This window comes from Bidens hawaiensis, unplaced genomic scaffold (genome assembly GCF_021521415.1).
Source record: "Bidens hawaiensis isolate Kalapana, Puna unplaced genomic scaffold, B.hawaiensis_p1.1 tig00419509_1, whole genome shotgun sequence".
NCBI lineage: Eukaryota > Viridiplantae > Streptophyta > Magnoliopsida > Asterales > Asteraceae > Bidens > Bidens hawaiensis.
The window spans coordinates 303,880-374,800 of NW_027504884.1; the positions used below are offsets into that span (position 1 = coordinate 303,880).

Consider the following 70,921-nt stretch of genomic DNA (forward strand, 5'->3'; position numbering starts at 1 on the left):
TATATACAAATAAATTGCTACAGTTTTAGTGAAACATTAACAAACCGTACTTTGTATAGCAACAAAGCATATACAAATCATATACAATTTTTTGTATTTGAACTAATAGCTAGTTTCCCTAATCATTGATGAGACAATTTGATGCCCAGTTATTGCTTTTACTATTACATGCAATTCACAACAAAAATAACCAAACTAACCATGATTTAATACCCAACACTTGTCTCATTCATTCAGTTCAATTTGTACATTCATAATCAGTCAAATAGATCGAAAGAGAGAAAAAAAGGAAAGAAAGATTGGCTAAATTCATTTCAGCTCGATTTCAAAATAATAAAGCTTTTGTATTCATATGTGACATCCATATTGCTAATCAAAATACTGGACAAGAAGTGTTCCGGTTCTAACCGGTCTATACGAAATTAGTCACTTTGACCTTCTACCTAACCCGCTTATGTTTTTGATCTTGTAAATAAGGTTTTTTGGTCAAAATAACCTAAAATAATCTGATCAATTGGTTTCTACCCAGGTCACTAATGTTTCTGATCATGTATCATGGTAACATCCAAATTTGTCATTGACGAATGGGATCTATTGCACGCAACTTGGAACAAAATATAAACCAAAGATTTGTGAGAAGAGTAAATAAGTCATTTGTGCAATTATAATCAATAAAATGGGTGGTGCAATGAACATGACTTTATAATATGAATCAAACTCCTTTAGTTGTAATTCACAATAAGGCTAGATAATGAATGGATTAGATAATGATAAGACTAGATACGAAATGTTTTAAATCTTAATTAAATTTTAGTTTTAAATTATTAAATTTAATTAGAAATTATAGGTTAATACATGAGAGTGCCACTTGGCAAACTATTAGATCAACTAAGGGGTTTATAGTTCAACCAATATTTTTATTTATTATAATAGTAGATCTCCATTGAATAAGAATGGGTGAACCTAGTAAAGAAACCGGTTTCAACGTGAACCAATACGACCTAAGCCCATCGGGTTTAGGGTTTGAACACCATGCACGCTATATATATATAATAACAATGTTATTATTATTACTGCATGCCACCAAACCAAACCATTTTATTTTGCACACCGATTAACATGTCGTGGTGATCGTCGTGGAGAACGCCGCGGGTGCCGCGGCCGCCGTCGTCGTGGCAATCATACGTGGATAACCGGATGATGGTCAAGCTCGAAGGCAATCAACTGACCTCCGCCGTCATCTTCGGCATACCCAACAATCGTATTTGGGCTAAATCCTCCGATTTTCCTCCGGTCAATTTCATTTCCATCGAAATTGCATTTGACCTAATTGATTTGATTTGATTATTGCCTGCCTGCCTTGTTCGGATCTGATCTGATCTGATCAATAGGTGACCTAGATTTACATGATAGTTTTACTTGACCTAGATTTTATTATATCTATATCCAGTTGATTTCATGATTATTACGGAGTATTTCTTACTTGGTTGTTTATTAATAAATAACTTATGGAGTACTAATTACCTAAGGTCATAAGAGTGTTTTTTTAGTGTTTGTGATTTTCCTTATAAGTTGCGGTGACAATCTTGACCTAAACCCTTTAAGATGGTTTTAACTAAATGAGTCAAGATGAGTCATTTGAAATTCCATCTTTTTATTTTCGGGTCAAAATGGGTCGACAAGTTAAAAAAATGGGTTGATGTGGGTTAGTGTCTTAAGAAAATGTGGCAGGTTTCGGATCGGAACGGGTTGTCGTACAAGACAGGTTTCGGCATGAAACGGGTTCGGTTCAGGTTTCAAGCCAACACGAGTTTTCACTCGTTTTTTTAGTTTCTTTTTCGTTCGGTTTGAATTCCTTTTAGTTTCGTTTTGATTGATTTTTTCGATTTCGATTGATGTGGTTCGGTTTGGCTTTTTGTTTCGTTTTCATCTTTTCATTTGGTTTCGGTTCGATTGGTGTTTTTTTTACGGAACGAGGAAAACTTAGTAAATATTTTAGTGTTTTTATTTTTTTTTATTTATGATTTATATTTCGAGTAATGATTTTTTAATTATTATTTTTGAATACCTTTTTTTGAGGGTTTTTGATGTTAATAGAAAACCCCTAAAAAATTCAAGAAAATATAATAAAAAAATCATAATTTAAAACATAAATAAAAAACAAAAAATCTTAAAAAACTAAAATGTTTCCGCCGTTATTCTCGTTAAAAAAACGGTCCAACCCAAACAAAAAAACCCATTTTTTTAATTTACCTGTTCTGACCCAAACTCGTTTCAACCCATGACTCGTTCGACCCAACCCAACCCATTTGCCATCTCTGCTTATAAGTAAAATAAGCAGTTTCAAGTTACTTATTCTAAACCGTTTCTATTAAGAAAGAAAGCAAGCAAGAAATCAATGCTAATGCTTCTGTTAACACACAAGTGTTGAAACTTACTTAATTAAATGCACTTGTTAGCCAATGTATACCTTTTCGCCTTTTGTTGAACTAATATCTGTTGATGTGCAGATTACTTATAATGAACTTGCCGCAATCCTCAATGTCTTCAATGAGCCCGGCTCACCTGCTCCAACCGCCTTACACCTGGGTGGGACCGAGTATGTGGTGACTAAATTCGAGCCAGGAGCTGTTATCCGTGGCGAAAAGGATCAGGTGATTAGTTTTCTTTCTTTCTTTCTTTTTTGGTTCCAACAATCGACATTGGTTGAAGTTTGACACTAGTGAAGATATTGTTTTTCCTAGTGATTAACTTTTCTTTGCCTTGTACTAGTTTTCTTGCTTTCAAAATGACCATGTTACCTGCATTCTTTTTTAGGATATTTTGTGGGAAAATGTATGTCAAGCTCATGGTTTAAAAAGGCGTTCCGAGGCGTGACTCGAGGCTTATGCCTCGGCAGCCTAAGTGGAAAAACGCCTTAGAGTCTTAGCCTCATAAGGGTATACTGAAACCTAAGCTTCGACCTTTGCGAGGCGGTGAGGTAGCCTCACTAAGTCACTAGAAGTTGTAAAATATGTCAATTTTTTTTTGTTGAATATGATATTAATGGAGCTACAAGGCACTTCTCGACTTCCGACGGCTAATTTCCGGCGCTGGGAGCATGCCAGAAACCTACCGGAGGTTGCATGAAGAAGTAGAAGCTGCATGAAGAAGCGTTTTAGCCCTTTAATAAAGTATCAGTATTTTAGTATTTAACCTTCTATCTAACACAAGTTAACATTTACTCCCTAAAAGTTGTAAACTTTTACATAAAAAGTGTAAAATTAGTTTGTGTACCTTAACATTTAACCCGTTTATCTTCACTAGTTTATATTCAATCCATAAACTAATTATAAACTTTTACATAAAATTTATAAAACTAACATTATTTATATAGATTATACATTTTTAATTTTTTAATGTTAAAAGTGTGATTTTTATAGATTATATAAGTATTTTTGTTTTTTTAATTATGTTCTGAGGCTTACGCCTTGAGAGTCTAACAGAAAACGCCTCGAGGCTTGTTTCCGCCTTTTTAAAACTTGGTCAAGGTCACTCATGTTTTTGGTTTTTCTTATCATGCTTATTGAAATTACTTTATTGGCCATTTTTAAGTATGTATTGAGTGAGTTTCATCTATATATCAAATCTTGTCAATAATTCCTAATAATACTCTAAACGCCCTTCAAGTTTCTGAAAAGAAAATGATACTTTTGTATACAGGGAAACTTTGGTGTTACGATCAAGAAGACAAAAGTGACTCGGGTCGTCGGCCTCTATGACAAGGACATGGATCCAAAAGATTGTAAGATGCTTATTGAACATCTCGGCGACTACCTGATTGACCAGGGCTATTAGTATGTTTCGTCTTAACATCTTCGTTTACTTTACATACATTTGCATGAATGGCGGGTCGTTTACTTATGAATGGGTAGTTTTTTATTAAAATTTTAAAGATTGAAATTTGTCTCATAAAGATCCTGATAATTCTTTTTTATAGTTTTTGTATATTTAGTAAGTCTAATGACTAGAATTGTTTGCAGGGAAACATTGCTGTGTGACAATGTGTTGAAGATTAAAAACCTTAAACTTTTGAGTTTTTTGCATGGAATTTGGGCAGTCTTGTGGTTTTTTTTTGGTTCACCAACAGTCTAGTGAATGTTATCTTTTCGGGTTTTTTGGGGTAGAATTCCCGGTATGAGTACTTGAACTTGCCTGAATTTGAATGAATGTTTTTCTTGATGAATGTTATTACTTTTTGTGGGAGATTGGAGGTTTTGCCATGTGAAGTTGCTGAATCAAAAAGATAGATTCCCATTATATATATTAAAAACCATTTTTACATAACTCAGAGAATCAACTATTCATCAATGTACTCAAATCTATGCTTATAGTACAACTTATTATTGCACCGGCTTTTGCCACGTAGGTACCACGGATCGGTACCTTGCGACACCAGTTTCAACTTCATAATTATCAGCTCACCCATTTACTTCCTCCGTTTTTGACTTGAACATCGCGCGTCATCTACATATCTCCAATGTCGAAATTCTCCCCTGGATACGACGGTTAAAACTTTTAAGCTTTAAGGATAACAACATAAATACTTTACTTTAAGCAATCTAACGTCAAATATAATAACTTAAACAAAATCATTATATTTTAGGATACATAAGTAGTTGGTCACAAGATTTTTCAAAGCAAGCGCGCAAGTCCAATTTGTTGTCTTAACCCTCGGATTTGAAGCTTTTTAGATTGTATGTTTCATCAATCAACCACTCCTTGTTTGTCAAACAAAGATAAACAAAATACACATGCTGTTATTTATATGAATAGGTTTCAAATGTTGTTATATCTATGTAGTATCTTGCTTGGTTGTCTCAACTACATAAAAAAGTTTCTATACTAGGATTACTAATTTGGATCATCTTTTATGTTATGAAATTTGTTCATAATACAAAATGTTTATACGTAAAACACCGTGTTTTCTTTACTTTAAGTACTTAGATATTCATCTATTATAAATAGAGGTAAAACAGTGTTTTTTTAACCAATTAGTTGCCACCACCTTCTGCTTAGAAGAGTCAACACAACGACTTACGTGTGCATACTACAGTATTACAGTTAGCAACATCGACGATGCCCACTTAAACCAATTAGTTGCTACCACCTCTTGTTTAAAGGAGCTGACGCAACTAGTTAGGTTTGCGCACCCTCAAAAGCGAGGTCTCGAATTTGCTCATTGTTATTCATCTTTTGTTCCGAGTTTTTTTCTTAAATGCCTCCTATATTCTATGTATTTTACATGTGACAAAAATAGACTAGAATCCCACCAGCCTAGCTAGTTAGCTCGCCTACCATGAGGCCTATATTATTCCTCTAGATTTAACATCCTTTCTTTTTCTTTTCTTTTTTCTAACCGCCAACAACCAGAATTGTCTACATACTTCGTATGGGGTGATCTCATGGCAAAATGCACTGTCAACTGACCTAATTCACTCGCACGGAACTCTTAATTGCCTCCAATTTATCTTCAGTTTCGGGGAAAATACTCCCGCCCAAATGCTCACTGATGGTAAAACCCGAACGCCCTCAGTATTAAACTGACAAAGATCTCAGTCTTCCTTCATTGAGCTACCCATACCCCCCTCCAAAATATTGTTTTTCTATTATAATTATTGTTATCTTTTTCTAATCTCTATTTAACATTTTATTTATATTTTACTTACTTTTACAATTACTATTACTAATTTAAATCTTTAGCACACGCGTCCTACCTCATCATGGGGGATAATATTTCTTTTAATAGAAAACTAACGTTCTCCTAAATATTTCAAAAATCCACATATACACACCATATAAATTTTCGATTTTAAAATATAAAGGATGTACCATACTATGCTTGTAAATGAACCGAACGAACATGAACAAGAGTATGCCCATGTTCTTTCATTCAATTTTAAATGAACACGAATTGACGAACATAAACACTTAATCGAACAAATATTTGTGTTCATGTTCGTTCATTTAAAAAATAAACATGTTCGTGTTCATTTATTTCAAATCTACATTAATAGTTCACGAACATAAATTAATATAATTGAACAAAGATCAAAAAACATAAATGACCACATTTAAAGAAACAAACAAACAGATATAAAACATTAAATAGATGATTCATCCAAAGTTTCATTCAAGAATGAACATAAATAAACAAACATAAACGAACGTTCACGAGCATCAATAAACGAACGAAGCACATGTTCATGACCGCTCGTTTAGATAAATTAACACAAACGTTTTGTTCCATTTCATTCGTTTATTAAGTGAATGAGCATAAACAAACTTTTTGCTGAACGATTCACTAACAACTCACAGTACATTCGGTTCATTTACAGGCCTACACCTTACCACCACACCATGTCTGACGTCCTTAAAAACAAGAGAAATTACCCTAAAATTTAAAGAAATAAAACATGTGTTACTAATTTAGAAGTGTATATGATCCCATACCTATTTAATAGGATAAAATGCCAACGAGTTTTTGCTAAACTAGGGAGGGGAAGTGAAGATTTGTGATGGAGACTACAATTAGAGGTGCACAAAAACCTGAATTTAGAACCGGACCCGAAAAATATACCCGGGTACCGTTTTTTATACTCGTGTTTTTAATATCCAAACTCGTACCCGACTCTAACCGTAGGGTATGAATAGGGTATGCATTTCAGTACCAAAACCCGTACTCGGAATCAGACCCGATTTATACCTGGTAATACCTGAAAACCGGAACCGGAGTTTTCCAATACCCAAAACGGGTTTTTTAAATACCCGATCTATACCTTAAATTACCTAAAAAATATCTGAAAAATACCTCTAAAAATGTAACCTCTTAAATAATCCAATCTATACCCAGAAAAAGGCCCTAAAAGAGCCCGGAAATTGGGTTTTTTCAATACCCGATAATAGAGTATTCAAATACCCGGTTTTAGAATACACGATTTTATACCCGACCTGAACACGAACCTGAAACATAGGGTATGACTTTTAAAGACAATACTTGGACCCGGACCCGACCCGGGTATTGCTAATACCCGATTTTCTAATACCCGGTTCCATACTCAAAACCGGGTATTTGAAAAACCCGATCTGTGCCCCTCTATCTACAATGTCTCAAGTTCAAATCCAATTCCAAACAAGTTTTACCACAGTGAGTCTACGAGGCAGGATTCCCCGAAACAAAAGATGGTGAACTTGGGTTATCCAATACTATTTGCGTTTACAAACATACGAGGTCAATGCTATTGGATTACCTCAGGTAGTCGGACAGTGTTCGTTTATCAATAATCTTTAATTTAAAAAAAATAGATGGTGGTGTAAGTGGGGTATCCTACAAGAAAACCCGACCCATGTTATTCGGATCCAATCTCCTCCTCCATCTTCCCCCTTTTTAACTCTTTCTTCTTCTTCTTCTTCTTCTGCTTCTTCTGCTAATAATAATAATAACAACAACGTCTGCACGTCCTCCGTACAACACAGGTTTATAAATTTACATTCTCTATACATGTTTATATCTATATCTATATTTACAAATCATCTGGCCTAATTAATTATCGATTCATCTCAATACGTTCATCAAATCCGCGTTTAGTCCGTACAGTTACATCTCAATTTGATTGATTTCTAGGGTTTGTCGACTTTATTTATGTGAAAACACTAATATTATTATTATTTGTAATTAGTTGTTTAGTTACAGATATGAAGCTTGTTAATTGTAATTATTAGTAGTTATATGTATATCTTAGTTACTTGCTTGATTTTGATTTTAGAGTTTCATATGTTATGCATACTCTAGGTCAAATGGATGATATTATTATTATTATTAGTTAGTGAGTTATACATGTGACAAATTGCTAAATAAGTTTTTTTTTCTTTGTACCTAATTTATTTTTACTCTTTTTCCATTAATAATGACTTGAAGTTAGTGATCACATATAGATTATATGTATGTATGTACAACCAAAGTTATCAAATGAGCCTGAGGAAAAAAAGGCGCACTTAAATAAAAGAAATATTATGTATATGAAAAATTAAACTATTCTTCAAATAAAATAAACAAAAGCTATTATATAACATTTAATATCATCTAAATAAGGGGTGTTTGGGTGAGCTTTTAAAACTTGCTTATTTGCTTGTTGAAAAGCAAAACGTGTTTGGCAAAGCTCCTCCAAAAGCTTCAAATTGGAGCTTTTCAAAAGTTGTTTTTTCTTTTTAAAAAGCAAATAAGCAAAAAGCAGTTTTAAAAGCTCTCCCAAACACCCCTTTAGTACCAAAAGTTATAAAATAGTCAAGATTTAAAAGTAATTTCAGAACTTGAATAATAAAATGTGTCAATATAATGCCTTTGGTCTCTCCTAGATCTAAGTTTCAATAGCACTCCTTGTGTTTCTTTTGCTTGGCTTTTAGTGTCTCATGTTATTAGCATAGACAATGTCGAAGCGCTCACCTAGGAAATAGAAGCGCATTTATTGAGCCTCGCCTGAAAAATGGGCCTAGGTGCAAGAAGCGAGGGCTTTTAATAACTATGTGTACAACATGGCAGCTATTAGATGGCAGTGAAAGAATCTGGTCATGTAAATAAGGTTAAATTTTAATAAATGCAAGTTAACTAATGATTTGAAACTTTTGTTGCAGCAGTTTAACTTGCCATCATGTCTTGGTGTACCATTGAATCTGATCCCGGTATGTTTTTCTTATTTGAGAATCCAAATTCTGAATTGTTTGATAATTTGAGTGAGATCAAAGAGAAGAACAAACATAGATCATGAGAATTGTTATTAAATATATATTATTGATCTAGTTTGAAATTTAGCTGTTATTAATTGAACCAATCGTCTTATCTTCCAGGTGTTTTTACCGAACTTATACAACAAATGCAAGTAAAAGGAGTGCAGGTATTGTTTACTTAAAGTATATTCCTGTTCTGTTTTTTTATCTTCTCCCCATTCCTCACTAAAGGACATAGGCCTGTAAACGAACTGAAATTGAACAGTTCATGAACCATTTGGCAGGAAGTGCGTTTATTTCATAATGATCGAGCATGAACACATGTCCGTTATTCATGAGCGTTTGTTTATTTAAATTTCTTTATGTTTACTCGTTTACATTTGTTTGTGCTCGTTTGGTTACATTATCCAAGTTCCCTTGTTAATACAGTCATTACATTTTTTTGGCTCATTACAACTTAGTATAGTTTTTATAAGTTTTTAGGCCCAACATATTGTTCTTCACATTACTTTTAACTAGTTTTAGCTTGGTAATGTTCGTTCATCTGTGTTCAGTTATGTTCGCTCGTTTATGTTCGTGAACCGTCTGTCTATACTGTTAACAAACGGACACGAACATGTTCATTTTTCTAATGAACCAAGCACAAACATGAAATTCGGTTTGTTTAATCGTTCGTGTTTGATCATTTCTTCAATTAAGCTAAATTAGCAAACACGAACACACTCAGTTCGTGTTTGTTTACAAGCCCAGTAAGGGTCCCGAATTAGTTTAAATCAAACTCTAAATGTCTCTATATCTGTAAATTACTTATTGTTTGCAATGTTTCTGGTAGTTAGAAATGAAAATCACACTCTTTTTTGTGGGTTTTGGAGAATTAGAAGAAGTGTTAGTTAGGATGTTTCTTAATTATATTATCATATTATGTCTAATGATAATGCTGAATATATATATCTGTATATATACATGAAAAGTTTTTAACATGAAATGGTTATGCAGGTTGAAGAGTTATACTCTTTGGATATTGATTCGCTAAACAATCTTAGGTAAATTGTTAATCTTTCATGCTCATAACGTAATAACATTACCTCAAATTCCATATTGATATTGATTCTTGAATTGACAGGCCCGTTTACGGGTTAATATTTCTATTTAAATGGCGCGCTGGTGAAAAAGACGACCGTCTTGTAATCAAAGACCCAAACCCTAATTTGTTTTTTGCTAGCCAGGTTAGTTTATACAACTACAATTTGATCGGTAAACAGTTTAATTATTATTTATTAAACAAATCGAAATTTCAGGTCATTAACAACGCATGTGCCACTCAAGCCATCCTCTCGATCCTCATGAACTGTCCCGAAGTTGATATCGGGCCTGAGTTATCAGCCCTAAAAGAATTCTCCAAAAACTTCCCACCCGAACTCAAAGGGTTAGCCATCAACAACAGTGACGCGATCCGAACTGCTCACAACAGTTTCGCGAGGCCGGAACCATTTATTCCCGATGAGCAAAAAGCAGCTGGAAAAGACGATGATGTGTACCATTTCATAAGCTACATACCGGTAGATGGTGTTCTATATGAGCTTGACGGGCTGAAAGAGGGGCCCATTAGTTTGGGCCCGTGTACTGACACAGACTGGCTCAAAGTGGTCCAGCCCGTTATCCAAGAACGAATCGAGAAGTATTCGCAAAGTGAGATACGGTTCAACCTCATGGCGGTTATCAAGAACCGGAAGGAGATGTACACTGCTGAGCTTAAGGAGCTGCAGAGGCGGCGGGAGCGGTTGCTGCAGCAGCTGGCTGCATTGCAGGCGCAGCAGGTGGTGGATGGCGGGAATGTGGAGGCGTTAAACAAATCGCTTTATGAAGTGAATGCGGGGATTGAAGGCGCGACTGAGAAGATATTGGTGGAGGAAGAGAAGTTTAAGAAATGGAGGACTGAGAATATTAGGAGGAAACATAATTATATTCCGTTTCTGTTTAACTTTTTGAAGATTCTGGCGGAGAAGAAGCAGTTGAGACCGTTGATCGAAAAGGCAAAGGAGAAAACGAGTAACCCGAGGTAAGTTTTTTATTTAATGTTTTCGGTTATGAGTGGAAACTGTGTTTCTGTTTGAAAAGGATGCTGTAACTTAAGGCAAAGGAAGATATTTATTTGGATTGTTTTGTGGAGTTTTAAGGTTGATGTTAATGATGTGATAGTATCTTTTTAGTAATTTTATATCCGTTTAAATTTATGAATCTATGATTTTATGAATAAGTTTGTTGAATGTGTTTATATATGAATACTCATTCACCTTATTGGTGCTCATTGAGTTTACCAGTAATAGATTAACAGGTAAATATGATAAAAGAGATAATATAGTCAAACCAAACTGAAAATTTTGGTTAGACAGCTTACCCCTAACTTGTTTCAAGCATAGTTATCAAATGCGATAAGCGCTCGAAAGCGTTGAGGCTGGGTCTAGCGCCCAGGCGATAAGCGCAAAAAAAACGTCCGATTTAAAAAAAAAAAAGCGCACATTAAAAAAACAAAAAATTTAACTTAAATAGAACATTTTATGAAGAACAAATACATTCATTCTTCAAAATAGTTTATATAAACAACCAAAAACCAAAAAGTGCATAGTAAATAAATAAATCTGAAATTAGGGAAATAAGAACAAACTTAACCTGTAATTTTTAATTTCTTGATGATTTTGATGATTTTGTGTGATATAATATAACCCCTTAAATAGTGTAGTGTTAGGGGACTCCTAGAGAATAGAAACAAATAATTAAAGAGAATTTATTACGCATGGAAGGTTTGGGAAAATAAGACTGCGCATTAAATATCTGTTGCATGCTAGTCGCGCTTAATGCGCCTGGCGCTTTAAATGCGCTTAAGCGCAAAAAGCGTGCGCTTTTAATAACTATGGTTTCAAGGCGTTTTTCGGTATTGGATGTGTAGGTTTGAAACATTTTGAAGCATCTGAGTGGTGGCTGGTTATACGGCCCGAATGGATGAAACCATGTGTGAAACTGCGGTTGAAATTGTGTATGGTTACCAAGTTTCAAAATAGTACAAGGTTAAAATATGACAAACTGATAGATCGATTAGTTCGTTGATGCCATAATGTACGGGAGTTGAATGATAAGAAATGGCATCGATGGAGGGGCCAAACCCGGGTGGTTTCGTCCATGATAAACGCTAGGACTCCTGTTTATCGCTGGTTTAATTTATTTAGGGGGGGGGTGTTTATTTATTTGTTTTTTTTATAATAAAATTAGGGCTCTTACCTTTGTAAATGGAGACCTAAACCTTTCGAATTGGATTGCTCGTTTATGTAATCGTATATTTTCATAGGGCTGTATCACTCGTTCTTAACTGGATGGTCCAGGGAAATCGGGAGATGAGGGGGATGTGGTTTTGTGATGAGGTGCCGATGAGTGGGCAATGGTGTCCGTGCAAAAGGGTTGACTGAGACAACATTTCCCAATGAAACGGGTTAAAATAGGCTTGTGTTAATTTCTAAACGGGTTGAAGTTAGCCGGTGTTATTTTTTAAATGGGTGAGAATGGATATGTATGGGGTACAGCACCCAACACCAAAAATAAAAACCGACGTCTGCACGTGCATAATCGGACTGTCAATACGTGTGTAATGTCATGCGTTACCTAGCACGATACACACGTAAAGTGGCATTGGGTGTGTAATCCAACACCAGTAAACACCTAACCCGACGCAGATACCTATTGTAGGGGTATGGTACTAAACCCGGCTTACGACCTTAATTTATTATGTCTGGCTTATTTTATTATATGGACTAATACAATATTATTAGGCTGAGGGGGTTTTGTGGAGGTAACCCTAACTGGGCCAGGCCCATTAGGGTACCATGATGGTGGCCATGAGGCTCCCTATATAAGGAGGTCTCCACCTCCTTATTAAGGGTTGTTGTTGTTCTCAATAAGAGCCACCACCATAACCATTTTTGTGTCTGTAAACAAGAGATCCTCGAGATTTCTTAGCAGTCACCTCCACACCCCCAAAAAGCCATTGCAGATCTCAAGCTACTGGAGAAGAAGATCGAGTCGTGGTTCGTTCATCTCGAAGACCGGGGAACATCGTCATGGATCAGGTCAGATTCATTTCATGTTTCTTCATTGGCGCCATCCGTGGGACGGCAACGAGCTACCCTTCGATTTTCGTCTCGGTTCTCAGATCTGTTCATCCAAGGAAAATCCAGATCTGGAAGTTTACAGAAAAATGCTTCAAGATTTGTTCTATTAAAGCTCAAAAAGATCCATAGATCTAAAAGATGCTTCCAGATCTGTGCAAAAATGAAGCTGAAAAAGATTTGTAGATCCAAAAAATAAACTACCTGATTCGGACGGTCAAGCCTCCGGATCTGTGATGGTTTTAAATTCTCTCCACTCCGAGCTTCAGATCTATCTAGATCTGGTTTACAGATCTAGATCTAGGTTATAGATCTAGCGAACAAGACTCCCGACGCCGTGCATGCGCGCCCGCGAGTCATCACTCCGCCGCCATGCATGCGCTTCCGCAAAAACCCACCATACGGGTCGGAAGACAACTCCATGCCTTTGGTTTTGCGCAGAAGACTTCGCCGCCATGCACGCGGAAACCAACATGTGGGTTGGAAGACGACTCCATGCATTTGGCGCAGAAGACTCCACCGCCATGCATGCGCGCCCGCGAGTCACCACTCCGCCGCCATGCAAGGGCACTGCGGAGGATCAAGATTCTGCTACCATGCATACGCGCCACCGGAGATCAAGTCTCCGCTTCCATGCATGCGCAATGCCGAAGATCAAGACTTCGCCACCATGCATGTGCGCCCATGAGTCACCACTCCGCCGCCATGCATGCGCACTGCCGAGAATCAAGATTCCGCAGCCATGCATGCGTGCAGCCGGATCAACACTCCACCGCCCGTGGAAGGTTTCGTCACCATGCATCCGCGCGTCGCGGCTGATGCACTACCATGCATGCGTGCAGCCGCGGATCAACACTCCACCACCTATAAAAGATGTGCATTCAACTCTTCGCCATGCATGCGCACTCAACTCTCCGCCATGCATGCGCGCTCAACTTTCAGCCGCTATGCATGCGCGCCCGCGGATCACCACTCTGCCGCCATGCATGTCACATCGGAGGAACACTCCTCGCCATGCATGCGCCGCCTCGGAGGAAGCCACATTGGAGGAACACTCCGACGCCTTGCATGCGTAACCCCGCGGATCAACAACCCGCCATCATGCATGTGCGCCGCCTCGGATGATGTATTCCGCCGCTATGAACAGGCGCCCTGCGAAACAACTCCCGCCATGCATGCGCGCTCAACTCCCGCCATGCATGCGCGCCCAACCCCAAAAAGACATTCTTAATCGCGGAGAAGGTGACAAGAAGGAAGGCGGCGGAGAGCCTAACAGACCTTTACCAAGAATATGGACTCCCCTCATCAAACTAATATGCGTTCTATTACCTTTTGCATACATGTTTCACACTTCCCTTTATTAATTTTGAGCAATATGACAACATTGTATTGACATCAAACTAAAAATAAAACGAAATAAAACATACATGCGCGAGCTCCAAGCGCAGACGTGTTGACGAGTTTTAACTCTAAAACGTCAGGGCCTTAGCCCAATAATATGAGCCTTAGCTCAAATTACTCATAGCATCCATCCTACGTATTGCGCAGCTGGACCATAAAAATACCTAAGCACAACTAAGGCAAAACACATGCCAAAGCATAGTTGTTAAGGTCTCAGGTCGGGGCCGCGCATGGGATTATAATGGATATAGGCAGAGTAACACATACTGACACGTAAAGGCTAAAAAACTCATTCATAATTCCCTATTATAAATGCACGATAACGTCGCGCAAAAGAGGAATAATGAAATGCCAAGGCACGTGTCAGCATATTCAGAATATCGCAAAATAACTTGAAATATGACAACTGTTAAGGATTAAGTAAAAATAATTTCCTTACAACCTTGTTCAAGTTTCAATGTGTAAGCATACCTTATATTCAACAAGCACACGCATGCGCCACCACGGTTCGATACACCGCCAACACGCATGCGCCACCGTGGTTCGATACACCGCCATCACGCATGCGCCACCGCGGTTCGATACACCGCCATCACGCATGCGCCACCGCGGTTCGATACACCGCCATCACGCATGCGCCACCGCGGTTCGATACACCGCCATCACGCATGCGCCACCGCGGTTCGATACACCGCCATCACGCATGCGCCACCGCGGTTCGATACACCGCCACCACGCATGCGCCACCGCGGTTCGATACACCGCCACCACGCATGCGCCACCGCGGTTCGATACACCGCCACCACGCATGCGCCACCACGGTTCAGTACATCGCCACCACGCATGCGCCACCGTGGTTCAATACATTTCCACCATACATGCGCACAGTCGCGGATTAACATTCCGTCAACATTCATACGCGCCACGATAAGTGAATCTCGCCACCGCGTAATGTCATTGCGCCACCACGCGTACACGCCACCGCGGATAACCATCTGGCCGCCATGGTGCATGCTACCATGCATGAGTTCCACCGCCATGAAGCAGCAGCGCGCCATCACGCATGCGCGCTGGCGCCGAGCACACGAAGGTCTGACAACGTCTCCATCTCTGATGCATGTCAACACCAACCAACCACATGCATTGACGATTCGTTTTAACCAAAGGGATGGAATTTCGCGCAACGCGCGTACAAGAAAAGAAAAAGAAAAAAAAAGCCCTATTAAAAAAGCAAACTATTAAGTCTAATACCTATCTTACCTCGCTCGCGCTAGACAAGACACACATTAGACTGGGGGGGCTTGAAGGGGTATGCACCCGCCTTAACATCGAGCGGGGCGGGTCAACCCACAAGATATAGACAAGAGGCTTGAAATCAGGATGTCATGAAGACAAAGCCAAAACCTATGCGCAAGCGCATGAAACATCTGCGTGTGGCGCATATCACATATGCTCACGCATATCACATCTGCGTGTGGCGCATATCACATGCTCAAGCATATCACATCTGTGCATGAAACATCTGCGCGTGAGAATAAAGAGAAGACCTTGCGCATCCCCGGGATAGGCGCATAAAGGACAACACAACAAATGAGACAATAGTCTAATCCAAATCAGGATAAGGACAACCATGATTGTACTCATCAGACAACTTTCCAGAAGGTATCTTTTAAGAAATAAAGAATGTGCTGATGTTGACAGCTGCCAATGAAGGGTGGACAACTCAGCAAAGCCCATGTGCCACCACGTGATGGCACATGGGTCAGGTAAAATACCTTGGTCAGAGAATAATCAATGAAAAAGCACCAGGTGTCCTAAGTACACGTGGCGCGAAGCAATAGGAGGAGGCCAAAAAGGCCCTAATTGGGTCTGAGCCCAATCATTGGAAACCCTAATACTATAAATACCACACCACCTCAACAGTTGGAGCCAGGCAAGAAAATATATTCTAAGTCCTTTACTCATTTTCACAACACACCGCCATGCATGCGCCCGCGGACCAACACTCCGCCGCCATGCATGCGCACTCACGGATCACCACTCCGACGCCATACAAGTGCGCTGCGGACGAACTCTCCCGGCCATGCATGCGCCGCGTCGGAGGAACACCCCGACGCCATGCATGCGCAGTGCTGAGGGTCAAGACTCTAACGCCATGCATGCGCACGCGACTCTCCACCATGCATGCGCGCTCAACTCGCCGCCATGCATGCGCGCTCAACTCGCCGCCATGCATGCGCGCTCAACTCCTCGCCATGCATGCGCGCTCAACTCCTCGCCATGCATGCGCGCTCAACTCTCCGCCATGCATGCGCGCTCAACTCTTCGCCATGCATGCGCGCTCAACTCTCCGCCATGCATGCGCGCTCAACTTTCAGCCGCTATGCATGCGCGCCCGCGGATCACCACTCCGCCGCCATGCATACGCGACCTTGGATCACCACTCCGCCTCCATGCATGCGCGCACCGCAGATCAACACTCCGTTAGACGAACACCGATCACCGCGGATCATTATGAACGCCGCGGGTCACCTATGAACATTCGCAGGTCACTAATGCAAGTCAGTGGGTCAAAACGACGCGGGTCGCCTCTGCAACCTCATGAAAGCTCCAGCATCTGTGGCCACGTGAAACATCCGACGTATCAATTATGGACCCTACGAAGTGACATTCACTCCCGTTACCACTGACCACATGCACGCGCCGCGGGCTGCGACCAAAGCGCCGCCTGCCTCTGATGGTAGCAAGAAAAGCTGCGGACGGGTAAATTTCAAACAAAACTACGGGTATCGTTTCCGGCTCCTAAGGCCACGCGCCAAACTTAAAGGTTGGGAATCCTCATAAACCCATAAGGCCACGCGCCAAGCTTAAAGGTTGGGAATCCTCATAAACCCATACGGCTACGCGCCAAACTTAAAGGTTGGGAATCCTCACAAACCCATAAGGCCACGCGCCAAACATAAAGGTCGGGAGCCTAATAATATCCCACATGGCCACGCGCCAAACATAAAGGTCGGGAGCCTAATAATGTCCCACATTGCCACGCGCCAAACATAAAGGTCGGGAGCCTAATAATATCCCACATGGCCACGCGCCAAACATAAAGGTCGGGAGCCTAATAATATCCCAAACGGCCACGCGCCAACGTAGGTTGGGCACACCTCATAATTTGCCCGAGGATGGGAACCTTGTAATACATCCACTGTTAGTTTATATGTTTTTGCAGGCTCGGCTACGAGTCGTGCAAGCACCTATGACATTATTATTATTATCTGGCCGTTTGTGCCTCCATTATTATTTTGAAGACAAGCCGGGATAGTCATCCTGCGTAGAAGAGGCCCTTGTGGGCCAATCATTATCATCATATTATAGCTCATAAGCCGCAACTCGCGCATGCTTCATTATTTTATAGCTCGTAAGTCGGTTCGCGCGCAAGCTTCATAGCTCGTAAGCTGCCTCGCGCGCAAGTTGCATTACATTATTATCGAGATGCGCACTCTATCTTTTATCAGGCCCCGCGCCACTATTGTTATGATGCGTGCTATATCCTATTCATGCCAGTGCACCATCATTATCATAAGGATCACAACATGTCACCATCATGGAGAAAACCTCTCAAAACTCAAAGACAATAAAGACAAGGCCGAAGAAAGGGGAAAAAACCGCCTCATATCCTAACACACCTTATGAAGTCCAGCGCTCCACCTAAACGCTTGCACGCCTAGGAGCAACACTGGACTTGGGGGGCTTGTAGGGGTATGGTACTAAACCCGGCTTACGACCTTAATTTATTATGTCTGACTTATTTTATTATATGGACTAATACAATATTATTGGGCTGAGGGGGTTTTGTGGAGGTAACCCTAACTGGGCTAGGCCCATTAGGGTACCATGATGGTGGCCATGAGACTCCCTATATAAGGAGGTCTCCACCTCCTTATTAAGGGTTGTTGTTGTTGTTCTCAATAAGAGCCACCACCATAACCATTTTTGTGTCTGTAAACAAGAGATCCTCGAGATTTCTTAGCAGTCACCTCCACACCCCCAAAAAGCCATTGCAGATCTCAAGCTACTGGAGAAGAAGATCGAGTCTTGGTTCGTTCATCTCGAAGACCGGGGAACATCGTCATGGATCAGGTCAGATTCATTTCATGTTTCTTCACCTATGTAACGCATAAAGTGAGCTTAAAGTGAAAAAAAAAGTTCATTAGAAAGTGAGCATATAAAACGAGTATGAGTATAAAAGTAAAGTTGGAAAGAAAATGAACTTATAACGAATAGAACTTTTAATTAATCTAAAAATAAAGTTACAAAATACAAAACACTTGAACCATCCGTGGGGCGCTTTCCACCCCCATAGTGCCCCCGGGCGCTTCCGTGCTATGGACACCATTTCGGGGGGGGGGGGGGGGGGGGAGGGGGCCTGCACAGTGCTTGGTGGGAGGGGGGAAGGGTTGGTTTTGATTAGTAGGTATTTTATATGTTATTTTGTTTATAGATAATAATAATAAGGTAATGATTGTTGGGGCTCCATCCACTACAACCATTTTATCATAAAGCCCATTTGCTGACGTGGCGTCACATGTCGCACAACGCCCACAAAGGGGCTCAATCCACTACACATGATCTTAAAACAAAAACGTCATAGTTCTTCTTAGACATGTGGGCCTGATCAAATAATCCTGACCATACTTGATTAGTTCATTAACTCATTAAGGGATGGACCAATTATCCTGATAAAAAGAGACCTTACTTTTAATACTCTTTTAACATGTAGCACAACCATAAAGACACAATAGTCAGCATCAGAAACCATTTGAAATAATTAAAACCTTCAATCATCTAAAAGTTTACATTATTATCAAGTATCCCGAGTGACAACATCCTCGATCACAACAAGAGAAACGCGAAAGACATTTCGAAAATATTTACAACACGCTCCTAGCCCGGCTACAACATTATTGAAAACGAAACATACCCTTCGGTCGGTTAACCTCAACCACTGTTTGCGGCCCGTTAACCATTTTTAGTAGCCACCCTGTATGAACGTGTTCAAACGGTTGAGCTCTTCTCTGTGTTCACTCACCACAGCCCGAACCACGTCTCCTATGGAAACCATGCCCTGCATTCCCTTCTCATCTATCACCGGAATATGCCTGATACGGTTATCTGACAACTCACAATGTTAGAGGTGTCCAAATCAGGCGGGTTGCATAAAATATCAAAACTTAATTAATAAGAGTAAACTATGCTTTTCGTCCCTGTGGTTTGACCATAATAACCCTGTAGTTTTTTTCATGATTTCAAAGCAAGTGGTTTCTGTTTCTTGTCATTTCATCCAAGACACTAACATTGTTAAATGAAAGGGTATCTTAGTCTTTTTTTACATCCTTTGTAAATCCATTTTATTTCAGGCAATGAACTTTCTGGTTGCTATTTATTCTATTTTCTTAAAACATAATCCATCTAGTAATAAACAAACAGTGTTAGGCGTCATGGATTGAAATTTACAGGAACGGAAACCAAACAATGAAATCGTGAAAAAAAAAACCACGGGAACTATAAGCGTAATTACTTAAACAGCAGTTATATAATACTTATAATAAAATTAATTTCAGAGGATTGCACCATTTTTAATAGTTTGACCTGTTAATTACCTGTCATTAGCTGCATTGCTTTCAGAACTTTGGTGTCAGGCGTCACGGTAATAAGTTTGTTCTGCAACCAAAACCATACATTAAATTTTTTTTCTTGAGACAAAATTAAATAATTAATCAATCGATTTTGTATCATCAAATTTCATAAATTTTATACCTCTTCAGTCATGATATCTCCAACTTTGGTTGACTTTGATGATCTGCCCTGAATGATGATTTTCCTGAGATAATCTAGAAAACAGGCACGTTTAAGTAATAAACGTTGCATTAAAAACATTTTTATTAATAACATGTAATTCTTTTTCTAATATATTTTTACCTCTTTCTGTGATAATTCCAGCAATAGACGATTTCTCGCCAGGTTTAACGACAACCAAAGCACCAACATTGTGTTGTGTCATCTGCAACACATGTTTCATTGGTCAAACAGTCAATCACATAAAAAACGGAACATTTTATGTTTTATGTGTGAAACATCATACCGATTTGACAGCATCATACACAGAGTCTTCTGTGGTGCACCAGAGCCATGAGCCATCTGCACCTTTTCCCTTTGCTTGCAGGACATCTGAAATTTTGGTGCTTTCAAAACCTTGTTCTTCAATCCGAGCTGCTGTAGTTGACTCGTAGCGTGACATCATTAATGGTCTGAGCGGGTTCATTAGCCGAACATGTTGCAGAACTGCATTCTTCACAATGCTTCCATGTGACACGAATGCCCTAATTCCTCCTTGCATCTTCCTTAACTATTTCAAATGATATCAATGTCAGATTAACCCTCAACCAAATCAAAAGACCAATGCAGTTGATAATTATGATGCATATATAAACCAACATTCATTCATTACCAGCATGTGTGATTAATCATTATACGCATCAATATATACAATAAGAGAAAAACAAAATAAGTTTAAGTGCAGTTTGAATGATCATTCGGTTTTCACATAAGGCAAGTCTCATATACAAATCATAACAACAAAACAATATGATCATAGTAGTTTCAACGCATTAATGAACTGTTTGACCATTAGTCAGTGTTGTAGAACTCGCTAGGAGCTAGTTGGGCGGTGGGTACAGACTAGCGATTAATCGGATTGAAATTTATAAGTAATTTTTCAAAAATTATATTCATCTACAAAAATTTTCAAACTAATTAACGGAAATGGATTATATTTTCAAATACTTCAAAGACGTTGACCATTTTTGACCTCGAACAATTCATGCTGATTCGGACTGGATTTGACCGCCTTTGACCGACTACCTATTATTGAGTCCGATTAGCTGAAATTGCATCGTCACTCACTAATCGATTACCGATAAATCGCCGCGATATTTACAACACTGCTATGAGTGGAAGAATATTGACTAAAGTCAAAGCTGTTTCAAGTTTGAATAGTTGGCAGAAATTATGTACTAACTACTAACACTTAACAAAGCAAGTTGAGCTAGAACTTATACTGAATCAAGAGGTGTAATATTATTATTATTATTATTATTATTAAACAGCATAAATATAAATATCAGAACAAAAGTAATCAAGTAACAACGGTACGTACTAGTTCGTTAGCTTTAAACTTATAGTGATCTAAACTCGCATCAAATTAATTAACCAGAGAGATTTAAATAATAATATTAATAACAATTAGATCCGTTGATCATCATTTACATGATCAATTACAGATCCACGGTTCATATATATACTGAAATAAAGCCTAAAATAACCAAAATCTTCAGTTATGTACACGTACGAAGTGAGAGATCAAATTTGAATGCATTTACAGAAGAAATTGATTATTATTATTATTATACCTGATTAATTGGAGAAGATGACACACACAGTAGCAAAATAATAAAAATAATAATAATAATAATAAAGCAAAGAAGTTTTGATTAAATGCAATGAAATGGTTTTGGTTTTCAGTAGGCAGGCAGGCAGCCCAAGGTTTATCCGGTTTGTAGTGTCTTTTTTAAATTACCAACGCTTTTGCTACCCTGCGTCTCATCTACACGTCTCTTACCATGCACCTTCACCTATAATAATTTAATAAACAAAGTACTACGACTAGTTCAGTTTTTTATTGTTGGATAATACTGCCACTTGTTGTAAGCAGCCCTTACTTTTATGTACATTCAAATATTAAGTAAACTCTTATTTTCATTGACGTGGTTTGCTCAGTTATTTTATTTCCGTTCAAAAAACATATTTTTCAGCATTTACGTATGATTCGTATATGTTATTCTCACACCATTTAGATTATTTTAACATCAGGTGTGCCTATAATGCTCGTATACAAGACGTATAGATGCACGAATAATGCTTAAAAAAACATTTTGACATGAATGACAAAACTGATCAAAATATGTTAATGAAAAAAAGCAGTTCACTTCTAAGAAAAATACTTTTAAAGTCCTCAAAATCAATATATATAACAAAAGTATAGCAACTTTACTACTTTATGCATCTCTTAAAAGGCAAGATAACTAAACTTGTGATACATGAAAAGCTAAAAGTATATATAAAAGGTGACATTAGAGCAAAACCGTCTAATACATAAACACATATTGCAGAAACACTAGTTTAACCCTCGGCCTAATAACTTAGTCATTAGGTTAATGTTTAGTCTTTCTCACGGGGGTTGAGTATAATCCGGCATATCTGAGTAGCTTTATCTACAAAATAGAACACTGTGAGCTCGTTACGAGAAGGAGATTGGGAGGGTCTTCTCGTAACCACCATCCGACGTGCGAATAAGTACGGGAGTACAAGTTATCTCGGAGCACTAGTGAGTTATCGCGTCATGGTGCAGATCCTTTTATCGTTGGAGGTTGAGTGGTATTTATAGCCGGATGAGAGCAGAAAATGTGTGGATCGTCTGCCATGTCAGGAATTCCACCAATCAAAGAGCTTGCACGTGCCCAAGGAAAGTTGGTGAATAAAGTGGTTGGCCTAATGGTGGCACTTGTACTATGTAGTACTATTGACAATGTGTTGTCAGTTCCTTAATGACTGAGTGTCATTTTCAATAAGATACTTTCTTTTTTCATCATATCTAAGAAGATCATCGGTGTCATGGAATGTTTGATGCCTGGTAGAAAGTTCATCGGCGCCTTGTACTTTGTTCCACGCGCAAGACTATTCCTCCAGCGGAAGCCTCTATTGCATATTAGGTGTATGTAAGACCCTACCACTTCACATATATAACTGAAAGAAATGATAGAACGAAACTTAGTAACTAATAAAAGAAAAACAAACATCTCTAATACAAGTAACATCCTTAATCGTCAGTCCTGCTTTATTCATATATGAGACATTAATATATGACGATGTCTATAGACTATGAAGTATCATGTTTAGATTTGATGTTGTTCCTCCCACTACCTAGTTCCCTCATTACCCGGTATAACCATAAATGATTGGTTCCACTTCAAAAGCTCCAACCGGTACAAACCAAAACAGTTCAAGACAAGTTCTCGGTTTAACCGGTTTGATCGAATCAAATAATAACAAACTCAACAATGGCTATAGTTCTATTTAATTCTAACATGATTTTCAAATACATGTAGTCTTTGGGTTATAGCTAATTGCCTAATTCGACTCATTAATCCGTAAACCCGACCAGTTTAAGTGTTTAACCACTTTTTATAATCTTTTAATGCATACTTTGTTGGTAAACAACTATATACATTGTATGTTTGTATTCAGATTAAAATATAAGATTAAAAAGAATTAAATAAAAGAGTGGATTCGATGGGCTACCAAATTAATAATACAAGTGGGGCCCACAAGAATATTATTATCACACCAAATTTTAGGTTGATGAGTCATGACGCACCTGGAACATATCTCTAAGCCCCTCAAACATAGTAAAACCTACCTTACTGTGTATCGTGGCAACCAAGATCTAATCTTTGCTATAATTTAATGTTTTTCACTGTTTTAGTAACATGAAAAAGCAACTCATGTGATTATTTATATTAAATTGCATTTGAAGTTTGAGCCATCAAAATCTTCTTTAATGATAATTATATTTATTGTTATTATTTTCTTAGTTTATTTTTAAGTACGATATTCATTTTCAGTCGTATATTTTTAACTGTATTCAAGTAACAACTAAGAACTACATACTTAAAATTATGTCTAATAATATAAAAACATTTAAGCCATCAGTAAACTTGTAACTATTAGTTGAGTGAAGATGCTATTATGAATATTGACTTTTATCACTCTATCATAGTGCCATTCAACAAAAAAATCAATAAAAAATTGAAAATGGGAAAAAAACGATGTTTATAAATGGTAATGTCTTAATCTATCACTGATTAAGAGGTATAAAATACAGTATAAAATATCATCGGTGTATCCAGAAATGATTTTCTAGTGTCATCACTCTTTTTACATGCTATAATTTTATAAAAACGAAGATAAAATATTTTTCGGTTGGTTTAACGGTTTCAACAGATATGATGATTTACAGTTGTATTACTTTATATTTGTTTTAACACAAAGTATAACTGTTATATATCTTTTCTTAGACCTAAAGAATGGTGTGACATCAACTAAGATCATTGGTTGATAAAGAAGATGATAATAATTGTATAATGATCTTTTTTACAATTCTAACATCTATCAAGTAACAATGGATCAATGTTTTTAGGAATGTTCGACCGAAATGATTCGGTCGACAATAAGTTCAATGTCCGTGTAAACAAAGTAGAACTAAAATGTTATTTTTAATATGTTGGTAGTAAAATAATAATTTGACCATAATTCTGAAAGTAAAGTTTGAAAAATTATGAAATAGACAAGACTTCATTTAGTTTATGTTTACAAGTTTATGTTATTTACTTAATTCATGATAAAAAGATATGAAAAATAAAAACACATGTGTTCCTGCCCGGGATCGAACCGGAGACCTTTTGCGTGTAAAGCAAACGTGATAACCACTACACCACAGAAACAACTATGCTGTTAATCGAGCTTTAATTCATTATCTATTTATACAAATAGAAAAAATTAAAATTTTTGAAGGAATAATGTAAGTATTTCTAAACCAATGACAAGATTTTCTTTTTAATTCAAATTTCTTGTTTTTGTGACTTTATTTCGGTCTCCATTACAAAAAACCTGAATTTAAATTATGTTTAGTTAAACCAAACCAAACTCGGAAGTTGATTTTTTTGTATAAAACCAGTTCACTTAGTTTCAAAACTTTTGAGATAATAAGTTTGGCTCAGTTAACATACGAGTGTAAATGAGCCAAGTCAACCCAAAGTTTAACTCTTTTAACTTACGAGAGATTAAGTTTGGCTAGCTCTATGTCAAAAGTTAGAGTTAGGATAGTGGAAAAGTTTTCATGCTCAGGCTCGACTTGTTTTTTACAGGGGCTATGATATAAAGTTTAAACTCATGCTCGGTTCCATTAACATTTTGGTAAGCCGATTTCGAGTACCTCAAGTTATAACCATATAACTACCTAAGAAGCTAATAAAAGAATAAGAATTGTAGACAATGATCCTTGTAGCTCACATAACACAAAAATACAATGATCGAAACCAGCAAAACTAAAACTTCACAAGGCCATTCAAATTCAATCGTTTCCTTTACTCTAGATCTTCATTAAATTCGGGATCATCCACTTCACGTGCAATGCACGAATCATCTTTCTCTATGAAACCAGTGTTTTTGCCAGATTGTGACCCTAAAGATCAACGAGGACAAATGTTTGAAACTTTGACCCCCCATCCATCTTCTGTTCAATGCGTGTTTCTTTACGTAGATCAAAGTGACATAACAATAGCTTATAAGTAGGCATGCAAACCAAACGAACAAACACAAACAAGGGAATGTTTGTGTTCATTCATTTAACTTTAAATGTGCATGAACACGTTCATTTAATCAGACACATATTTGTCTATGTGCTCGTTCGTTTAAATAATAAACATGTTGTTGTTCGTTTAAACTCTAAAGGAATAGGTCACAAACATATTTGAACAAACATAAACGGACACAAACACACATAAATGAACAAACTTAAATGAACACAAACGAGCAAATAATATTTGTTAGATATTAGGTATTATGGTGATACAATTCGTAAAATACAAATAAGGTAATATAACAAAAATAAATCAATGAACAAAACATGTTCATTCGTTTGAGTAAATAAACACAAACTTTTATTCATGTTCATTCGTTTATTAAATAAATAAGCATAAGCGTACTTCCTACCAAATGAGCCACGAACTTTTTACTGAATGTTTGGTTCGTTAACAGACCTAGTTACAAGCAGAAGCAATGTTGGTTTCTATAGAGTATGGAATATTTTCTAATTGGAATGATTTTCAGTTTTATTTGCTTTATTAATTTTTCATAAAAATATTTAGGGAAGGATTATAAATTATATGCATTGATATATACATGCAAATAAAGAACTATATATTTGTATACAAATTAAGCAATTATTAAATAATAAATAATAAACAAGTGTAACTTAAACCAAACTGAAGTTAAGTTTTTTTTTAGCTGACATTGAGTTCGGAGTCAAGCTCTCTTTAAGTGACAAATTTTTTTGGCTTTAGAGGCTATAAGCTGTTTTTACACACATAGCTATATACTTTATTAAACGGGCAAGAAAAAAAGACAAAGCAATATCCCTGCTCGGGAAAGAACCGACCTTTTGTGTGTAAAGCAAACGTCATAACCATGGCACCACAGAACAAATTTTTGACCTTGTTTTCTTTTTCTATACACAATCACGTAAACAAATACATAATAAAAAAATGTAAAATAATAATTTATAAAATTTATTTTGTGTTTCTGCCCGGGTTCGAACCGGAGACCTTTTGCGTGTAAAGCAAACGTGATAACCACTACACCACAGAAACAAGCTTATTAGTTAATGTGCTTAATTTTAGACATCTTTGTAAACAATAAAAATTATTACCATCATGAAGGAATAATATTGATCAGTCACTTGAAAGAAAAAATTGAACTTTATTAACAAAATTGGTTTTATATTAAGATGTTAATGATCGCAAAATTATGTCCATGTATATTATAAAAATGACATGGATGCATCTTAGTCAGCCCGTTAACACATCATTAGCAACAATTAGAAAGGACTATAGCGAAAACCCAAGACTCTAAAATCAAAGAAAGCTTTATTAGCTTACAACTGGGAGCTCACAAGTTAAGCGTTTGGATTGTTCGAATATTCAAATGATCAGCCCCTAGCATAGTCTTAAAACATTTTAAATGCAAAAACTTCAACTAAAAACCTAAAATCTAGACGAGTCGTGACACTATGTTGATTATTGCTTAAGTAAAAACGACATGCCACTTAAATAGGAGCAAGCTTAAATCATTGAGATAATAGACAGCACAAGAATAACTAGTCAGTTTTGAGCAAACTTATGAAAATCGAAGCAATGATTTTCAATTTGTAAAACTAACCGGCACAAAAGCAAAGAGGCTTTGGCTCAGCCAGTCTAGCATGTAACTTATGTTCGATTTACTTGTTCAACTGTTTAAAAAACCACCAGGTTGATATCGAGTTAAATCAATCATGTCAACCTGTAAACTTTATCAGACTATAACAATATAAGCTCAACATTGAACTTGTGCAGAATAAATGTATTGTCAGATTGCATTCTACAGCTTCAAGTGTTAATAATTCAAACCATCCAAGCTGCAAATTTTGACAACCAACTATTATGTAAATGCTCTTAGCCGTCTGCACAGCTGAAATATCCGCCACAAATAATGTTTTGCTCGAAAAGAGTACAAAACCAACTCCGTCCATCAATTCATCATAAAAAAAAATATAAAGATCACAGTAGCTATGACAGACCGTCACTCAAAATTAAATTCAAATCCTAAAACCTTGCATCCGAGCTCATGTTTTTTTGATCTATTCTCCAACAGTCAACCCAAACCCAAACTTGTAGTCTTTCTTCTTGTGATCAATCTGCATAACATAATCCAAAACAAAGTGTCGTAAAACTTCAATTGTCCCATATTCTTATTAGTTATTAGACAGCGTATCTCATTTTTATAAAATGAAATTTAGAATAAATCTTCAAATGTACTAACCTCAGCTGATAGAATGAAATTTAGACCCATATTCAACCTTTCTTCAAGAAAGGCAGATGTGCAACCATTTGAGTCGATCTTTCCTCTAAGACGACACTGTCAATATAAAAACAATTTAACAAAAAACTAAAACAAAATAGTTTAAAAATAATCAAATAAATTTGGACGCAAGTTTGTTGAATTACCTGACGGAGTATATAATCATAGCCGAAGCTAGCAGTTACATCTCGTGACATGTAATTATACATCATATCGGTTGCCAGAGAAACCTATATGACACAACATTAGAATAACATAAGCCTACTTAATAATGGTTGATAAATTACTTAAAAAAAATTAGTCGACTACCTTTTCAGACACTTTCTGAACATATCCAAGAACCACCATTCCAGTGCTAGCAACTTGTCCTGATGCAACCTGCAAGAAAAATATTCAATTAATATTATTATAAGCAAAAGAATTTGATATAAACGGTAAACAGATAAAATCACGATTTACCATTTTGTCTGTGTTGTATCTAGCAGCATAACCGAGGCCAGACTTCCTATGCTGACCAGCCCAAAATACTTCCCCACCTAACGACAAGTGAGGTGTCACACTCTGCAAACACAACATATCACCCTTATAAGCGCCTGAACTTTATAGTAATTACATTTCTGCGGCTATATAACATAAGTACAAATCTTTTACCTGAATGTAACTAGCTCCAATCAAGCCACCGTTTCCTAACTGTAACTGAGTCCTGTAATCCGAACCCTAAATCAAGAAAAAAGTTAGACCATAAAGAAAATATAGTCAAATAAGATAAATAAGGTACCTTATAGTCAAAGTTGAACATTCCATGTGACATGTGAGGCTCATTTGTAAGCTGAAAACAATATTAAACTAGATTTAGTAAAATTAACTTTGAAAACAAACACTTAATTAGCAATTGCATATCATTCACTATTAAACCTGAGCATTGGCCTTCATGGTAAGATTCTCAGACAAGTCACATTTCACTCGAGCACTTAACCGCCCATCAGTCAAGATTCTTCCAAAAAGCATCACCTTTGACAAACAAAAGAAAGTTTTTAGTAAAAGTATTTAAAAAATTATTACAACAGTAGTACAGTAGTAAATATTTAATAGCAGACCTTTGGGTCAATAAAGTTAGCACCAAACTCATAGTTTGCGGTAGGAATTTTAATCGTTTCAGCAGATTGAGAAGGGACTTCAGTAGGTCCCATAACAATACTGGTAAATTAAAAACAAATGATCACTAAATGAAATAAAAAGACTAATTTATACAAACCAAAAACAAGTTCAATGTATACCTGTGACTTAGAGAAAACCTTTGATTTAAACCCTTGGTAAAATCAACACGCATACCCTCAAAATGTTCAGGTTTCAATGACACTGCAAAGCATTAAGTGTGTTTAATATATAAAATTAATGTCAAGTTTAACTCAAAATCATACAGTCAACAACAAAGCTGAAAAAAATAAACACAATGCTAATACACAATTAGTCACTTATGTATCTTCAAATCCTGTGATTAATGTCTAAATTAACTCAAAATCATAATGTCAACAACAAAGCTGAAAAAAATAAACACAATGCTAATACACAATTAGTCAATAGTCACTTATGTATCTTCAAATCCTGTGATTAATGTCTAAATTATTTCAAAATCATAATGTCAACAACAAAGCTGAAAACAATATACACAATGCTAATACACAATTAGTTACTTATGTATCTTCAAAACCTGTGATTAATGTCTAAATTATTTCAAAATCATAATGTCAACAACAAAGCTGAAAACAATAAACACAATGCTAATACACAATTAGTTACTTATGTATCTTCAAATCTTGTGATTAAAGTCTAAATTAACTCAAAATCATAATGTCAACAACAAAGCTGAAAACAATAAACACAATGCTAAAACACAATTAGTCACTTATGTATCTTCAAATTCTGTGATTAATGTCTAGATTAACTCAAAATCATATTGTCAACAACAAAGCGAATAACAATAAAACCAATGCTAATACACATTTAATCATTTCTGTATCTTCAAAACCTGTAATGAATATCATGTTTTCTGCAGATTTTAATTCTATATAAAATATCACATTTAATTGTCTCACGTCAATAACTTTAGATTGTAACAGATAATTAACATTACATATAACCAATAACAGAACATTGGATAATATTTTTGCTCCACATGTGATAACTGATTTACTGTCCACAAATTAACTCAAATCATACTGTCAACAGCAAAGCCGATAACAACAAACACAACGCTAACACACATTTCATCATGTATGTATATCTTCAAAACCTGTAATGAATATCATGTTTAATTCTCAATAATAATTGTCACACACAAATAACTTTGTAACATATAAGATAATTATTATAATTCTACTCCACAGGTAATTAATGTCGAGATTAACTCAAAATCATACTGTCAACAACGAACCCGAAAACACAAAGCTAATACACATTTCATCATTTATATACATCTTCAAAACCTGTAATAAATATCATATTTCTGCATATATTAATTCTCAATCATATGATATCTCACCTTTAATTGTCACAAATCAATAACTAATAACACACTCATTTTAAATCTAGCTGTTTACAAGATCTGCTATTGTATATGCAATTAAATGGCTAACAATAACCTAAACAACATAATTATAATAACATTTTCCAGCAAAATCCAATGTTTACATTAATTATTACGACTTGGTTCAGCTAGGGTTTAGAATTAGGGTTTAACAAATTGACGCCGCCACAAAGTCAAACAAGTACAAAATTAGGTCAAAATCAAATAATAATAATGGAGATACTGACTCATGGCTTCACGGTGAATCTCTTCGTAAGGAATAGGACACGGGAGGTCCATGTAATCGACTTTCTCCGGCTTGGTTGGTTCAGCCGCGGCTGGTGGAGGTGTTGCAGGTGGAGGAATAAGTGTTGCCATTGCTTGCTATGGATTTGATCGGATGGATTGAGTGGTAATGAAGAGTGAAAGCTTAATAATAGTAATAATAATAATATAATATGTGTATTGTTCTATAAGGTGATTGCGGCCATTGATGTAAGGGTTTTGTGATGAGACAACTTTCTTTACAAAACCCTTGTAACCAAAAGTCGGCGTTGTATCGTATCGGTTCAGCCGTGTAGATAAAATATCAGCAGCAGGGTGCGGTTCGGTGCGTTTTTGCTAAAACCGAAACAAAAACTTACGATTTTTTTTAAAAAAAATACTTGGTTTTGGGTTTGATTCAGGATTCGGTTTTGTCAATCGAGCATAAAAATTGACCAAGATATTAATATTGGGCATGATATTATTTAAAAAGAAATTAATTCTTAGTAGGATATTGAACATTTGGTCATATCGGTAGGTTGAGTTTTAAAGATTTAGGCCGGTTATTACGGTTTTTTTTGTTATTTTGATTCGGTTTGGTTTTTTCGGTTCTTTACAAAACACAAAACTAAACCATAACCAGTATTTCGGTTTTTACTAAAGTTCAAAGTTGAACCACGGTTTTTACTAAGATATAATCCTAGGGCAAAATTGACTTATAAACCCATCAAATTTGTCTTACGTAAGACTAGCTAAGTTTGCTACAAAGTTCGCATGCTAATATGTTCGCTTCAGCCCATTTCAATCACAAACACAAGTTAAATGTAAATGACACAAAAGAAAATGTATGAATTATAGACCTGATTACAAACAATCAACTATTAAACTATTGTCACCGAGATGCACCAACTGACCCTCATTCTAGTATTTGTTTACTCGTTGTGGTTTCCATTTGTACGTTTAAAAAGTGTCGTTTATGTTTTCACTGAACGAGGCTATCAATCATTCATGGGATGATTAAGAAGGTGAGTGTTAGTCCTCTTTTATTCATTGTGGTTTTTATTTGTTCGTTTGAAAGTGACGCTTCTTTTTTCATTGAACATGGTTAACAGAGACTTGTGAATTTTGTTGTCAATGAACGGTGCTACCATAGACTCATGGGATGATTAAGGACATTATGTTCTTCTTTTACTCGTTGTGAATTCCATTTGTTCGTCTGGGTTTCCATTTGTTCTTTTGAAAAAATGTATGTTTGTTTTCACATAACAGGTCTAGTAAGGACTTGTGGATTTTTTTTTTCACTTAACGGGCTATATGGGACTCGTGCGATGATTAAGGAGATGAGTCCCTCATTGTATTCATTTTTTACTAACTACGGTTACCATTTGTTCGTTTGGGCTTTCATATATTCGTTTGAAATGTGTCTTTTATGTTTTCACAGAACTCAGTGACTGGTGAGCTTTTGTTTTCACTAAATATAGCTATCAACAACTCGTGAGATGACTCAGGAGGTGAGTCCCTCATTGTAGTCTTCTTTTACTATTTGTGGTTTCCATTTACTCGTTGCGATTTTTGGTGTTATCAAGAAAAGATAATTTAACTAACAAATGGACGGTGGGTATGTAGCATTTATCCATGTATGTAGTGGATAATTAGGTGAAGCAACCATAAATGTTGGTTTCTCTGTCACTATAAAGACACATTAATGGGTTAACCATATAGTAGAAATTAAGTATAACTGTAACATCATAGTTTCTTGATTAGCCCCCTTATATTCTATAAATCTTAGGTGAGTTATTGTTCCAAAATTATATCATGATGGCAAGATGTCTTATTTCACTACAAGAAGTTGAGGTCTCAAATCACACAAAAAACACGTATGAGCGTTTAATAGTAATAGAAGTAGTTTTCGATACATTCTAAAGAAAAAGTTATTTGAGTAGGAGAGTCCATTAGGGGAAGATTTAGTGGCGATTATTTTCACTTATCCTTTTATTGCATGTTGTATTGTTCAAGTTGCATGCTATAATTTAGTTTTTTGTATGTAAAATTGTAAGCTTACTTTTAATTTAATTTATTTAAAAGTCTACATAAATCTGAAAATTTTAAAATGATATAACAAACAATTTTTACACAAATTTTGGTTATAAAATGATTAAAAACTGAATTGTTTGGTGACCTAATTTGATGTTTTTACTAAAACACTTACACAAATTTTGGTTATAAAAATGTTTTTAAAAGTTTTAAGTTTATGAAAAACTTTATTATATTTGCGACATTTTCTTACATAGGTGTAATTTATATAAAAAAATCATTAAATAACAAATATTTGAAAAAAAAAACAAATAAATTATATCCATATAACATATTAATTCCAAACTTGTAACCTAGTGATAGGAAGTTTGAATTCTCTCATAGACACTCAAGTTCGATCTCCATTTATGACATTTTTTGGTGGATATTCGAATACTGAACCCATCCGGGTTTTAGTCCCATCGTGTGTTACGCCAGAGAGTTATGCTCTTGTGGTGGCACGACCGATGTTAAGTGGCAACCGACGGTATGGTTTCAATGGGGAACGCCGAAGCCAAACTCTAAAATCAGTGTGGACCCAGTTAAAACAGTATAAGTCTTGCCAGGGTGAGACAACGTTTCAAAAAATAATAATAAAATTATATACATGTTAAAGATTTGACCATGATGCAGCAAATAAGCCCAAAATATCTGTTAGAAGCTCCTAATTTCCCACACAAGTCCTGTTTGTAGGTACTCTCTTCCTCTCTGCATATACACTACCTATAAATTCAGTAAATTTGCTTGTGATTTATGATGGTTTCTTATGAACATAAAAACTCTAGTCACTTTCATTTGCTTATACATTCAATCTCACTTGATACAAACATTTAAATTTTTATGAAACCAAATAGACTGTCAAAAGTAATTATGGAACTTGAGATGAAATTGTATCATGGTTAACATCAGATATTTATTGCTAGAGAAAAGCACACATGGCCAAGACTCACTACAAGTTGCCACTTGTGTGGATTAAATTAAAATTGACTGGTAAGCATTTACTTATGATTTTAATTTTATAGTAGATATGAATGTATTATTAATTGTTATACACATGGTGTATGCTTTGAAAACATTTTAAATGCATTGATGACATCTGTGCAGGCATGAATGTTGAAGTGGATAGAATATTGGCGATTGCTTGCGTGATTACGGATGGTAAATTAAGGACATCGGTAGAGGTAAGGTGATGGTTTGTCTGTCTTTTTGATACCTGTTTACATAAACGGGTCGATTTGGGTTATGTTTGAAATTTTGGTAACACGAAAAAAAAGTTTGCTGAAAACTAAAACGGAATGCGTAAACATTCCAAATCTCTGTATTAGACAAATTAGATTACTGCTGACATAATATAACTCATAAAAGGGTTTTGGACAAAAGTTGTTTCTAGTTCACCCCCAACGGGGGCCTACTGATAATTACACGCTTGACCCGAAACTATTTGGACCCGTTACTCCAGTTGTGCCTAAACCTATATTCTTTGACCCAAAACCACTTGGACTTGTTACTCCAGCAGCTGTACCAAAAGTACATGCTTTGACCCGAAACCGAAACCATCTGGGCCTGTTACTACAGCTGCACCATATGTTACATGCTTTGAACCGAGACCATTCGAACACACTACCCCAACAATGCCAAAATTTACATGCTTTGACACGAACCCATACCAACCGCCCATTTTCCACCTACAGTGAACAATTTAAGTCTTTAAATTCATTATGTTCTGTAGCAGGCAATCTGTTAGTGTTATAAGAACTAAAACGGGCTCTTTTTTGCTTAGGGTCCTGATTTGGTAATTCATCAAACGAAAGATTTTCTGGATAAAGTGAGAGAACGGTGCCAAGATCATCGTGCAGCAAGTGGTAAGGCTAGCCATTAACTCATACATTATTTTTAATTTAATTATCAACTACTGTTGCATTCGGAGGACATATATGATTTAGTATGTATGTTAGATGCTGCAATATGAGTAGCTTGAGTAACCGGTCAAAACGATTCATCTGTAAGAAGGGCCGAAACACATTAAAAATAGACGTTACACGAATTCCAGCTCGCTTGACCCATCTCCCCTTTAGGTTTTTTTTTTGAGATAGACCACGGCCCAATTCCAACCATTTTATAAGTAAACGGGTCAAAATTGTCACCTCTCACTTATGTACTTGTTTTGGTTCAAGTAACTAATACTATTAAGTCCTAATTAACTTGTCAATTTGTACATTAGGGTTGTTTGAGAAGGTGACACAAAGTAAAATCGGAGAAAAAGAAGCCGAAGAACAGGTGAGATAAAACTTGTTCATGTTAAAAATTAATTAAAATTCTATAAGACTTCAACGACCGTTCACAATTTTTATTTGAATCATTCAACACATTTTATTCTAATATTGCCATAGGTTATAGATTTTGTGAAGGGACATGTGAGCGCGTATACGTCTTCGCTTGCAGGAAATTCAGTTTATGTGGATTTTATGTTCTTGAAGGTAAAATTTGTCCGTTTTTCAGTCATTTTGTTCACATTCTTCATGTATAATCTATTAATCTTCATACAAAAACAGTATAATATTAATCTTTCATATTGCAGAAGTACATGCCCGATCTGGCTAGTCTTTTCTCTCACGTTCTCGTTGATGTCAGCAGTGTCAAAGCTTTATGTTGCCATTGGCTCCCAGAAGGTATTATCTAAAATTATATTTATTGGTTTTAGCCATTAAACGCGTTAAGATTAATAAAATATAACGCAAATTGACATGCTTAAATAAACTGGTTAAAATTGCTTTGTTTACTCGGGCTTGTTTCGTTTTGGCTTGCAGATGATAAAAAGGCTCCTAAAAAGAATAAGAAGCATAGAGCCATATTGGATGAGATCAAAGAAAGTATAACCGAGCTCAAATATTACAAGGAAAACACATTTAAGTCACCGAAGTCTTAAGAGGTAATGTCGAATGTAGACACTAGAGTCTAGACACCATGTATTAGTTTTGTCACTCTTTTAAGTTATACAACCAACAAACTTACCATAATAAAATTGTTCTTGTTATTTGACCCCGAACTTTAAAAATCCCACAAAATCTCTGTTATCAAGCGGAAATAATTTTGTTTTCTTCAAACTTTCGATAAACCCTTGTAGTATTTTATAGCTACTAGTCTTTCATCACTTTCAGATTAGGTTTATATTGTAAATTGTTAACTCTGCATTTGATAAAGATATTTAATTAACTGAGATTCAAAACTAATTACACTCATCAATACACTACTTAAAGAAAAGTGATTTTTTTTAAGAAAAAGAAAAAAAAGAGAATTAAAATTATTATATGTAGCAAAATACTGTTATAACAAACTTTATCTTTATTACAGCGGTTATGTCATCTAATACTCCAAACAATGTCCACTGGTAGGAGTATATGTGATGGTTTATGTAGTTAAGTACAAGAAACAACAGTTTGTTCAACAACTCTTGATCTTTTGATGTCATTGTTAAAACACATTCAAAATGGTAAGGTTGATGTTAACAGCCCTAAAGCTAAAGAGTTCGACAAATGTTTATGTAATATCTAGCCTCTCGTACCACCGATATTGTTCGCTTTGTCCCCGATGGATTGATCATCTAGGAGTTCATGGATTTGTTTTTAGTTACCCCGTTAGAGACTTCCCACTCGAGGCTTAACTATGGAGTTTTCATTTACTCTATAGCCAACTAAGACCAAAACGCGTTGGTGATATTTGAGGGTGTTACAATTTACAACTGTTAGAGACTTCCCCAACATGTCTTATGAACCAAAAATCTTTTCTGTCCATGGCTGATATGAGATTTGACTAGGGTGTTACAATGAGTCATGTTAATCTTCTCTACGACGTTACAATTTTAACGGTTGTTACAATGTGGAAATATATGTTCTCTTTAAGGACTTGTTTGCTTATTTGGAGTTGATTTAGTTATGATAAGAGGTTCTAGCTTGTATCTAAGGTTTTTCTTATTGATAAATTTATAAAAAACCTATTGCATTAAAAAATAAAATCCTTATCTTTAAATCATGTTTAATCCATAGAATTAATATTGGGATTGAAAAACATTCACTAGATTAAGATCCGATCAAAACCTTGTTCGATAGAGATTTAGGGAGGGGTGACAGGTAAGACCGTCCAAATTACTTGAAATTTGGAGCTCACTTCGGAAAAATCACGTTCGAAATCAACTCGATTGTAAATGAGCTAGCTTGGCTCGTTTTGTAACAATCCGAGTTCAAACTTGACATTGGCTCGGCTCGTTGATGTTATTACCAAATTCTAATATTTTATATTTCAAAGCATTCACAATTAGTTCCATATCCCTTTCGATCTCCTCCTCTAAAACGGCCAATAATCATTTTCTTTAGTCTTTCACACATCATACAAAAGAATCACCATATAATTTGGCAATCATACGACCTATATGACTATTAAAACGGTCCATTTAACCATTTTTCATGTGACATCTCAACACTTATAAAAGAATGATAAAACACTACTTAAAATACTTATAATAAAAAGATATACATACATACGGTTAGTTATCAATATTGTACGTATAGTTGAGCAGTTATGTCAAACATGATCATCTAGGAACGGTTATTTAAACATTAGTTTTAATAAATAAACCATATATAATAATCCAACCAAAACTGCAAAACTTGATCTACTTCTCGGACGGCATGCAATGTTTCTTCAGAGTATCTAGCCACCATTTTCTTTTCCTTGCATCTCATCCCGCCAATATTAATATTATTATTATTATCGTTGCATGTACTACTCAAGTGTTATTCCGGTGTAGATTGTTCATACTTGAATAATAACTTATAATGACTGGTGGTCATGAAGATGAAGGCACGTCCATAGAGTTTACCCCAACATGGGTTGTTGCCGCCGTCTGTGCCGTCATGATCACGGTCTCACTCGCCGTCGAACGGCTACTTCATTATGCCGGCAAGGTTTGTTTTAAAGTTTGAGTTTGATATATTAATATTAGGATTAGTTTTTAACACCAAAATGTAGAGCAAAAAATACATATATTTTATTTGTGTGTAGAAACTGAAAAAAGAAGGCAGGAAGCCACTCTTTCAAGCTATGCAAAAAGTCAAGGAAGGTATTGTTCTTTCTGAAAGTCAAACATTTTAGTAAAAGTAAAAAAATATTTACAAAAATTTTAATTTTTCAAAACTAGTCAATGAAGAAAATAGGCGGACTCAAAATGTATACAAAATTTCACAAACGAAAGTGGCCGGTCGAAAACGGCTACATTTACACTACGTATAAAAATTTTCGGTCGAAAACAGCTAAATTTTACTCCACGTATAAAATTTTTGGCCGAACTAAATTTTACAATACGTATAAAAAATTTCGGCCGAAAATGGCTACATTTACACTATATATATAAAATTTCGGCCGAAAATGGCTAAATTTACACTACATAAAAAAAATTTCGGACGAAAACGAGTGAATTTACACTACTACGTAAAAAAATGGGGGGGGGGGGGAGGGCCCCGGGCCTAAGCAGCCTTCGCCATTGCCTCACACACGTGTCCTAAACACGCTACATAGGAGCCTAAAGGTAAATGATTGGGCTACCTAGGCTGGAGTGGACTCTGCTTAGGCACCTCTGGAGCCTAAACACACTTTTCCATGGTTATCAATGTTGGCCTAGATGGTGCCTAGTGAAGCGTAACCAACTTATGTGTCTTAACGTACGTGACTAGTTTTGAAAAGTAAAATTTTCGTGTGTGTTTTGGATGACTTTTTGATCGAAATGCCTATTTTAAAATTTCTCCATTTGTTATCTTATATATTAAGTTTATACTATTATAATTCATTGTTTGTGTTATTGGTTCATTGGTCCGATACAAGTTATACTGTTTTTGGTGTAGAGTTGATGTTGATGGGATTCATTTCACTACTATTATCCGTTTGTCAGTCGAGAATCGTCAAGATTTGTGTGAACGAGAATGTTACGCAACATTTCTTCCTTGCTCATTAGATGAGAAACCGAGCCCACACACGCTTCATGAAAACAATCAAACATCAGTTGGTTATTGTGCTCTAGAGGTAATTATTCTACTGTGTAGACAAAAAACAAAACGGGTCATTTTTAGTACGGGTCGGGCCAAGCTAGCCCGTAAACATTTTTCTTTAAATTCAAGTGTATATAACAAACGTTTATTTAATTAACAGAATAAGGTCCCATTGTTATCACTGGAGGCATTACATCATCTACACATTTTTATTTTTGTACTCGCTCTTGTGCACGTGACGTTTTCTGTTCTTACCGTTGTATTTGGAGGGGCTAAGGTTAGTAAACGCACGCTCTCGTGGATCGTTTTTTCAAGTTAACTTATCATATCATATGAATATATGATGGTTTGTTTTAATTGTTTTTGTTTGTATATTAGATAAGCCAATGGAAGCAATGGGAAAGTGGAAGCAATGGTAATTTAAAGTAGATTGCTACTATATCCTCACTATCTTTTTTATTATTCGGTACTTGTTTTGAGGGCCACTAACGGGTGGACCCGCCTAACATGTTTAATAAATGGGCCGTGTTTGGGTTGTAAGTATACAGGTCAACCTTTGTAACATGAAAATAATGAACACTAATATTAACATAAGCTCTTTCATATTATGGCAATGATGATTGCAGATATCGAGCCGAAATTCACATATGTTCAAGAGCATGATTTTATTGCTAAACGCTTCATGGGTCTTGGCAAACGTTCGGCTGCTTTAGGCTGGCTGGTAAGTTGAGTCGAGTTCTCATTGGTAAAGTAGTTGTAATCATTTCTTTTGTGGCCATAGTTTAAAATTTTCCGTGTACTGCTACTGACCCAAAGACAAAAACCGTTGCAAAGTTTTTGAAACAACACTTGTCATTCGTGGTGAAAATGAGCCGATCCGAGCTTGCCTAAGCTCGAACTTGGCTCTTTCATTAATTAGTATTATTTATATAAATTTATAATTATTAGTTAGGTATTTTTATCATAATTTTGTAATAAATTTTTATATATAATAATAAATGATAATAACAACTATTATGCAAATGTTTGTTCAATACATAAACTGAAGATTTTAAAAACAATAAACATTTTAGTCCAGCTACATATGTGAAGCTCAAGCTTGAGCTTGTTTATAAAATGAGCTTCAATATAGGCTCAAGCTCAATCTCGTTTAAGCTTTCTCAGTTTCATTTTAGCGAGTCGATCTTGTGTTTGTTTACATCAATGCTTGTCACATATTAAACGTTTTAAGTTCATGGTTTTTTCATCTTCTTTTGCCTAACTTTGCACAATTCTTATGCTATAATATATACTTTGAAGCAATCATTCTTCAAGCAATTCTATGGATCAGTCACCGAATCAGATTACATTGCTCTACGACTGGGATTTATTACGGTGAATATATCTAAACATTGCCATACTTTCGTTATTTTTTTTACAAAGTACACAAATGATTTTCATGATGTTATAGACTCATTGCAGGGGAAACCAAAAGTTTAATCTCCATAAATACATGATGCGGGCCCTCGAAGACGATTCTAGGAAAGTCGTCGGCATCAGGCAAGTGATTTAGTATAAACCTTAATGACCTATTTTGGTATACAAGTTGATCAATGTAAGCGAAAAATACATTGATTATTATTATTATTATTATAATACAGGCTATACTAATGTGTGCTTTAATCTATTGTAGTTGGTACTTGTGGGTATCTGCTATCATATTCTTGTTGCTTAATATTGATGGTATGCACACGCACCCGCCCTCAACTATAATCGTGCCTTTTGAACTCTTCGGGTCATGATTAATTCTCGTTTCTTGGTTTTTATTTAGGTTGGCATACATATTTTTGGATCGCTTTTATACCCTTAATCATAAGTGTTATCCAACTCGAACGTGTACATTGTATACGTTCAAATTTATAACATTTACAATTTTTTCAGTTGCTACTTGCTGTCGGAACCAAACTAGAGCACGTAATCATTCAGTTGGCTCATGAAGTTGCTAAGAAGCAAGTAGTCTTAGAAGGTGAACCGATAGTGAAACCTTCGGATCAGTACTTTTGGTTTCATCGACCAAAGATCGTACTTCTTTGTATACATTTTATACTTTTCCAAAATGCGTTCGAGATTGCATTCTTCTTTTGGATATTGGTGAGTCTTATTTTGAAAATATTATGAGTAAAGTTAGAGGTGGCAAAATGAGCGGGTTGAGTAGAATATGCAATGGGTCAATCCAGGCGGGTCGGGTTGACCCACCAACACTTTTTTAGTGCTTTCTTGTGAATTTTATAAATAGTTAAATGTATCAAATATTGTTCCATGTTACAACAATATTTAAAAAAAAACTAAATGCAACATGTTACAACAATAATACAATATTTTTTTTGAAAAATTAAAATTATCGAGTTTTATGATGTTTTTGGCACCATAGTTTTTAGTTATTAGCGTTGACCTACTCTTTATGGCTAATTCTAATTACGTTTTATTTATTTGACACAAAACGTGTTTCATCAATAGGTTCAATTTGGTCTGGATTCGTGCATAATGGGAAAAATGATTTATATCATTCCAAGACTTGTTATCGGGTAAGCCATGATTTATATCATCATCATCATCATCATCGTATTCAGTATATCCCACCAATAGCAATGCTATGGTAGGGTCTGAGGAGGGTAAGATGTAGACAGCCTTACCTCTATCCCATAGGGATAGAGAGGCTGCTTCCGGTGAGACCCCCGGCTCGATAGTAGTTTTGCATCAAGCCTTGGACATAAGGCACATAGCACTCAATCATCGGGACACCGGCTGATCGGTGCATGTGCCCTTGTCTTTCGGCTATCAACGCCACCACATGATGCCTGATTAACCTTCCGCCACTTTTAACGTTATTTTCACGAGATTAGTAAAATAACGTCAAAATTAGTGCAATTTTACTTTTGCCCACCCGAGGGTTCACACATATATACATTATATGCGCGCACCGCAAGCAGGGCGTTTAAGCCATGATTTATATGTTGTATTTAATTAGATGGTAACTTGTGTTGTAAAATGCATTTTATTTCACTTGCTTTAGGGTTTTTATTAAAGTTTTGTGCAGTTATAGTACTCTACCACTTTACGCGCTTGTCACACAGGTAATATATAGTCAAAGTTTAAGTACAAACTATTTAAAGCACAAACACTATTTAAATTATATGCGTGATGTGCAGATGGGAAGTAATTTTAAGAAGTCGATATTTGACGAGTATATACAAGCGAGTCTTATTAGCTGGGCTAAAAATGCGAAGAAAAAGAAGGGTCTACATGCCACCACGAGTGGCTCAGGGCATGCCGGGAGTTTAGTTGACCGCGGTGGTGGTAGTACTGAGCTGCAAGGCATTCATATTGCTAAAGATTTGCATCAGTGTACAGATTGATGATCAATATTAGCATGTAACATGACTTTATAGTATAGCCTATCCATTTTTAATCTATTAGGATTTTACTTTCTTATTTTATTAATGATTTAATCAATAGTTAAGCATGTTTGTTGGTGTTTTCTCAAATAATATTACAAAACATATGAAAGTACAGTAGTACACACTAAAGAGTGGGATGAAAGCATTAAAGGCAAACATTATATATAGCTCCAACCTTGGCTCCCAAGTTGTAATTTGTATATGTCAATAACTATTTGTGTCATGTTATATCATTGTAAGCATATGATGTCTACACCATTAAAACGGGTAGGTTTCCGCTAAATGTGTTAATTACGCATGAGTCATATTTTCGAAGAAGTTTATTTTTCGGATTTTGAAGTTGCTTTGAGATGACAATGAAACTAATGTAGGTTTAATGGGTACAAATATGGATTGCGTTTTGTATACCAACTCCATCTTGTAAGGTGTAACATTCTAAAAGGGACCTTTCTATATTTTTGAAGCGTTTGACCAAGTCAAGAAAGTCAAGAAACCTGACATTTCTATTTTTTTTTATAGAAATAGAATTGTGATATACGGTTAAATAACCATATTATGTATGTATAACATTAACAATTAAGGGTGAAGTTTAAAGGGTGACAAATGAAAATGAAAATGAAAAGTGTGAGAAAGATTTGTAGCCACGCAAACAAAAATTTCAAAAAAAAAAAAAATAAAATATAATAATAATAATAATAATAGAATTATAACTCAAAAAACAAAAAAATTAAAAAAATCAAAATGTTTCTCCCCGTCACTACCGTTAAAAAAAACAGACGAAAAGACACAATGTCGAGAAAACGACACAATGCCGAAAATGAACAAACAACACAATGACTTATCAAAAAAACACAATAGGTCGCAAAAGTTAGCACAATATCGAACAAAATATAATACAATGTTGAGTAATATAACATAATATAAAAAAAAGACACAAACAATGCCGAAAATAAACACAAAACACAATGATGAATAAAAAGACACAATGATGTTTTTTCCTCAACATTATGTCTTTTTGAGTTTTTTTTTTTTTTAAACAGGGAAGACGGTGAAAACATTTTTGTGTTTTTATCTTTTTTATTTTTTTATTAAATTTTGGATTCAAATTTTTTTAATTAACTTTGTAAGGGTATTTTTTTATGCTAGACATCCTTCTCATATTTAGTCCGGTTTGTAAAATAAGTGAACGAACCCTTTAAAACACGACATACAAGTGTATATACGATTTATAAATGTATAAATTTCTCGAACTTCTAAAACGTGATTTATCTATTAATTTATTTTTACATACACATACACATACAAACAAAGATGGCATGGCATGGCATGGAATTAAAGTTGATTGATTCAGTGGCTTCAAATCCTCGAAAGCGGTTTGTGGATGACATTAACGAACTTACCCCCAACTCAATATTCTCTGCATTTCAAACCCTAACATACATACTTGATACAGACTTCATATTCAAGCACGATGATGAAGTTACATGTATCAACAACATCATCATCATCATCGATTAAAATGGCAACCACCGGAGGACTCATTACGTTTCCTAATTTGAACTTTCCGTACTGCTCTACTCGTGATCATAATTGGACTTCATCTTCGCTACCACTGGTACGATTCGTTGCAGTCAGTTTAATAATATTTCACAACAATTCAGCTTCTGCTGTTATTTCTGTAACTTGTTGATTGGTAATTATCAACAGATTGCAGCTAAATTTGTTATTTCGCATCGGAACGCAGCAGTTTGTTATGCAGAATCTTCCGCTGCTTCCACCGGTAAATTAACAAACCTGAATTAACTAAACCTTATCTTTTCGTCAATTGTTCGACTTTGTTTGTTAAATAAATGAACGAAAATGAACAAGGAATTTCGTTCGATTAACTAAATGAACAAACATGAACAGATGCCATGTTCACGAATCATGAACGTTCAATAATACGTTTGTTCATTAAAAGGTTTCTAATACTCTTTAAATTTTAATGATTTTTCAAATCTTATTCATATAGAATTAAGCAAAATTTTTAACTATCAAACTAAAATACATATGAGTATTACTATTATGTGATAGTTTATATGTAAAATTAACGTATAAATATGAATGTTGAAAAACACCAACACAAACTGATACACACTTGGTTTCGATTAGTTGCGGGAACAGCTTATAACTTCTATTAGCCGTTCGTATTAGTATTAATAGTCTAACTGAACATTTGTTTTAGAGGTCGAGGATTATGTTAATCAAAACTAGGGTTTATAATCCTTGTATTTGAAGAATTGCCATCTCGAATGGGATAATTATCTTAATTTCAGCAATATAGATTTCCAGTTTCGGTCACAAACTTGGTAGCCAGACCGAGCAGTTGACACTCTCACACTGACCATTCTCAGTTAGCCAAATAAAAAAACAATGTTTGTGTTATTTGTGACTGTGAACCGTTCACGAACAAGTTCATTTCCTTAATGAACGGACACAGACAACAAATTTCGTTCGGTTAGCTGCTCGTGAACTATTCGTGTGTCCAATAAAAGCTTAACGGATGAACACAAAACAGGCCTTGGTCGGTTCACTTCGTTTACAGCTCTATATAAACTTACGAATTTGGTGAGTGAATTTTGTTTATTTTGTTACTCTTGAGTGTAGTTGCTGCTGAAACGAAAAAGGAGAAAGAAGGGGAATCTACTGCCCCTGCTGCCAAAGAAGAAACTGCTGCACCGGCAAAGCCAAAGCCTGCAGCTAAAGCCCCTGCTAAGGCATTACCCGAGATGATAGAAGAGGATGTGATTCCATCCCTACGATCAATTCTTGAAACGCAGGAAGATATCAAAGAACTCGAATTATTTTTCAAGGATAACAAGGTACTTAGATCTTAAAATTATACCATATAGTTGAAGTGCCATTAACAATACTTTCCCATGAATAAAACATACGCAAGACGTGTCGTGTTGTTTTATACTGATCGTGTTTAACACGGATATTGAGCCTGAAGGTCCTGAACAAGAGATGAAGACATTTTATTTAAACACACAAATATTCTTAACACTTTTTTTATCATGATTAAATACAGCCATTTCTGTAGCACAAATTACACCACACATAGAGTATTGATTATATATAACTAGTTTAATAACACGAAGGCATGACACTTTTAACATTATTTTTTTATTAAGTTATTGTTTTAAAATTAATAAATTATATTAAGAATAAGGTGAATGATGGGTATAGCACAAGTTAAATGACGGGTGAATGGCTGTGATGTGGCGGTGAAATGACACATATTGAACGAGGAGTATATCACATGGTCTTATAAATAACAAGACAATTAACAAGATAAAAAACAATCCGTATTTATTATTTAATAAAATTATGTTGCTTTAAACAGGCTGGGTTGATAGATTCGGGTTTTGTTCGTTATCCGTATGGCTAAATGCTAATAAAGTAATAATGCATATCCTTTGTGTACAGCTTGAAGGGTCATTTCAGAAGAAGGGCATCCCTTATACATTCTGGGCATTATTCCCAGACGGTACCGTAACTGGTGAGTTCTTCCCTCTATTATCAAACAAATTCAATAACACCACAAAACAATAACCATCTCGATACCAACAGGTCCAAAAGGGTTTTCACTATCGTCATACGGGTCAACTGCAAGCAATGTTGAACCGTTTCTCGTTGACGAGAAGAAAGTCACAGCAAAACTACTCGTCTTCTGGGTCGAAAAGCGTTTAGCTGCACAAGGCATAATTCCCGTTTGGAAAGACTGATCATGTTTCTAACAAGAAACTGCTTGAACTCGGGAATCATACAGCATCACTTCCATTGTACAAGTTTTTTAGGCTGTTGATGCTGTAAAAACAATGTTTATACATATCTAATGGCATTTATTGGTTTCATTCATAAACGTTTTGAAAGTGATCATGCGAAATGGCTCAAACTCGCTTAATAAAATGTCATACACGAACATAACAGTATATAATAAAGAATTATCAAATTCTTAAACAGCAAATAATCCTTGACATAAAGTACAGCAGAAATTTAAGTTAAGAACAACACATACAACAGTCATAGTGATTAACATGTCATGAAAGATAGGAGAGACGGAACAGAAGCTCAAACTCGATAATTATTTGTTAGAATTGGGCATTTGAGTTGTGCATTGCTTGTCTGAGTTCGCTTATGAAATCCATTTGAGGCCCCAAAGGTGCTCCACCTATCATCTGAAACCGTTTCAAAACAAGTAATAGTTTTAGAGAATCAAATAAACAAAACAATCTAAAAAACTGGTATGGTCCCAGTGTGAACGGTACTGAAAAAGTTAACCTGGTGAGGAAGTCTAAATTGCCCCCATGCTGACGCACTGCTTCCTGAATACATAACGGGCCGCTCTGTAAAATACCAGATAAAGGAAGAACAATGGGTATCTATCAGTTTGTACCTTTTTTTGTCATTCAGGTCAAAATGGGTAACTTTTTGTATATACGGGTTGGGTTACAAAAGTTATCTTATTGCATTGAAAATTACACTTTAGGTGACTTTTAAACCTTTGAAAACTCGTTTCCATTGCAGCTATGTGATCAATTAATACGAAAAAGTAAACAAAATCCATATTAATCTATTCAAAAGTAATGGTTCAAAACTCGTGAATTCATCGTAAATCGTTTAATCTCGCAAAGAATACCATGGTCTTTTTCTTATGACATATTCATTTCAGATTCACATTTGAACCAGAACATTTTAATGTTATACAGTAATAACAAAAGGCAAAAATTGTCTTATCAAAATATAGACTTTTCTCACTCACCAGATAAATCAGTTGAGGGACTTTCATATGCGTTCATTGCAGCGGCCCAACCTGTGTTATAACTACTTAATCAGTAAACACTCACAAAAATTACATCAACACCATCTACCTGTTTGTAACAATATAAACTGAAAACCTACTGAACAAATGTTACAATATTTATGGCAGATAACGAGTAATTAAATACATACGATTGCTCAGAAGTTGATAAGCTTCACTGTAACAGCATCCTTGCAAGCCAATTAACCTTGGCGGTTCTGCATGATCCATTATAGGAACATTTCTTAAACCAGCAGCTTGATTTTTCTCTCCTTCATTCCCATAACTACCTGCCCGATCCAATCTATCTGCAAATACAGACCAATCACCTTATCAAGACACAATCTTTTTTACCATATTACCCTTCAAAAAAGCTTTTGGAATTGTATTAACTAACTCTGATTCTTTGTACTGTGTTTATCAAAAATGTTTCGAAACCATAAAAATATCACTTTTCAAATTCAAAAGTTAATAACATACTGCATAACACGGGTGTGCAGAAAACCGATCTGAAAACAAAAAAAACATAAAAAAGACAAACTGGAATAACCTAACAGAAACAAAAACCAACGGTTTAGTTTTATGTTTTCCAAAAAACCAAACTTTATTTATAATAATTTAATAATGTAATCCAATTATTTTAGCTCAAATGTATAATAATCATAATATAATTATTAACTAACAAAAAAAAGTTAAGCAGAAATTCATTATTTTTGCCCAAACTTTGTTTTTGAAAAAACCAAAACGAACTGAATTCAAACTAAGAACCGAGACTGAACGGTTTTTGGAAACTCAAGAACTGAAATTTCAACTTTTGGATGATTTGAGCCCAAAACTGAACCAACCAATACACATATATATAAAATTTATCTCTTTTAAAAACAACTTGTTCTTCAATCCTTGAACTTCTAAGGTTGTTAACAAATAAAGCTCAATCATCACACAATGATCAATTTGAGCATCAAATCAAAGTTTCCAAATCTCCACAAAATCACAACCAACATATTCGCTCCCGAACCGACACAATAATCAATTTAGCTAAAAAAACCCTGACTTTAAGCAAAATCACACATTCCACTTTTCAGATTTAATAGTTAACCGATGGTTTAGTTTTAAGTTTCACAAAAACCGAATTTTTCGTTCGGTTTCGGTTTTGCGTGTAAAAAAACCGAAAAACGCAAACCAAACTTAATAGATTCTTATTTTTTAATGTGAATTTTATTTTATTTATAATAATTTATATATAATATATAGTGTATCCCAAATATTTTAGACCAATTGCATAATAAACAATATAATTATTAACTAACAAAAAAATTTTAAGCACAAATTCATTATTCTTGCCCAATTTTAGTTTTCAAAAAAACCGAATCCGAACCAAATTCAAACTAAAACCGAAAAACCAAAACCGGAAAAACCGAAACTGACCCGACCCGACCCATACACACCCCTAATCATCATCATTTTCATATATCTAGGATTACCTCTATTACAAAATGACCAGTTCTTCCAATCCTTAAGCTTCTAAGGTTGTTAACAAATAAAGCTCAAATCATGACACAATCATAAATCTGAGCATCAAATCAACATTTCCAAATATCCACAAAACCATATGCATCACATATGCTACCGAACCGACACAATAATCAACTTAGCTCAAAAAAACCCCAAAATCACACATTTCAAACCCTAATTAAGCTTATGTACAACTAAATCCAGCTTCTTTAAACACCAATAAACAATCATAATTTCCCAAACACTTAAAGTAAATAGCATCATATATGCTACCGAACTGATACAATAATCAATTTAGCTAAAAAAATCCTAACTTTAAGAAAAATCACACATTCCAAACCCTAATTAAGCATCTGTACAACTAAAATCACCTTCTTTAAAAACCAATAAACAATCAAAACACTTAAAATTAAACAGCATCAGATCATAATTTCCCAAACTCCACAAACCCACAAGCATCATATTCGCTCCCTAACCGACACAATAATCAATTTAGCTCACTTTAACCAAAATCACACATTCCAAACCCTAATTAAGCATCTGTACAACTAAATTCAGCTTCTTTAAACACCAATAACCAATCAAAACACTTAAAGTAAACAGCTTTACCTCCTCCAGATTTCCTCCTTCCAAGATTCCGATTCCTACATAATTAATTAATTAATTATGTCAAATTAATGGATGTAAAGAAAGATAATAAAAATTAATGGATGTAAAGAAAGATAATAATAATAATAATAATAATAATAATAATAATAATAATAAGATACATACGCATACCTTTGATTAGGAGGAGCATAGCGTTTAACGGTGGCCGTAGATGATGATGAATCGGTAGGGTTTTCCAGCATCTTTATAATATAATATAATATTAATCCCCAAACACACCCACCACCACCACCACCACCACAGCTGCCGATATAGCTGCTGCTTATATATAATATATGTGTGTATGTGTATATATACAAAAGGAAATGAATTTATGATTCTGAGTTTAACTTAAAACTTAACTACAGGTAATAATAATAATAATAAGTTGAAGTCAGTTTGGGAATTAGGGTTCTTAATCTTAACAGTAGTGGCTGCTGATCCACGCGCTTTATGGCGAGTGATGGAGTCAAGTGTTTGGTTGTTTACGTACGTTAATCGAATTCGGTTGGTATCGGATAAGTTTGTTACGGTTACGGTAGTGACACTAAGGTGCTGTTTGTTTTTGAAGACAAAAATTGTCTGCAATCTGATTTTATCTTATTTAGGTGCTGTTTGTTTTTCCTCAGAAGCACTTCTCCACCTCTTTTGTCTGCACTGAGAATAGGGCGCGCAGACGTTGGGCTCTGCAGTGTGTTTGTTTTTTCGAAGACGTTTTATTAAAAAACGTCTGCGCGCCCTCTTCTCCCAGAAGTGTTGGTATTGCTACTTCTCACCTCTTCTAACCCAATTTCTTTCCATCATTCTTCTTATTCCATCAGAACTCCCAAACCCTAATCCCCTCCTCTCTCAAATGCCGCCCAACTCCCCCACCGAACCCCGTCGCTCCACTGCCGCCCTACTCCCCCACCGCTGCAACCCCGTCGCTCCACTGCTTCAGCGCCGCCGCCCCAACGCTGCAACCCTGCCGCCGCCTTTCTACCTCCTCTGGTGCATTCCGACTGTATTCATACAGTAAGGACCAAATAGAAACATATAATAATAATAATAATAATAATAATAATAATAATAATAATAATAATAATAATTGTTTCTTCCAGTGCTGAATTGGAAGAAATCAACGTCATCTTCTTCTTCGTTGACTTACCGGAACACAGTACCTGATGGAGATTGAATGCTTATTAATTGATTTATAGTTTATGTATTAATTTGTTATTCTTTTGATTCAGATTGAAGTTGTTTAATAATGTTGTTGATCAATTAATATGTATGTTTCACTCATGCCATTGCTAATTTGCTAACAAAAGAGAAATTATTATTATCAGCTTATTTTAGCAGTCTGCAGATATTAAAAAACAAACAATCTTCTTGTTACAGACTGCAGGGTTTTGGTCCACCTCTTCTGCTACAGATGTTGGCAGATGTGGTTTCGCAGTCTTCTGACATTTTACCTCTGAAAAACAAACAGCATCTTAGTGTCTGCAACTGAAGATGTGGTCTGAAGGTCCGCAAATATGAAAATCTAATACTATTTGTTTTATAAAGTGAATATCGTCTGCATAAGCTGAAAATTAGTTACCTATCATATATATTACAGTAGATAAAAGTCATTTAACGTTTGTAGACTTCTAAAATAATTGGTAGTGGTGTACGAACTATGAAAGTGGGTGGTGATAGACGATTGTGGTAGGCGGTGAACGGTGGGTGGTGGTGATGGACGGTTGTGGTGGTGGGTGGTGGACGGTGATGGTGGCCGACAATGGGTGGTGGTGGTGATGAACGGTGGTGGACTATGGTGGTGGCGGATGGTTGTGGCGGGTGGTGGTAGTGGATGGTGGATGGTGGCGGTGTTGGGTGGTGGGTGGCAACAGACGGTGGGTGGTGGTGGTAGTGGACGGTGGTTGTGGCCGACGGGGGGTGGTGGTGGTGGGTGGCTAACGATGGTGGAGGTAAGTGGTTGGCGGTGGTGATGGCGGACGGTGGGTGGTGGTGGCGGGTGGCGGTAGACGGTGGGTGGTGGTGGTGGGGGACGATGGTGGTGGGTGGTGGTGGCGGCGTACGGTGGGTGGTGGTGGCGGCGGCGGCTAACGGTGGATGGTGGTGGTGGTGGCGGATGGTGGATGGTGGTGGTGTTGGACATTGAGTGTTGATACTTGTTATGATGTTAAGAAGTGTGAAGAAGTGTGAAGATGGTGAAAAAAATTTATTTTTTAAAACCATAAAAGCAGTTTTCAGATCTTTTGCTTAAAAAAAAACAAACAGTCTTCAAGAGCTTATGTCTGCGCGCCCGCAGACATAGGCTCCTTGCAGACCTTATAAGCAAAAACAAACACAACCTAAATCTAGAAAGTAAATTTGTATGTATTATGATTAAAGGGACATGAATTCGGTCTGTATCACTTGTGTTTGTTATGGTACCGGAACAAAACCCAAGGGATGAACTAGTAATGCAAAGAATAGTTGTGGAACTAGTATAGCTTACGATACAAAAAAGAACATACCTAAAACGATGTTTTTTTGGTCAAGAAAACCATGGCGTTGCAATAGTGAGCTGAAACGAATCTGGTCGGTATCGGATATATTTGTTTTGGTACCAGAACTAAACCCAAATAATAAAGGGGTAATTTTGTAGAATGGTAATCAAGCTTCAAAAGTGTTACAATTAAGCCACTCAAGTTTAAAAAATGTTTCAGTTAAGTCACTCATTTTTCATAGTTTATTAAATAATAGGTTTTAACATGTTTTTTTTTTCTTTTTTTAATAATGTTTTGAATTTGTTTCAATGAGAAAATATGTCTATCTATTTATTATATTGATGTGGAGTGGTAATGTGAATTTTATTTTTTATTTTAAATATAATTAATATTTTTTTTTGTTTTTTTTTTTAATATAATTACATATATTGTAAATCTAGACCCTCATATGTTCTCCTCTTCTAGACGCATAAAAAAAATCCCATAAGGCTCGATTTAAAGATCTGCTTACTTGATTTGAAGAAAAATTGTATTAGTGACTTAGTTGAAACAATTTTAAAATTTTCTTACTATTTTGTGACATATTTTCAATAATAATTCAAAATTAATCATAATAAAGGATCCAGTTATCAGTTAAATAAAAAGTATTAGTCGGTGCTTTGGAGTTTGATGTGTTGGGACTAAGAATAAACAAGGATTTGTGTTAACACAAAACTACTTATCAAAAAATTCAAAAAGATAAAAATAAAAATCATAACTCAAAATATAAATAAAAACGAAAAAACTTAAAAAACCAAAATGTTTCCCCCGTCATTCATGTTTCAAAAAAAAAAAAAACCGACGAAAAGACTCAATGTAGAGAAAAAAAGACATAATAATGTAGAGAAAAAAAACACAATGATGAAAATGAACAAACAACACAATGATAAATAAAAAAGACACAATAGGTCACAAAATTTAACACAATACCAAACAAAATATAACACAATGTTGAGTAATAACACAATATAAAAAAAAGACACAATGTCAAAGAAAAAAGACAAAATTAATGACGAAAATAAACACAAAACAAAATGATAAATAAAAAGACACAATAATGTTTTTCCTCAACATTGTTTTTTTTAGAATAAGGAAGACGGTGTAAACATTTTTGCGTTTTTACATTTTTCATTTTTTTATTAAATTTTGAGTTATGATTTTTTTATTAATTTTTCATTATCTTTTTAGGGTTTTTTTTTGTGACTAAAAACCTTTCTCATTTTTATCCTCCTTTGTAGAATAACTTGACTCAGAATAAACATGCATAAAAGCTGGTTGTTCAATATACGGATCGAGAAAAAGACAGTTGTACAATTAGCAAAAATGATCAATTGCATTTTGGCAAAGGTCCCCTTTTAAATCAAACACCGGACCCTATCGTTAAAAACTTAAGAGCAAGTTGAGTAATTGGAAGGCTACATGTCTATCTTTCGGAGGTAGATTAACATTGGTTAAATCGGTGCTTCGAAATTACATGCTATATTATTTTTATGTTTTTGGTACATAAAAGGTGATTAGTACACTTGAAAAAAATCATGAATAATTTTCTACAAGGAGGTGATGGTAAATTGAAAATATTCATCGGGTAGCATGGAATCATGTGGTAAAATCGAAAGATGTTAGAGGCTTAGGAGTTGGCGGTCAAAATTTATAAAAACTTGGCTTTATTTTGTCACACCCGATCTCAAGGGCTTTGACGTATGACTACCGGTTGCTACCTTTGATTTGAGTTTATACACATCGAAAAATATTTGTTTATTTTAAACAATAAAATATTGATTAAGATATAAATTTATAATAAAGGGACTTAAATACCCTTTGTTCGATTACAAGACGCATCTTTTAAAATATTTTACAAGGATTGTTCCTAAACTTTATTTGAGCCATTAGACAGAATAGCGTTAGCCTCCTGAATTATCCAACTACGTTTACATATTTTAAAACGACCCGTCTAATTGTCAACCACAAAAGTGTGATTGCTGCTCATAACCTCTTATTAGTAAAGCAAAGCTTCATTAGTGGTGAAGCAAGCAAGCTATGAACATCAAGACTAGGTTTTTGAGTGTGTGTATGTGTGTGCGCGCACGCGATTAGGAGTGATTGAGGAAATATGGATGCATGAAATAGATTTCCCGTACTCTCATTTTATAGGCCATATCGATCTAGATATCTATCAACCAGATTTGGACATGTTAGGGTTGTGTTGGCAAAACTTTATTACCGAGTCACCTTTTAGAAATACAGTCACCAAATTGTAGGTAGATTAGACGGTTCGTCTAACCCTTAAATTGTCGCCCATAAGAAAAACTTTATACGGACCTTCACATATAAATCATTTCACCTTGTAAATGCGAGGCCTAATATGGACTGTAAAAAATGGTTAGACGATTTGTGCAACCCAAGATTTGCATATTTTCACTTTCACACATGAACTCTAACTTTGGCATAATTACCATTTGGCCCTTCCACTTCAAAGTTGTCATTTCTATAACGAGAGTTTTCAGGGTGTTACATTTATTGGCGAAATGGCTATGGAGGAAGAAATGGAACAGGAACCTCTGGTTTAAATGCGTAAGTTTGATCCATAATGTTAAAAATCAGGACTATGGTTGCTTGGCAAAAAGAATGGTTACGGGCAAAAACTACAAATGTAGTAAAAGAATTGGAAATAATAGGTTTTAGTCTTAAAAATTGTTTCAACGTACCAACACTTTTGATTAACTAACCATCATCCACTACACATAATCTAACAAATGAGAGTTTTGGAAAGACACGCGTGGCTGGGCAGGATACCAATAAAATAATGTTTCGTAATCTTTATAAGCGGTAACGTAAAAAGCCATGCCTTGTGATTGATTGGGTGAGTAAAGGTGAAGGAAACAAATGTCATTTAGTAGGTGTTGGAATGTTAAAGATCTAGCTAGTTGTGATTTAATTGGCAGATCCATTGGCGGACTTACACCAAATGTGTAGGTGTCGACCGACCCCCTGTGGAATTTTTTAAAAAAAGTATATATATGTTAAAATATCTATCGACCCCTATAAAATTTTGATACTGACCCTCTTCCGACCCCTGTGTAATTTTTTCCGGGGTCCGCGACTGGGCACATCTTGAAGATTTAAAAAAACTATGATCTGAGTTTCAAATTCGAAGATAATGAAGATAGGTGGAGATAAGCATTTGATACAGTTGGAACATTTGTGCAACCACATATATCTAACTTGGGAGACGTTAGAAATCTTGTATAATAAAATCTGGAATAAGAATAGAATTAAACATGAAACAATGAATCTGTTTAAAGGAATTGTGTTAAACGATATTATTCTCGTTTTCGTTTCAGGAAAGAGATCGAGTCCGGCAGTGCTACGCTTCTGCTTTGAATCCAAAACATAGCACTAGAAAAGAGGCAGCAATAAATCACTTCTTCCTCAAACCTTGCATGAGAAACCTCGTTGTGCTATTATCATCTGAAAGAATATCCTCAATGGGCGCGCCGTTGTGAGATTTGTAAATACCGTTCACACGGACACCTCTTCTAAATCGTGAACTTCTCTGTTCATATGTAAAAGTAACAAGTGAACATAGCAAATCAATAATATAAAATTATTATGATATGCATTAGGTTGTTTTAAAAGCTCTCGAGACTCGACTTGTTTAATTTATTAAGCAATATTATTAACTTATTAAGGTATGCATCGACTTGTTTATAAATGAGCCTAACGGACCCGATTTGGTTTGTAAACAAGTCGAACCCGGGACAAGGTAAACTCGTCAATTGAAGCACAATTTGACACACACACACACATGTTAGAAAATAATAACAAAGAACATATGATATCAAAGGGGATCAATTATTTCATCATTCCCAAATATAAGAGATTCTGGCAAACCTTGTTTACAAGGAATTCTTGACCGTTGGAAGCACAATTCACGGGATACCTTTTCATCTTTCCATTTGGTGCACCTTTTTCCTTGTAAAGGCAAATCAAGACATAGTATTTAAATTGTTTTTCTAATTCTCCTTGTATACACACAGAAACTCAATAATATAAAAGTGTCTTCAATTCATTTTCTTCTCCTTAGTATTCTGATTATCATAACTATTATGGTATCAGAGCAGTATTAACGATCATAGGATCTTGTTGCTCGTCATATACCTCGGTGCCAAAATAAACCAACCAATCAAACCGTGTACAAGTTTCCATGTCTGACTCAGGCGGTAACTCGTCAGGTGACCTCAAAAACCTTACAACCCAAATAGCAATGGCCGAATTAGACTCAAAACCACAAAACCACAAACATAAATGGAAGGTAGCGGCCACTGTTGGCGGCTCTGAAGCCACCATAAACGGCGGCGACCAACGAAACATCGGTGAGACACATAGATTTGGCTTAATCGGTGAAAGACACAACAACATCGACATCGGCGACCAGCTTGAGGAATCAATTGATCAGTTCACCACCGCAGATGGGTTAAGCGGCGATAATGGAGGTAACAGGTTTGAGGTTATTACTTCAAACCCTTGCATTTGTGATCATAAATTTATTAACCCTCAAGTTCTAGATATTTTAAATAAACCCCATATAGAATCTCTCAACTTTAATAGTAACCCAAAAGAATCTGATTTCTGCGATACCGGCCAAAAGTTGGAATTATTTAACTCGGAAAATTCTCAAGTTTACAAAAAGAACTTAAACAAAACTGTCGGAGAGGTGAATATGGCCGATACGCGTGAAAAATTAGATAAATCATGGATTTTTGATTGTGGTGCTATCGACACCATGACATTTGAATTATCCGACATTATTTCAAAGTCTAAACCTAAAATTGATCACATAAAAACCGCCAATGGGGGAGTAGTTCCTATTATGGGAGGAGGGACTATTGAAATATCGCCCACATTAAAACTTTCAAATTGTCTTTACGTTCCTTCGTTGTCACATAAATTGTTATCCATTAGTCATGTGACAAAAGAATTAAATTGCACAGTTTTAATGCATCCAACCTTCTGTATCTTACAAGATATCAGGACGGGATCGATTATTGGGCGTGGCACTAAACGCCATGGGTTGTATTATGTGGAAGAAGTGACTCACCATGGTACTGTAATGTTAGCCCATGGTACAATAAATAGAGAAGCTTGGTTATGGCATAGGAGACTTGGACATCCTTTTATCGGTTATTTGCATATTCTATTTCCAAAATTATTTCCTAGTAATGGAACATTAAATTGTGAAACTTGTATCATGGCGAAAAACCATAGACATACCTTTAAACCAAATGAAAAAAGAGTTGGTTTACCTTTTTCACTTATCCATTCAGACGTTTGGGGACCCGCAAAAGTCGTTGGGGGGCAACACTTTCGTTTTTTTGTTTCATTTATTGATGATTGCACTCGTATGACATGGATCTATTTTTTAAAAAATAAATCTGAAGTTTTTGATAAGTTTACTGCGTTTTACACCATGATACAAACACAATTCAAAACTAATATCCAAGTTCTTCGGTCCGATAATGGGGGGGGGGAGTTCGTTAACGATTATATGAAACAATTTTGCGAAACAAAAGGGATTATTCACCAAAGATCATGCTCCTACACTCCCGAACAAAACGGCACCGTCGAACGGAAAAATCGTATTTTACTAGAAATAACCCGAGCTCTTCTGATTGAATCCCAAGTTACAAAATCCTTCTGGCCCGAGGCTCTTGCTACCGCTACATATCTTATCAACAGACTGCCAACAAAGGCCCTTGACCTGAACCCCCCTTCAAGCCCTTTCAGAATTCACTAAATTACCTCCACCCCTTACGCTTCAACCACGAATATTTGGGTGTTCGGTTTTTGTCCATATACCCAAAATAAATCGGAGCAAACTTGACCCATGTGCTGAGAAATGTGTTTTTGTAGGCTATGGGGTCAACCAAAAGGGGTACCGATGTTATAGCCCAACAAAACGTCACATATACACTACCATGAACTGTGACTTTCTTGAAACAAAGCCCTTTTATATCTCCCAGCCCAGTTGTGATGGGGAGAAAGAACATGACACATTGAGTTGGTTAAAATGGGTTCCAAAATGGACCCCATCATCTGAAGAAGCTAATCATAGTGACCAAGATGAGTCACCAGCTTCACAGTAACCCGATGAGCCTTCAACCAGTGTTCCCGACCCATGTGCTCCCGACCTTACATCTGGAGTAAATAATTCTCAAACACCTGAAAATATAACCCACGAAGATATATCTCACGAAAATGTTAATGCAATACAAGAACCAGTGCAGGAAGAACAAGTACCTATATCTAACAATCATGATGTAGAAGAAGAACAAACAATGCAAGAACCGGTGCAGGAGGAACAAGTACCTATACTTGAAGTAACAAGACAAGAAACTGTCGCGAAACATGTCCTCCCACCAAGAGTCAACAGAGGAATACCTGCAAAAAGATACTCCCCAGAAAAACAATCCAAATCCTCCAAATACCCCATAGCAAACATAGCCGAAGCAAACCTATCTAAAGAAGCCAAAGCCTTTAACGCTTCTTTATACGCTGAGCAAATTCCGAACTCTGTAGAACAAGCCTTAAAATCCAAGAATTGGAAGGATGATATGGAAACAGAGATGAAGGCACTGATAAAAAATAATACATGGGAAAAATGTAATCATCCACTAGGGAAGAAACCAGTAGGATGTCGATGGGTCTTCACTATTAAACACAAACCAGATGGAACTATTGAAAGATACAAAGCACGGTTGGTGGCTAAAGCGTATACCCAAACGTACATGATTGACTACCAAGAGACCTTTTCTCCCGTAGCAAAGATTAACACGATTAGGGTTCTTTTCTCAATCGCTGCAAACAAAGGATGGCCTCTTCATCAATTTGATGTCAAAAACGCCTTCCTCCATGGAGAATTGAAAGAAGAAGTGTATATGGAAGCTCCACCTGGATTCTCAGATGATTTCAAAGCAAATGAGATATGTCGACTGAAAAAAACTATCTATGGGCTTAAACAATCTCCCAGAGCCTGGTTCGGCAGGTTTACTTTAGCAATGAAAAAATATGGATTTCGATAAAGCAACTCCGATCATACATTCTTCCTTAAAAACAGAGGTAACCTTGTGACTTGTTTAATTATATATGTTGATGATATGATAATTACAGGAAACGATGACGAAGAAATGAAAAGGTTGAAAGAAAATCTGTTCAGCGAATTCGAAATGGATCAAAAAGAGGTATTTTTATATGTCAAAAAAAATATATTATTGACCTCCTTGCTGAAACAGGAATGATCGACTGCAAGCCGACCGACACACCAATAATTGTTAATCATAAACTCCATATGGAAGAAAAAGGAAAGTTAGCTAACAAAGAAAGATACCAACGCTTGGTAGGAAAGTTAATATACCTCTCGCATACACGTCCAAACATTGCGTATGCAGTAGGGGTAGTTAGCAAGTTTATGCATCAACCACAAGAAATCCACATGGAAGCAGTATTGAGAATTATTAGATATCTCAAAGGAACAACAGGACATGGGGTGCTCTTTCAACCAAATAAACACCTAGAAATTCAATTATATACAGATGCAGACTGGGCAGGAGATAAAGATGATGGAAGATCAACAGCAGGATACTTCACTCTAGTAGGTGGAAATCTTGTCACATGGCGAAGCAAAAAACAGAAGGTGGTAGCTTTATCGAGTGCTGAAGCAGAATTTCGAGGGATTGCACGGGGCGTAACAGAAGTTTTGTGGATACGTAAACTTATGACAGAAATTGGCTTCCACCAAACCGAAGCCAGTAAGATTATGTGCGACAACAAGGCTGCTATACAAATTTCAAAAAATCCGGTTCAACTCGATCGAACAAAGCATGTAGAGGTTGATAGAAACATCATCAAAGAAAAACTTGAAGCAGGAATTATAGAATTGCCTTTCGTCCGATCAGAAGACCAGTTAGCAGATATATTAACCAAAGCCGTCAACGGAAGAATTTTCAGCAATTGTCTTGGCAAGTTGAGCATTGGTGATCCCACTACTCAACTTGAGGGGGAGTGTTAGAAAATAATAACAAAGAACATATCATATCAAAGGGGATCAATTATTTCATCATTCCCAAATATAAGAGATTCCGGCAAACCTTGTTTACAAGGAATTCTTGACCGTTGGAAGCACAATTCACGGGATACTTTTTCATCTTTCCATTTGGTGCACCTTTTTCCTTGTAAAGGTAAATCAAGACATAGTATTTAAATTGTTTTTCTAATTCTCCTTGTATACACACAGAAACTCAATAATATAAAAGTGTCTTCAATTCATTTTCTTCTCCTTAGTATTCTGATTATCATAACTATTAACACACGCTATACATACATACATACACACTAGAGAGGACACAAGGATATTTTTCATAATTTTAAAAGTTTGGGTAATTACAACTTTTAAAACGTAATGTTACAATCTTTTTTAAACATATTGTTTACTTTTAAACCCTATTTTAAAAAAAAAGTCACACCATAAAAACACACATTTTTTCTATTTAATTTGAGTATGATATTGCTATAACATTTTTTTTTAGTTTTAAAAAAATAAACATGTTACGTCATTACCGGTTTTTGTGTTCCCAGCCACATCGCCCGTGCACCTTTCTAGTATGTGTGTGTATATATTATGAATTCTCTAGTATATGAATTCTTCATTATTTGTCTATAATTTTGTTTTGTGTCTTATCTGTAATAACACAAAATTTATTTTTATAAAGGAGAGCATTTTTCATACCTCGTTTTTGACAAGCCGAACTCGATGTCAACATTTTTGCTTGTTTAGATCAATGAGTGTGAGCCGGCTCGATCTGTTGTTTTACCCCCATACTATGTCTGGATTTTTACACCTCGTGTCGACTGTAATATAATCATTAACATCCCTACACGGTCTCCCTTCATGCTCAAATTTGATGTTGGGTATCTGACTCTCTCCGTAACTCCATCTCGTCATGCTAGGGCAATATGACACATTTATTGCCTCCAAAGAAGGATATTTGATTGTAGAGTGTCCAGAGTAGAAGCACTCAAGTTTAGGCAGTACATAGAGGCGAATATAGGTAAGCGGGAGCACGATATCTGTATCACTTCCACCTGTTTGCTCATCTTCAGCCGAAACGATAGCCACCAGACTACCCCACATTGTAATATTTGTAATTTTCTCAGATTGACAAGCGATCGTGCTACACTTAGAGGGAAGAGCTTTATTAAGGAGCCACAATATCTAATATACATTGTCACTAGATTACAAAAGCTTATATGTTGATGTGGTCTATCCCATAGAAGCTCCAACCTATACAAATGTGTCAAAGCCATATATTCCAGTTGGGAAAAAAACTTTCCCTTTGTATTTATTGCATCAAGCTCACTTGTCTTTACCAAGCTTCTAAGATTTTCACATAACCCCAAATTCATATACTTTAACTTGTCAACATTTTCTCGGTAAAGGGCTGGCAGGAAGTTATCCAAATCTTTTATCCGATGCAAATTCAACATTTCACTTGCCTGAATCAGTTTCGTAATTGGTTTCGTAAGCGGGAAGCTAGTACATGAAAGTTGTAGGACGTGTTTACAACTATGGATTTGACTTTTATTCATGAAATGGTCTTCATTAATGTGGAATTCTGTCAAAGTCGCATAGTGGAAATCTTCAGGAATATAATGCAATTCAGGAACTTTTAAATGCAGAACTTTGAGTGACTTTAATTCACTTAGTTCCACAAGAAAGTTGCAATTTCCGTCGTGTAACTCAAGATACAATTCTTCCAATCTAATGAGCTTCGATATGACACCAGGCGCTACACATGATAGATCTTCGCACTTGTAAACATCTAGCACCCTTAAATTGGTCAACCGCCCGATCTCTTCAGGGATTTTTTTAATACCAGTCACTTCATTGTAAATCGTTTGGATGTTTCTATGAAATATAAAAGGAGCGTTATAAACAAAAAAATACCAGTCCTTTTAAGCTTCAAGATCTCAAGGCATGTTAATTCCCCAAGTATAGAAATTTCAGAGAGAGAGCTGTTTCTGTTTAGATATAGCGTACGAAGTTCTTTGAGCTGCTTTAGTGATTGTGGTAGAGATGAAATGTTATTTCTCGACACATCTAAAACCTTAAGTTTTCCCATGCCTCGGAAGAACTCATCGGGAATAATTGAAAGGTTATTCCCTTGTATAAGAAAAGTATCAAGGTGTGGCAAATCAAGTTCATGATCAGGAAGCTTACATATTTTATTTCCCATGAGTGATATCTTCTTGTAGCTCTTTATAATGCCATTTCTTGGTTCCCATTCTATCAAACCTTTTCCTGACTCCACCAAAAACTTATCTTCATTTCTAGAAGTAACGAACAATGCCATATCACGAACAAGGTCATGCATTTTCAATAATTCTTTTATTATGCTTTCATTTGGAACCGTATAATCCGTCTTTTCCAATAAGAAAGATGATATAAGGGAGTCAACGGCTAGCTGAACTCTGTCTTTTGCATCCTCAATGCTTTGAAGATTATTAAATATACCTAGAGCCACCCCATAATATGTCAATCTTTTTATTTGAAAACATGCTACACAATAAAAAGCATGACTTTGCTACTTCAATTTCCAGATAGTCATAGCTTAGCTTCAAATGCTTAATTTCTTCTGTTTTGAAAGGGGTATCCTCTCCGGTTGGTTCTTTTAATCGACGAAGCGCAATCTCCCATCTCTTCATTTCTTTGTCTTTCAAAGCCTTTCCTACAGCCTGAACAAAGAGCGGTAATCCACCGCATTCTTGAACAATCTTTAATGCAACTTCTTTCAATGTATCGTCCCATACATTTTTATCAACAACACGTTCAAAAAGGGTCCACGCTTCATCTTCTTTTAAAGTGTTTACAGAAATATTCTTTTGAGCATTCATGGCCTCACACACATCTTTCTTTCGAGATGTAATCAAAATCTTGCAATTCATTTTGTCACTCCCACATGGAATGCCTATTTTATCTAGCTTTATTTCGTTCCACACGTCATCTAGGATTATTAGAAACTTCTCCCCATCTATTATTCTGCGTGCCGCTACTTCAACCTTTTCTTGAATCTTTTCATAATTAATTGTTTGTGAGACTGTTATAAACACAATATCAGCAAATTGATTCTTCATCTTTGCAGCAACTTCACTGGCTAGTGTAGTTTTACCTACACCTCCTAGCCCGGTGATTCCAACTATTTGTATCTTGCCATCTTCAATAGCTTCGATGATCTCCTTCAAAGTCCGCTTTTGAGTATTCATGTTTTCAAGATCTTTCGTTTGGTAAAGGTCTGTGAATGTTGGTGTTGGAAGAGGATGGAAGGCACAAGTTTTAAAACCCTCACCTTCTTTTTGGTGCTTCTGAAGCGAAGAAGTTTCTTTTGTTGCCATCTTACCGTAACGATAGAGGGTGCCCAAATTGACACAGAAACGTAAGTTGCAGGAAGTCTTCTTCTTGGATTCATCTTCTTCAGGAATTAACTTTGTGGCTTCAGATATTTTAACATCTGCATTCTCCATCCAGTTTTCCAGATCTTTTCCGGGAGCCTTCCCTTCATGTCTAGCGACATTTATTCGTTGCTGAAGCGTTTCCTTCAAAGCCTTTAGCTTGTCAACTTCCTCTTTTAAAGTTTTAACATTTTCAGAGGAATTCCACATGTAGCCGATCTCCTTTATCGCGAAACCAAACAAGGAGTCCACTACTCTTCCAGCTACGGAATTAACAACCTCCATCACCTCTTGTAGATAGAGTATCTAGATCTACAAACAAGATCGAAACGATATTCAATCGACAAAGAACAAGAATGATATTATTGTAAAAGCTAGGGAGATATTATAAGGAAATTGAGAAGAATGTTATGAGGTGAACCATGTACACAAAATGATACATAAACTATTGTAGGTAGATATTTTTAAAAGGTAGATATGATTTTAACAGGAATATAGAACATGCAATTAATTGCTTTGTTTTAATATAATGTAATTCTGTATTTAACATGCATGTTTGGTATGCAAATTGTTACATCGATCAGATGATTAAAAGGTAAATTATGTTAAGAATATTATTAATTATAAATAGTTAACTGAATATTTATTAACAAAACAAAACTAAATTATTAATAGTTAAGAGTAAATATATAAAAAATCGGAAATTCAAACATATGGACCCTGTGTCCATAAAAGAAGAAACATGAAAACTTTGAAAAAATGCAAAGTAAAAGAAAACAAGTGGAGTAAAAAATAATGAAGCCAGATTCAAAATTTTTCCCACTTTGATTTTTTCTATTTGTCATCTCTCTTCAATGATTCGCCAATAATTCAAGAAAAAGATGTCATGCTTATCCTAAAATTTTATTTTTACTTAATATTTTCATAATATTCCCCCCATGAGAATATCTCATATTTCCACTGTTAATTGATTGGCCGGAATATAGGGTGAAAAGGGGGAAAAGATTGTGTAAACAAACAACATATTTTGTTTGTTTAATTTTAGGGTTTTCAAGATTGTTTTCATAATATGTTGATTTTTTTTGATAAAAAAAAACATTTCAAAATAAAATTTTCATTTTAAGTATTTTATATAGATTGTTCAGTTTTGCATTTTCGAATTAATGGTTGTATCTTTTATCAAAAAGAGCAAACTGCCCTTTTATTTAACACGATTACTTAATGAAGTTAGTGAGTTTAACTAAAACTGATACGTGAGTAATATTAATGGACTAAGTAAAAACAAAAAAAAATTCTTTTGGACTTAAAGTGGGAATCGTAGAAAAATCACTTTAGATTTAAAAAAGACAGAATTACAAATTTTGTCCTTTAAACATTTACGATTTATGGATTAAGTCATTTAAAAAGTTTACTTGCAGACGGTGTTCTTTACAATGCATGTTTGTTTGATTTTAGTCCTTTAGACTAACAACATCCACAAACCCAGTTAAGTGCCAGCATGCAAAAAACATGTGATGGGTAAAACGGTAATTAAACAATTACAAAGATAATAAAAAAAAACTAGTTAATTCTATCAAAGATAAATAAAAGGTGGACCCACATTATCTTCATCTCCCTCACCTCACCCATCAAAGGTTCTTCATCTTCAAACTAAATTGAACCTAACACCACACAACCACCAAGAGCATCACACACAAACAACCACCGCTACCACTATCTGAAGCACACATCCAGCCTAAACACTAACTTGAGTTGTATGTTCCCGGTTTGAAGAATCGGTGGCCATAACCGCCGGCGACCACCGTCGGTGACAACCACATACCACCACCACAAATTTTGTCGGAACGGTGAGACCCATTTCAGGTTCGATTTCCAGATTCAGGTTTAGAGTTGGTGTACCTCTGGTTTAGTCCGATTTAGGTCCAATTATGGGTCTTTTTCCCCCTAATTTGTTACATTCTTTACAAAAATTGGGGGAAATCAAAGGTGGAACGGCGAGGCGGTAGAGGTGGTGTTTGGTTCAAAATCAAGCTTGTGTTACTATTGATTTGTACCGTCATCCTAAAAACACCATATCCGTCGGTGATGTTTTAGGCTGAGGGAGGTTGAGGTGCTGTGGCTATGTGACGGTGAAGGATGATTCCGGATTTAAGATTAAGCAGGAGGCGGCAATAGCTTAGTTCACCGTCTTAACCAATCCTACGGCGGTGGTTACGAGAATGACAACGGTGGTCGGAGTGGTGGTGGTGGTGGAAGACCAAAAGGTTTTATCCGACGGTGATAAAGATGGATGGATATCTCTATTTTGTTGAAGACAATGAAAATAATTAGTGGGACCCATATTAATTAAATAGTTTTTTTAATTTAAGCATATGTGTAATTACCATTTTACCCTTCACATGTTTTTCACATGCTGGCACTTAACTGGGTTTTTGGATGGATGTTAGTCTAAATGACTAAAATCAAACAAACATGCCTTGTAAAGGACACTGCCTGCAAGTAAACTTTTTAAAGGACCTAATCCATTAATCGTAAATGTTTAAAGGGAAAAATTTGTAATTCTGTCTTTAAAAAAATATGTATTGGTTTTTATTAATTTCAATTACCATCTTTTGGTCGCTGACGGTCCAAATTAACGAATTGATTGCTGAAGGTCCTAACTTTTAACGCATTTTTTTCTAACGGTCCGCGACTAATAGAATCCTAACCCGTTAGTTGCAGGTCGCTAGGAAAAAAATTTTGGCCTGAAAACTCACATTAATTTTTTTCCGAAAAACTCAATATTTTTGTCCTAAACATCTTTGTAACCTTGTATCAGACCTTTTATGAATATCTTTCTAGTAAAAACTCTGGTCGTCAGAACCCTAGAAGATGAAATCGGTTTGTGGTGCTCAAGTGGTGGTGAGTCAATTGGTGGTGGTGGCGGTATTTTCTGGGCAAAAGATGTGACTTTTCCGGTAAAACCTTTTTTCGGCGACCTTCAAATAACGACTGACGACGTTAGGATTCTGTTAGTCGTGGACCGTTGGGAACAAATACGTTAAAAGGTAAGACCATCAGTAGTCAATCCGTTAGTTGGGACAAACAGGGACCAAAAGTTAATAGTTAAGATTAATAAAATCAATACACCATAAAAAAAAAAGACATAATTTGAGCTATGAATGGAGTTACAAAGATTATTACCTATAGAAGGAAAGATCCTGACAAGTTTAACCATATGTTTTGTCATACCCAAATTCCACGATTTAGGCTTGTATATAATTTCACCAATAAACACTTCCAAATTTTCGCAATCTTCGAAGTTTCCTTATTTAACATCATCAAATGTTTTCCATTTTGAATGATTAACGTGACATATGTTCTTATAATCTCAATTTCAATACTCATAGTAGATTTGTAATTTCAAAAATTTAGCAGAATTATCAAATTCAGACCTCACCTTTATAAGGTACATTGTTAATTTATTCATTCATAAACGTATTATTAGTATTTCTTTGAGAGTTATTCTCTGTGTTTTACTATTATTTGTTTTCGCTTTGCGTTAATACCAAACGGGTCAATATATTGATAACAAACGACCGACTTGATAATGAACCAACCCACCTGCAACAAATCAAGGAACACAAATAACAAATCAACCGGCATACTATAACAATATCTTGATCGGACGTGTGACCACGAGCCTTTTCAACATAATCCCAAGATGTGTATACACACTCACACAACAAGTATAAAGTTCATATTGATTCTCATGTACGTCGGAGAATGATCACAAAGGAGATCCCTGCTAGCCGGTGCTCGTGTTTGACCTCTATGGGCTAGTCTTGGTGTATGCTTTACAGTTTTAACATTATTATATGGTATAAAATACTGATTTCATTATTACTCTTTTAATAACGGACCCTTTGATTAAAAAGATAAGTTCTCTTTTAATAAAGGAGTGGCTACCCTCAATTCCTTTGTTCACTTTGTGCTAATCTGACTAGATCTCCAATTGACCGTTATCTCATAGAGTATATTTTGGACAATTTAGATTCGTTCTAAGCTAAGCCTTCGACCTAACTGTTAAACCTTAGACAAGTGAATCAAGAACACCAAAGACGATATTGCATAAAACGTTTATGCGACTCTTTTCATTAATAAGAAAAAAGAACAAAATACTTTCTACTATTTCTACTCTTCTCTACTCTATCAAAAGAAAACTAATGATAGGTTTATATAGCACCCACAATTCTAATCCTACTCAAACTAGGAATTAGAATTAAACTAGACCTCTAATTTATTTAATAATAAATAAAAGATAACTATGACACCAAGTTATTCAACTTGGTCCCGGAACTTTGGATCTCCACCAAACCGCCCATTGAGATCTTCCATACCACCCTTATACTTTTCATATTAACCATTCGGGTCCTTCAAGTTGGGATTGCTTCAAGTTTTACACTCCCTCTCAATGCCAACTTCCATTGTTCCTCCAAGATCCTTCACACCTTGTAAAGCTCGCACTTCCTTGAGCTTGATTCTTGGATTTGACTTCATAACCCTACCTTCAGGTATCTTTTTCATGTTATCAATTGAGCTAGTTTCGAGATTACAATTATTTAGAATTGCATCAACCGACTTCATATTGGAAACGACTTTTGCTTTCTTAACTTCATGACCAACTATCATGGTACTCAAAGCAATTCTTCCATCTTCACTTGATGCATGCTCCCTCTCAAACTTAACTCCTTCATTTGTTCGTTCATTCGGATCACCCGAACTTTGCATGAACCTCATGCAAACTCCAACGTCAACTTTGTTGGTTTGTTGATTTTTAACGTTTTCTATTCCACCTTGACCACCCGTAACATGAGACGGAACTACCTCCTCGTGCACTTCATCCAGCACGGTTTCTTTCTCGTCATGTTCGGTTACCGTCACGGTTACGTCTTGATCAACCGTATTTTCTTCTTCAACCATGATTTCCTCATCATCTAGATTCAAAATAACAATAGATGATTATATAGTTACCTTTAACGGCGACTTTGGACTACTTCCTGATCTGTACACCAACAGGAGCCTTCTTCAAACCATTCATCTACCAGGTTCGGTTTGAATTCGGTGTCAACTGTGTATTTTCCTTGAACTTTGGCCATATTAGCCTCCACTTCCCACGGTTCTTCTTCTTTAACCACAGCTGCATTACCTTCCTCCCTAGGCTCTCGACAGGACCTTGCCATATGTCCTTTTTGTCCACAGTTATGGCACCTAAAAGGAAACTGTTTTGGTTGGTATCTTGATTCCTTGTCTCGGTTCTCTTCATCCGATGAATCTTCTTCACTGTTTTCAACCTGACCCTTCCGGTTCCATTCTCTCTTCTTGAGTCGGTCACGTTTCTCGTTCTCCCGATATTTACTCTTACCTTTCTCGCCATAACGGTTATGATTTTTACTAAACCGACGCTTCTCCTTTCTTCCGACATACAAGGCTTCGCTCTCGGTTTTAATTGACACGCCAGCTAACTGTTTTGCCAATACTACTTGTCCAGCAAGAATATTCTCGAACTCGGTTATACTCGGTTGGTCGCCCACCCTTGAATAGCGGTAACGAAACTACGATACTTCGGTCTTAAACCATGGATGAGTATCCGCTTCATGCGAGCATCGCTAACCCGAGACTGTGGATCGAGTTCTCAAATCTCGCGACACAAATTCTTCACTTTACGAAAATATTGTTCAATTGGAAGATCCCCTTGGTAAACCATCATCAACTCACCTTCGACTAACTGCAATCGAGCATCGTTCTTCTTCGTAAATAAGGTCTCCAACGTATCCCACGTTTGCTTTGGGTATTCGAGATCTTGAATGTGATCAAGAACATCATCATCCACCGTTGTCTTGATGATAAACATTGCCCGGCCCGCTTTCACCTGCCACTTCCCGATACTACCATTAATATCGTTTGCAGGTTTTCTCGTCTCGGTACCGTTCGTTACTTGCCAAAGATCTTGACCTTGAAGATACGATTTGATGCATGTCGACCATTGTTTGTAGTTGCTCTGGTTCAACTTCTTAATTCCTCATACGACTTGAAATTCTGCCATTATTTCTGTTCTGACTTGACTTTAATTGGAGCTGCAATAGATGGACCGCCTACAAATCACAACAAACTTTCGATGGACTATTGTGTGGTTATTTTGACTTTTGTGATGCAATAATTTCCAAATGTTATAATATTAGCTCTAATTATAACAAGATTATTGAAGTAATAATTGAACTTTATTATATCTAAGAGACAAGAGAGTGAAGAGATATATGTGAATTGTTAGTTCTACCGGGATGGATAACTTCGTTACAAATACATGCTATTTATAATATCAAATCTACTATTCAAAAAGTAAATCTACCGACAATCTCAACTATTATATTTCATTTGGAGTGTTCGTGTGACTAAAGATGTTGGGCAAATGTGTCATCCATCAATAATGTTATAGCATTCATCAATAATTCATAACACTCCCCCTTGGATGACACCATTTCAAAACTTCGGGGTCTTGAAGTACCGCCTCATTAAAAACCTTGCTAAAGGAAAACCCAATGGGAAAAAACTTTAGCTAAGGGAAAAAGAGTGCAGTATATAGCTCCCCCTCAAATTGCAGGTCGTTACATTGTTCGTACATGGCGCATGCCAATATCATGAACATGTTTCCTGAATGTTGCTGTGGGAAGTGCTTTTGTGAAAAGATCAGCTGAGTTGTTGCTGGACTGGACATATCTCATTTCAACCTGATTGTCTTTAATAAGGTCTCGAGTATACTCAAAGTATCTTGGTGGTATATGCTTTGTTCTGTCATTTTTGATATATCATTCCTTCATTTGCGAGACACAAGCTGTATTATCTTCATAGATAGGAGTTGGAATTCGATATTTCTCTAGTCCACAAGAAATCAATATGTGTCGTGACATAGATCTTAACCATACACATTCTCTTGAAGCTTCATGCAATGCAATGACTTCAGCATGATTTGAAGATGTTGCAATGAGTGTTTGTTTCTGAGAACGCCATGAAATCGCAGTTCCTCCATTCTTAAATACGTATCCAGTTTGAGATTTTGCTTTATGGGGATCAGATAAATAACCTGCATCTGCATAACCAACTAACCCTTCTTTTGAATCGTTAGGATAAAATAAACCTAAATCAACAGTTCCTTTTAAATACCGAAAAATATGTTTAATGCCATTCCAATGTCTTTTAGTAGGGGATGAACTAAATCTTGCCAATAAATTAACTGCAAAAGAAATGTCAGGTCTTGTACAGTTAGTAAGATACATAAGTGCTCCAATTGCACTGAGGTATGGTACTTCGGGACCAAGAATTTCTTCATTATCTTCGCAAGGACGAAATGGATCATTGTCAACATTGAGTGATCTA

At 35.8% G+C, this 70,921-nt stretch overlaps 7 protein-coding genes, 2 non-coding genes and 1 pseudogene across 10 annotated transcripts; 4 read left to right on the forward strand and 6 right to left on the reverse strand.

The window, feature by feature from the left end:
* Positions 1-8,305: 8,305 nt before the first annotated feature.
* Positions 8,306-10,971, forward strand: LOC143609183 (ubiquitin carboxyl-terminal hydrolase 2-like). Its single transcript, XM_077084010.1, has 5 exons — positions 8,306-8,718; positions 8,884-8,930; positions 9,760-9,806; positions 9,887-9,989; positions 10,062-10,971. The coding sequence occupies exons 1-5, from the start codon at positions 8,688-8,690 to the stop codon at positions 10,824-10,826; spliced, it is 993 nt and encodes a 330-aa protein (XP_076940125.1). The 5' UTR covers positions 8,306-8,687; the 3' UTR covers positions 10,827-10,971.
* Positions 10,972-19,159: 8,188 nt separating this feature from the next.
* LOC143609171 (CBS domain-containing protein CBSX3, mitochondrial-like) lies at positions 19,160-21,812 on the reverse strand. Of its 2 annotated transcripts, none has more exons than XM_077084001.1 (6): positions 21,788-21,812; positions 20,461-20,715; positions 20,298-20,379; positions 20,136-20,209; positions 19,979-20,039; positions 19,160-19,490 (listed from the first exon to the last, which is right to left on the reverse strand). In XM_077084001.1, the coding sequence occupies exons 2-6, from the start codon at positions 20,713-20,715 to the stop codon at positions 19,348-19,350; spliced, it is 615 nt and encodes a 204-aa protein (XP_076940116.1). In that variant the 5' UTR covers positions 21,788-21,812; the 3' UTR covers positions 19,160-19,347. The 2 variants fall into 2 exon arrangements, with proteins under 2 accessions (XP_076940116.1, XP_076940115.1); XM_077084000.1 differs by having other exon boundaries at positions 20,461-20,724; positions 21,788-21,808.
* Positions 21,813-24,864: 3,052 nt separating this feature from the next.
* TRNAV-UAC (transfer RNA valine (anticodon UAC)) lies at positions 24,865-24,937 on the reverse strand. Its single transcript has one exon. It is a non-coding gene; the product is annotated as a tRNA-Val (tRNA).
* A 1,853-nt stretch (positions 24,938-26,790) lies between these two features.
* Positions 26,791-26,863, reverse strand: TRNAV-UAC (transfer RNA valine (anticodon UAC)). The gene has a single exon. It is a non-coding gene; the product is annotated as a tRNA-Val (tRNA).
* A 794-nt stretch (positions 26,864-27,657) lies between these two features.
* On the reverse strand, positions 27,658-31,177 carry LOC143609161 (mitochondrial import receptor subunit TOM40-1-like). Its single transcript, XM_077083993.1, has 11 exons — positions 30,924-31,177; positions 29,387-29,468; positions 29,207-29,306; positions 29,025-29,120; positions 28,888-28,938; positions 28,761-28,826; positions 28,569-28,670; positions 28,419-28,487; positions 28,256-28,339; positions 28,071-28,166; positions 27,658-27,945 (listed from the first exon to the last, which is right to left on the reverse strand). Exons 1-11 carry the CDS (start codon positions 31,051-31,053, stop codon positions 27,889-27,891), a joined length of 933 nt encoding a protein of 310 aa, XP_076940108.1. The 5' UTR covers positions 31,054-31,177; the 3' UTR covers positions 27,658-27,888.
* A 2,761-nt stretch (positions 31,178-33,938) lies between these two features.
* On the forward strand, positions 33,939-35,961 carry LOC143609190 (oligoribonuclease-like). Its single transcript, XM_077084017.1, has 7 exons — positions 33,939-34,002; positions 34,117-34,193; positions 34,793-34,874; positions 35,234-35,289; positions 35,403-35,489; positions 35,591-35,681; positions 35,820-35,961. Exons 1-7 carry the CDS (start codon positions 33,948-33,950, stop codon positions 35,936-35,938), a joined length of 567 nt encoding a protein of 188 aa, XP_076940132.1. The 5' UTR covers positions 33,939-33,947; the 3' UTR covers positions 35,939-35,961.
* A 1,883-nt stretch (positions 35,962-37,844) lies between these two features.
* LOC143609174 (MLO-like protein 1) lies at positions 37,845-40,831 on the forward strand. The gene is made up of 8 exons (XM_077084003.1): positions 37,845-37,973; positions 38,071-38,128; positions 38,954-39,084; positions 39,211-39,327; positions 39,429-39,465; positions 39,677-39,771; positions 40,501-40,589; positions 40,723-40,831. The coding sequence occupies exons 1-8, from the start codon at positions 37,845-37,847 to the stop codon at positions 40,829-40,831; spliced, it is 765 nt and encodes a 254-aa protein (XP_076940118.1).
* Positions 40,832-43,838: 3,007 nt separating this feature from the next.
* On the forward strand, positions 43,839-46,379 carry LOC143609191 (uncharacterized). The gene is made up of 5 exons (XM_077084018.1): positions 43,839-44,102; positions 44,195-44,267; positions 45,134-45,348; positions 45,956-46,028; positions 46,100-46,379. Exons 1-5 carry the CDS (start codon positions 43,959-43,961, stop codon positions 46,252-46,254), a joined length of 660 nt encoding a protein of 219 aa, XP_076940133.1. The 5' UTR covers positions 43,839-43,958; the 3' UTR covers positions 46,255-46,379.
* Positions 46,380-46,429: 50 nt separating this feature from the next.
* Positions 46,430-49,863, reverse strand: LOC143609192 (uncharacterized). The gene is made up of 6 exons (XM_077084019.1): positions 49,626-49,863; positions 49,455-49,489; positions 47,483-47,638; positions 47,292-47,342; positions 46,811-46,875; positions 46,430-46,707 (listed from the first exon to the last, which is right to left on the reverse strand). Exons 1-6 carry the CDS (start codon positions 49,694-49,696, stop codon positions 46,621-46,623), a joined length of 465 nt encoding a protein of 154 aa, XP_076940134.1. The 5' UTR covers positions 49,697-49,863; the 3' UTR covers positions 46,430-46,620.
* An 11,006-nt stretch (positions 49,864-60,869) lies between these two features.
* LOC143609175 (putative disease resistance protein At4g27220) lies at positions 60,870-63,888 on the reverse strand (annotated as a pseudogene).
* Positions 63,889-70,921: the final 7,033 nt, after the last annotated feature.

What these genes read in the sequence shown, in the direction of transcription:
- LOC143609183 (XM_077084010.1), top strand. Translation starts at nt 8,688, where the DNA reads ATGTCTTGGTGTACCATTGAATCTGATCCCG. An exon ending in TGCAAGTAAAAGGAGTGCAG is followed by an intron (nt 8,931 to 9,759) that starts GTATTGTTTACT and finishes ATGGTTATGCAG; the next exon opens with GTTGAAGAGTTATACTCTTT. An exon ending in GATTCGCTAAACAATCTTAG is followed by an intron (nt 9,807 to 9,886) that starts GTAAATTGTTAA and finishes TTGAATTGACAG; the next exon opens with GCCCGTTTACGGGTTAATAT.
- LOC143609171 (XM_077084001.1), bottom strand. Translation starts at nt 20,715, where the DNA reads ATGCAAGGAGGAATTAGGGCATTCGTGTCACATGGAAGCATTGTGAAG. An exon ending in TGGAATTATCACAGAAAGAG is followed by an intron (nt 20,210 to 20,297) that starts GTAAAAATATAT and finishes CCTGTTTTCTAG; the next exon opens with ATTATCTCAGGAAAATCATC. An exon ending in AGCAATGCAGCTAATGACAG is followed by an intron (nt 19,491 to 19,978) that starts GTAATTAACAGG and finishes GTGAGTTGTCAG; the next exon opens with ATAACCGTATCAGGCATATT.
- LOC143609161 (XM_077083993.1), bottom strand. Translation starts at nt 31,053, where the DNA reads ATGGCAACACTTATTCCTCCACCTGCAACACCTCCACCAGCCGCGGCT. An exon ending in CCATGAAGGCCAATGCTCAG is followed by an intron (nt 28,939 to 29,024) that starts GTTTAATAGTGA and finishes TATTGTTTTCAG; the next exon opens with CTTACAAATGAGCCTCACAT. An exon ending in TTCAGAAAGTGTCTGAAAAG is followed by an intron (nt 28,340 to 28,418) that starts GTAGTCGACTAA and finishes TGTGTCATATAG; the next exon opens with GTTTCTCTGGCAACCGATAT.
- LOC143609190 (XM_077084017.1), top strand. Translation starts at nt 33,948, where the DNA reads ATGGCCAAGACTCACTACAAGTTGCCACTTGTGTGGATTAAATTAAAA. An exon ending in AAAAAGAAGCCGAAGAACAG is followed by an intron (nt 35,290 to 35,402) that starts GTGAGATAAAAC and finishes ATATTGCCATAG; the next exon opens with GTTATAGATTTTGTGAAGGG. An exon ending in TTGCCATTGGCTCCCAGAAG is followed by an intron (nt 35,682 to 35,819) that starts GTATTATCTAAA and finishes TTTGGCTTGCAG; the next exon opens with ATGATAAAAAGGCTCCTAAA.
- LOC143609174 (XM_077084003.1), top strand. Translation starts at nt 37,845, where the DNA reads ATGACTGGTGGTCATGAAGATGAAGGCACGTCCATAGAGTTTACCCCA. An exon ending in TTGTATTTGGAGGGGCTAAG is followed by an intron (nt 39,328 to 39,428) that starts GTTAGTAAACGC and finishes TTTGTATATTAG; the next exon opens with ATAAGCCAATGGAAGCAATG. An exon ending in AGGAAAGTCGTCGGCATCAG is followed by an intron (nt 40,590 to 40,722) that starts GCAAGTGATTTA and finishes AATCTATTGTAG; the next exon opens with TTGGTACTTGTGGGTATCTG.
- LOC143609191 (XM_077084018.1), top strand. Translation starts at nt 43,959, where the DNA reads ATGATGAAGTTACATGTATCAACAACATCATCATCATCATCGATTAAA. An exon ending in ATCTTCCGCTGCTTCCACCG is followed by an intron (nt 44,268 to 45,133) that starts GTAAATTAACAA and finishes TCTTGAGTGTAG; the next exon opens with TTGCTGCTGAAACGAAAAAG. An exon ending in TATTTTTCAAGGATAACAAG is followed by an intron (nt 45,349 to 45,955) that starts GTACTTAGATCT and finishes CTTTGTGTACAG; the next exon opens with CTTGAAGGGTCATTTCAGAA.
- LOC143609192 (XM_077084019.1), bottom strand. Translation starts at nt 49,696, where the DNA reads ATGCTGGAAAACCCTACCGATTCATCATCATCTACGGCCACCGTTAAA. An exon ending in AAGGAGGAAATCTGGAGGAG is followed by an intron (nt 47,639 to 49,454) that starts GTAAAGCTGTTT and finishes CTGTATTTGCAG; the next exon opens with ATAGATTGGATCGGGCAGGT. An exon ending in TCCCTCAACTGATTTATCTG is followed by an intron (nt 46,876 to 47,291) that starts GTGAGTGAGAAA and finishes GGTATTTTACAG; the next exon opens with AGCGGCCCGTTATGTATTCA.